This window comes from Sorex fumeus, unplaced genomic scaffold (genome assembly GCF_029834395.1).
Source record: "Sorex fumeus unplaced genomic scaffold, SorFum_2.1 ptg000029l, whole genome shotgun sequence".
Taxonomy (NCBI): domain Eukaryota; kingdom Metazoa; phylum Chordata; class Mammalia; order Eulipotyphla; family Soricidae; genus Sorex; species Sorex fumeus.
The window spans coordinates 7,872,529-7,944,617 of NW_026606086.1; positions in this window are offsets into that span (position 1 = coordinate 7,872,529).

Sequence of the window (72,089 nt, forward strand, 5' to 3'; positions counted from 1 at the left end):
CTGGGTCCTGGGTGGCAGAGGAAGATCAGGAGAAAGTGACCATCTTTCTCCTCCCCATTTCACATAAGCCACCCGTGGGGTCCACTGACATCAGTTTCCACCTTGTGGAAAGCAAGAAACAGAAAGCAAGACTGATAAGTCCTTCAACAACTGATCCTGAGGAGTATGAACCCCTCCCTACAGAAAGGGCCTGAAAGAAATTATTAGAGAACCCTCAGTTACTTCCTTTAGTCTGATTAACCCTCCGTTAACCCAGACCAGAGAAGACTGGACCCACCCTCCAAAAGAAGATCCAGCAGGAATAAAGGTCAAGAAAAGGAATTTCAATGACCTCTCCCAAGTCTACCCCCTTGGAAACATCTTAGCCATAAAGCTCCACATGGAGCATCTTGAGAAAAACCCTATAAAAGCTACCTTGAACAAAGGGAGGGCGTGCATATGCTGCCCAAGCTCATGTACTGTTTGTGTCCACATTGCCGGCACAGGTGGCACCAGAGCACATGTGTCACCCGCATCTCCCCTCTTGAGATGTGTACTTTCAAGCTTTCACATCTAATGCTGGCATGTATGTAGAGGCTCTCTCCACCCTTGGAGAAACCTACATTCTCTCCTGAGTGCATTACTCTCTCTCTCTCTCTCGCTTTCCCTCCCTCCTACCCTTCCAAAATCCTCCAAATAAAATCTGTTTTACTTCATTGCCATCTACTCTTGAAATTCTTTTCTGTGAGGCAAGACAAGAACCCAGTAACCATAGGTCCCAGAGTGGCAGAGGCAGATCTGGAGAAAGTGACTGTCTCTCTCCTCCCCACATCACATAAGCCACCCATGAGGGCCCACCAACTTCAGGAACACAATAATGTTTGACCCTCAGCATCATATGATCCCCAGAGAAATACTAGGTGTATCCCTGGAGGCTCCTGAGCATTGTCAGGGTAACCCTGGTGATCCTTGACACCAAAAGGTCCAAGCAACACCACAACCTCAGACCCTAGCATTGAACCACCAGTCTGGCAGTCTGGTTGGCTGAATAACACTGGGAGTGACTACCATGGCCTCCTGAAAATTGCTTGAAGGGGGGGGGAGAGAGAGAGAGAGAGCGCGAGAGAGAGAGAGTAGGGTTTCGGGCAGCATAGCACTGTAGCACTGTCCTCCCATTATTCATCGATTTGCTCGAGTGGGCCCAGTAACATCTCCATTGTGAGACTTGTTGTTACTGTGTTTGGCATACCGAATACGTCACAGGTAGCTTGCCAGGCTTTGCCGTGCGAGCAAGGGACTCTCAGTAGCTTGAGAGAGGCTGAGGAATCAAACCCGGCTTGACGGGGCCGGCGGCTTGCAAGGCAAACGTCCTACCATTGTGCTATTGCTCCTTGATTATCTTATTTGTGGTCAGTCACAGATAGCAACCTGGGTGTGAAAGATAAAGTCCACAGTAAGAGGCCCTGTGTTTTCGGTGGCTGGTGATGTCCTTAGTGGTCTGCAAAGTATGCAAACCACATGTCTCAGGATGTCCTGTGCCTGCATGCAAAGGGGATGTGTGTCCTGCTGAGTCTGCATCGTCAGGGAAGTGCCTGATAGTAACTCCACCCATCCTCAAGAGTGGAACTACAATCAACAGGAAGTTTCCCTCATGAGTTTTTAAACCATCTGTATTCCAATTACAACCAAATGGCCTACACACATTTGTTCCTATGTCTCCCACAGACGCAACCTAAAACCCTGAATGCTAAGACAGTGAGAAGAAAACTGGCCACCTAGAAATGTTGAGAAAGGGAGTTTCCAGAATGGTCAGAAGTTTCCAAGGTTTTGGCAATATGGCAGGGAGTTTCCAAGCTCTCTTTCTGCCAGATAAATCCCAGATTAGATGCTAAAAGCCTTCTCCCTCTAATCAGGAGAGGGAAAACAGAAAAAGTTAAGACAGTAATTTTCCTACTTTAGTTCAAGAGAAAAAAACACAACTCCAAACCCATTGGAAAAGACTGAGTAAAGACATAAGCCATTGATGACCATTAGAATGAAGTCCTCTCCCCACCTCCCAAAGGAATTATTGAAGCTTATATGCAGATACTGGATCTTCCCCCTTGACCTGGTGGTAATAAGGTAACCTGCTTTTCGCTGTGTTGTGGTCAGAGGCTCACAGCATGCTGGCACACAGTAAAAAGGCCATTCCAATCTCCTCAGTTTCAGGAGAGATCACACAAGAGGCTGACCTTCACCCCTGCAGGAACAATGAGGTCCACCTCTGCCTCTAAAGTGTCCTTTGAGGCCTCCAAAGAATCTGGATTCTACCCTCAGTGACAACTGCAAGGTAGCATCCTCCTTCAAAACACAAATTCAAGGGAGATTTAAATAAGATACAGAGTCTTAAATTGTGCATCACCCCCACCACACCCCACACCCCCACACAGAAACCACAATGGTCAAGAGAAAATCACTTTGTGTAAGAAAAATCTCTGAGCTGGAGACATGTCTCCAAAAGTAAGAGCACATGTTTTACATGCAGGAGACTGAGTTTAAGCTTTAGTACTACATGCGATAGCACAGCGGTAGGGCGTTTGCCTTACAAGCGGCCAACATGGCCAACCCGAGTTCGATTCCTCCGCCCCTCTCGGAGAGCCCGGCAAGCTACCGAGAGTATTCGATATGCCAAACACAGTAACAACAAAGTCTCCAACGGAGACGTTACTGGGCCCGCTCGAGCAAATCGACGATCAACGGGAGGGCCTTTACCTTTACCTTTACCTTATGGTTTCCCAAGGACCATCCTGTGCAGCCTAAGAACAATTAAAAATATTAATTTTTTTAATGTTGGAGTATTGCTATATGTTCAGCCATTGATTAGGCTGATTGAATTGGGTATGAACTACACCTTACTTTCTTTTTCTTTTTTGTAAATTTATTTATTGAATCACCATGAGAACAGTTACAAAGTTTTCGGGTTTAAGTCTCAGTCATAAAATGATGAAACACCTGTTCCTTCACCAGTGCCCATTTTCCACCACCAAAAACCCCAGTATATGCCCCATCCTTCACCCTCCCCCTACCTGTGGGGCATATGATTTCCACATTACTCTCTTTCTACTTTGATTTCATTCAATATTTTGGTCCCAGATCCACCATTATTATTGAGATTTACCCTAACACTCAGATCTGCTGAAAAGGCAACAGTAGACAAATTGTTTTCCATTGTTGATCATGAATAACATATGATGTTGCATGGCCACAGTAGAGGTCATGCGATTTTGGAATTCTGAAATATTAACAATTAAATCTGGAGGGATTTCTACCAAAACCTTCTGGGTTCTAAGATTCGTTCCTGAGTCTCTGGGAATCATGGCCATCAATCAGCTTGATCAGGAGCCAGAGAGGCAATTTGTGGGCTGCAACTCAAGGTCCCATTTGGCGGGGGGGAGGAAAGGGCTGGCATCACACCCATTCTGTGAAGTCCCGTGTGTCTCATCACTGCAGGCCCAAACCTGACTGTCCAATGGCCTCTGTAGGATGGCAGCCACCAAGCCGCCAGGGGGAACAAACCAAGGCATGAAATCTATTCCCACCTGGGGTGGCCCAGCACCAGTAACCCACTGCGGGAACTGAACACATTTCTGCAAAAAGTTGCTGGGTTCCAAGATTTGTTTCTGAGTCTCTGGGATCATGGCTGTTAAACAGTTTGATCAGGACCAAGAGGCCTTGCCTCCAGTTATATAGCTGAGCTGGAGGTGGTTTGTGGCTGTGTCTCCCACATACCTAACTTTTGGCCATTTACTTTCTTGGTAAACTTGGCACCAAGTTGTTGGGGTCTGGCCAAAGGCACAGCAGCAATTTGGGGGTATCTAGAAGTCTGAAGGCACCATTAGGTTGCTGATGCACTCACCTCACAGGTATAGATTGACCTGCTGGCTGCACCATACCCCCCCAAAATATCAATTTTTTTAAAAAATCAGTTGATGTCAAACTAATATGGGTATTGGATTTATACCCATCCAATACCCATAAGGACTGGATTTTAATGGAGTCATGAAAGGAATGCTACAATGATCTATAAAAACCTAATTGTGAATACATTTGAAATCACTGTTACTATCCTCCATTGTTCATCAATTTTCTCAAGCGGGCCCAGTAACGTCTCCATCATGAGACTTTGTTGTTACTGTGTTTGGCATATCGAATACATCTGCACAGATACAAACCAGCTTAAAATAGACAAAAGGAAGTTTTAGAACTAAAAAACGCAATAATAAATGGGCAAAAGTACAATGAAGAGAGCTGATAAAAACATGTAAATAGAGTATAAAGTGCTGAATCCTAACAACAGAGAGAAAATAGAGTGAATAAAATGAGTATCCAGGGTCTTTTGAGAAGATAACCAAAATTCTAGCATTTGTGTTATCTGAGTTTCTGATAGAGAAGAAAAAGTGGAAGGGCTGAAAAAATATTAAAAGCAATAATGGGGACTGGAGAAGTAGTATAGGGGTTCTAGCACATGGCCAACCTGAGTTCAATACCTAGCACCGAATATGGTCTCCTGAGCACTACCAAGAGTGATCCTTGGGCACAGAGCTAGTAAGCCCTGATCTTTTGGGTCACTAGGTGTGGTCCAAAAGCAAACAAATTAAAAAAGTTAAAAGAAATGATTGTTGAAATTTTTACAAATTGGTTAAATACATAAAAACCTACAAATTCAAAATATTGAGCAAATCCCAAAAATGACTTTTAAAAACTACATTAAGAACATAATAATCAAGTTTCTAAAACTAATGACAAATAATAAATTGTAATAAGTACTCAGAATAATAGCAGATTTCTCCTTAGAAACAATGAAGTCCAGAAACAGGTGACATATATTCCATATGCGGAAAGAATTGTCAATCAGAATCTTAGATCTAGCAAAAAAATACATTAGAGAAAAACAAGATATTCTTAAATTAAGGAATATTAAGAGAATTTGTGCCATCAGATTCATCCTTAAAAGAAAGCTAATAAGATCATAAAAGAAGGACTCTTAGGAAATCATAAAAGAAAAACAAAAAGGTAAGATTATGGAGAAGTAAAACAACCTTTCCTTCCTGCCTTATTTTTCCTAAATTATGTTTTGATGACTAAAGCAAAAATGATATAATGCTCTGAATTGATTCTCACTGTCTGCAGAGGAAACATTTAAGAATTCTATTATAAATGAAGGAAGTTAAAGGATTTATAAAGGAAAAAATCTTATTTTTTACCTAAACCGGTAAAATCTTGAGTCCTAGAAATTCACTACCCTAGGTGCTTAATTCAGATAAAAAGAAAAAGAAAAAAGACTCAAGTCAATAAAGTAAGCTTCCACCTTAAGAAACTAGAAACAGAGCACTATAAGCTCAAATCAACAGAAGGAAGGAGATACTAAAGGTAAGAGTAGAAGACAATAAAATTGAAAGCAGAAAATAATAGAGAAAATCAATTAAACAAAATGTCTGTTTATCTGAAAAGATCTATAAAGCAGGCAATATTCTACCAAAACTGACAAAGAACAAAGAAGGAAAGGAAAAATATTAGGACTCTAATAGAAATAGTGCCACAAACAAATATGCAGTTCCACAGAAAAATACAGAACTTAAATAAGATGGATCAATTACTCAAAAAGTACAAATTGATTATCACTCAAGATGGTCGAGTAGGGGAAGACCATCTGGCACTCTCTCATCATGAAGGCAAATATAGATACCACAAGCTAAAGCAAATACAGAGATCTGCTGGTATTTCAGCAAAAAGTGGTACTGAACCTAGGAAACCTTTCCAGCTCAACCCTGGGAGGAATCCTGCGAGCTTCAGCAGCAGAGATGTAGAATGGGGAAGCGTGAGGGTCAAACGGCTGCATGGACACCAATGTCCTGAGAAGACTTCAGTCACAGCTTCTCAGCCACTGAGAAGCAGAATTGACTTGCAGACACACCCAGATTTCCCAGGAGCCAGCTCTCAAGTGTGAAGTGGCAAAGAGCCGAAAGCAGAGGTCAGAGCCAGCACTCAATACTGTCTCTGTTGCTGCCAGTCTGGCTAGGACACCTATGCCAGACCAAGAGGACAGCTCACTCAGGACTGGTGGACACCTGCTTAGCTAAGCCAGCTAACTCAGACCCACCCTGTCCACTAGGGCTGCTACCACATAGTTTACTCCTTCCAAAGCAGTTTCAGCTAACAAGGCACAGACATTCAAATCCATAGCACAAGTGTGGTGAGGAGGCAGCCACTGAGCCCAGGGCACCACAGAGGTTACATCCAAAAACACAGGATGGGTGGGAACAATCCATTCTGGAAGTCTAGAGACCATAACTACCACTCAGGTCTTCTCAATCGAAATGTTCAGGCACTGGGGGGCCATCTGTGACCTGAATCCTTGCACTGTATACATGACCGACTCCTAGTCACTACTCAGATCAGCCAGACTTCAGCTTCACATCCACTCCCAGACACCAGACACCAGAAAATCTGGGTCAGAATCGGTCTCTTAGACCTTAGCATTATAGCTACTGACTGGACAAGCTACTGCCAGGTCTATATAGCCTCAGAGTTACATACACTGACTCAATTTTGCAAGCTTGAGTTCCTCCTCTGAATACAGACCAGATCATACTGTTTTCAACCCCAATCTCTAACATACCACCAGGCATAATGAGAAACAACCAAATTTATTTGTATTAATGAATGGTGTCTGAAAAAAAAAAGAAAAGAAAATCTAAACATACCAGAACTTTCTAAACTTCCCGAAGAAAATTTCCAAGCAGTAATCCTATCAATGTTCAATGAAATAAAGAAATCAATTGAAAAGCCCATCAGTAAGTTCAGAGAAAGTATGAAAGAAGTAAGAAAAAATTCCAAACAGAAATGAAGAGCTAAAGAGTACAGTAGGGCTGATCTGCGTGGGACGGGCACAGAGGCCCAGCTCTGGGCAACAAAGCTGAACGGCTCCAATTCCAACAGGTACAGCCCGCCCCCAAGGGCCTGGGTCCCTTTCTGGGCATGCGCAGCTAGAACCAGCCCCTAGAAAGCCGGTTTTCAACCCCTGATCTGCGTGGGATGGGCACAGAGGCCCAGCTCTGGGCAACAAAGCTGAACGGCTCCAATTCCAAACAGGAGACGTTCCCAACTCCTCGCCCAGTGCCAGGGAAATATTTTCCCACTACGTATGCCATAGGAACCATAAGCTACCTTCTTAGATGGAAACTTCTCTATTTTAGCTCAGCCACTAGAAACACAGTAGCCAATAACTCATAAGCCTATCTTAACTCACACTGCATATCAAGCAGAATAGTAACAGTGAACGTGAAGGACTAAACCACACCTCTCACAATGGTAAAGCAACGCAAAAGCCCACACCAAACTTTCATATTGAAGAGTCTAGCCCAGATGACACCAACAGTACTGTAGTGTTAGACAACCTCTCTGACAAGGAATTCAGAAGGGAGCTACTTAGGATGCTTAGGGAATTAAAAGAAACAATGGAAACCAATGCCAAGAAGTAAGACAAGAGGATCTGAAGGCAGAAATGAGGAAAATGCAATCAGAAATGTCAGACCTGAAAAATCTCGTAGGCAAATTGAAAAGCTCAGTGGAAGGCCTCAGCAGCAGAGTAAGAGCGGCTGAGAACAGAATCAGTGAGCTCGAAGATGAAGTTCAGAGACTCTCCAGAAAAGAGCAGAAAATGGAAAAGAGACTCACAATTCGGGAACAGATGGCAAGAGAAGATCGTGATGAAGCCAAGAGGGGTAACATAAGAATTATTGGAGTCCCAGAGGGACAGGAAGAAAACCTCGATGAAGAAGAAACTGTCAAAGACATCATTGCTACAACATTTCCAGAGCTGAAGAAAACTTGTGACCACATTCAGGAGGCCCGAAGGGTACCAGCTAGAAGAAATCCGAATAAAAATACCCCAAGACACATTCTGATCAAAATGACCAAAACCTTAGACAGAGACAAAATTCTGAAAGCAGCAAGATTGAAGAAAGAAATCTCTTACAAAGGAGCATCCTTAAAATTCACAGCTGATTTTTCTGATGAAACCCTCATGGCCCGAAAACAGTGGTGGGACATAGTAAAAAAACTCAATGAAATAAATGCCTCCCCAAAAATACTTTTCCCAGCAAGACTCTCATTCATAATAGAAGGAACAACACACAGTTTCACAGACAAACAACAGCTCAGGAACTTCATAGACTCAAAACCATGGTTACAAGAACAACTAAATGGGCTACTTTAAGGCAAGAAAGGCCCCTCAAATACACCAAATTTTAACAGAACAATGGGACAAAATCCCATAACAATAATCTCTCTCAATGTCAATGGGCTAAACGCACCAATTAAAAGACATAGAGTGGCAGGATGGATTAGAAAATTGAACCCAACATTCTGCTGCCTGCAAGAAACGCATCTCAATAGTCAAAGCAAACACAGACTCAGAGTCAAAGGCTGGAAAACAATCCTACAGGCAAACAGCTCCCATAAAAAAGCTGGGGTAGCCATCCTTATATAAGACCACATCGATTTCAGAGTGAGGAAGGTCATAAGAGACAGTGAAGGCCATTTCTTATTGATCAAAGGATCTGTACAACAGGAAGAACTTACAATAATAAATGTATATGCACCTAATGAGAGATCAGCAAAGTATTTAAAACAACTACTCATAGATTTGGAAGAAGACATCAATAGCAACACAATACTAGTGGGAGACTTCAACACTGCTTTGTCACCTCTTGATAGATCAACCAGACTCAAGCTTAGCAAGGACATACTTCATCTGAGGGAAACAATGGAAGAAAGGGACTTAGTAGATATATACAGGACACTTCATCCACAAAAAGCTGAATACACATTCTTCTCAAGCGTACATGGAACATTCTCCAAGATAGACCACATGCTGAGCCACAAAACATGCCTCCATAAAATTAAGAAGGTAGAGATTGTATCAACAATCTTCTCAGACCATAATGCACTGAAATTAGAAGTAAATCACACACAAAAAAGAAAACTAAATCAAACACCTGGAAATTAAACAGTGCACTATTGAACAACGAGTGGATTAGACAGGAAATCAAAGAGGAAATCAAAAGATTCCTAGAAATGAATGAAAATGAGAACACGAGTTATCAAAACTTATGGGACACAGCAAAAGCTGTCTTAAGAGGAAAGTTTATAGCTCTACAAGCATTCCTCAGGAAGGAGGAGCGAGCACACATAAGTAACCTAACCTCACAGCTTAAGAGCTTGGAGAAGGACCAAAAAAAGGAGCACAACCCGAACAGGAGAAAGGAAATAATAAAACTCAGAGCAGAGATTAACGAGATGGAAACCCAAAAAACAATCCGAAAGATCAATGAAACCAAAAGCTGGTTCTTTGAGAAAATTAACAAGATCGATAAGCCTCTAGCAAAACTCACAAAGAAAGGGAGAGAGAAAACCCTAATAAACTGAATCAGAAATGAAAAGGGGGTCATTACAACAGAAACCACAGAAATTCAGAGGATCCTCAGGGAGTACTTTGAGAAGCTTTATGCCACGGAACATCAAAACCTCGAGGAAATGGATAAATTCCTAGACTCCTACAGACTCCCAAGGCTGAACCAAGAAGACCTGGAATACCTGAACAGACCTATCACCATCAAGGAAATTGAAATGGTAATAAAAAGTCTCCCCAAGCACAAAAGTCCTGGCCCGGATGGATTCACTAGTGAATTCTTCCAAATCTTTAAAGCGGACTTACTCCCAATCCTCTTTAAGCTTTTCCACGAAATTGAAATATCAAAAACACTTCCGAACAGTTTCTACGAAGCAAATATCACACTGATACCAAAAGCAGACAGAGATACCACAAAGAAAGAGAATTACAGGCCGATATCCCTGATGAACACAGATGCAAAGATCCTCAACAAACTACTAGCAAATAGAATCCAACTACTCATCAAAAAGATCATACACCATGACCAAGTAGGATTCATCCCAGGGATGCAAGGATGGTTTAACATTCGGAAATCAATCAACATAATCCACCATATCAACAAAAGAAAAGATAAAAAGCATATGATCATATCAATAGATGCAGAGAAAGCATTTGATAAGATCCAGCACCCCTTTATGATGAAAACCCTAGCCAAAATGGGTATAGAGGGGACCTTCCTCAACATAATTAAAGCCATCTACCACAAGCCTACAGCAAGCATCATCCTCAATGGGGAAAAACTGAGAGCCTTCCCTCTAAGATCAGGGACGAGACAGGGATGCCCACTCTCTCCACTGCTGTTCAATATAGTACTGGAAGTACTTGGAATAGCGATTAGGCAGGAAAAAGATATTAAGGGCATTCAGGTAGGAAAGGAAGAAATCAAGCTCTCACTATTCGCAGATGATATGATACTCTACTTAGAGAACCCAATAACTTCCACCAAAAAACTCCTAGAAACAATAGACTCGTATAGTAAAGTTGCAGGTTATAAAATCAATACCCAAAAGTCCATGGCTTTCCTATACGCAAACAGTGAGAGAGAAGAAAGCAACATGAAAAAAACAATCTCGTTCACAATTGTGCCCCAGAAAATCAAGTACCTAGGAATCAGCTTAACTAAGGAAGTAAAGGACCTGTACAAAGAAAATTACAAAACGCTACTTCAGGAAATAAAAGAGGACATGAGGAAATGGAAAGATATCCCCTGCTCATGGGTCGGGAGACTTAACATTGTCAAAATGGCAATACTACCGAAAGCATTGTATAAATTCAATGCAATCCCTATAAGGATACCCATGACATTCTTCAAAGAAATGGAGCAAACACTCCTGAAATTTATATGGAACAATAAGCCCCCACGAATAGCTAAAGCAATTCTTGGGAAAAAGAAAATGGGAGGAATCAACCTCCCGAACTTCAAACTGTACTACAAAGCAGTAATAATTAAAACAGCATGGTACTGGAACAAAGGCAGAACTGCAGACCAATGGAACAGGGTTGAATACACTGACATCTCCCCTCAATCATATGCTCATCTAATCTTTGATAAAGGTGCAAGTAATGTGAAGTGGAGTAAGGAAAGCCTCTTTAATAAATTGTGTTGGCATCACTGGACGGCTACATGCAAAAAACTAGGCTCAGAACTCTGCCTAACACCATGTACAAAAGTAAGATCAAAATGGATTAAAGACCTCAACATCAGACCAGAAACCATAAGGTACATTGAAGATAAAGTTGGCAAAACCCTCCATGACATTGAAGCTAATGGTATCTTCAAAGATGCCACGCCACTGGCCGAGCAAGTGAAAACAGAGATCGATAAATGGGACTATCTTAAACTAAGAAGCTTCTGCACCTCCAAAGAAACAGTGACCAAAATACAAAGACAGTCTACAGAATGGGAAAGGATATTCACCGAATACACATCTGACAAGGGGTTGATATCCAGGATATACAAAATACTGGTTAAACTCCACAAGAAGAAAACATCCAACCCCATCCAAAAATGGGGCAATGAAATGAACAGAAACTTTCTCAAAGAAGAAATCCGAATGGCAAAAAAGCACATGAGAAAATGCTCTACATCATTAATCATCAGGGAGATGCAGATCAAAACCACAATGAGATACCATCTCACACCTCAGAGACTGGCCCACATTCAAAAGAACAAAAGCAACCGATGCTGGCGTGGATGTGGCAAGAAAGGGACACTCCTTCACTGTTGGTGGGAATGTCCACTGGTTCAGCCCTTCTGGAAAACAGTATGGACGATTCTCAAAAAATTAGAAATTGAGCTCCCATTTGACCCAGCAATACCACTCCTGGGAATATATCCCAGAGAGGCAAAAATGTATAGTCGAAGTGACATCTGCACTTGTTTGTTCATTGCAGCACTCTTTACAATAGCCAGAAACTGGAAGAAACCTGAATGCCCAAGAACAGATGACTGGTTAAAGAAACTTTGGTACATCTACACAATGGAGTACTATGTAGCTCTTAGAAAAGATGAAGTCATGAAATTTACATACAAGTGGTACAATATGGAAAGTATCATGCTAAGCGAAATGAGTCAGAAAGAGAGGGATAGACATAGAAAGACTGCATTCATCTGGGGGATATAAAGTAACAAAGTATGAGATTAATACCCAAGAATAGCTGAGATCAATCAGCACCAGGAGGATTACTCCATAACTTAGAGGCCAGCCGGGTATCCTAGAGGAAAGGGCAGTTCAGATAGAGAAGGGAGCACCAAATAAAGGATGTTTGGAGGATCCTCCCAGGAGGGGAGATGCATGTCAAAAGTAGACTATGGACTGAACATGTTTGCCACTCAATGCCTCTTTTGCAGACCACAACACCCAAAAGGAGAGAGAGAACACAGGGGATTGCCCTGCCACAGAGACAGGGGGGATGAAGGGATGGGGGTGGGAGGGATATTATCCATGGTGGTGGAAAATGAGCACTGGTGGAGGGATGGGTATCTGATCATTGTATAATTGAAACCAAAGCACAAAAAATTGTAAATTTACAACTGTAAAAAAAAATAAAATAAAATAAAGGGAAAAAAAAAGAGTACAGTAGGTGAGATAATAAACACAATAGTAGAACTTAAACTTAGAAAGGAAGAGGCTGATTTTCAAATCAATGACCTCTTGAAGGCAAGGTAGATTTAAAAAAAAGTATTAATTTTTAAAATAAAAATATAAAAATGTATAAAACAGCGCTGAAATAAACAATATTTGCTTCATAGAGCTTCCAAAAGGAAAGGAAATAATGGGAAAATATTCGTAGGAGAAATAATTTACCCAATTTAAGGAGTGGATAAATTTATATACCCTGCTCTAGTAATTCCAAATAGTTCCATATATATATATATATATATATATATATATATATATACACACACATACACACATATATATGAGGCAGATCCATCCTGTAATAAGACATATACATGTATATATATACATATGTCTTATTACATATATATATATATAAAACAAAACAGAATCTCAAAAAAAAAAAAAACATGATGCTACTGAATCTCCCCAGGTACACTATCCTAGCTGATATTCGGGTCTTCTCAGGATCGGGGCAGGAGAGTCCCCTTTCTTCTTGAACTCCCAGCAGCCTACAGCCTCACAAATACCCTCTGGCCTAGAAACACTTCAGTTTCACATCTAGTCTCAGAAGAATAACAAGCAGCTGAATTTCCCTGGTGGGACCAGTCTATGGGCTAAAAACCCTGGGCCTTTCTCAGAATGGGGTGAGAAAACTCCCCTTGTCCACCCCCAGTACTGGAAAGCCAGCAGCCCATACTCCACCCATCATCTCTCTGTTAGAGAAACTGCCCAGGTCCACAGCTAATCTCCAAAAGAACTTGATACCACTAAACCTCCAGTTAGACCGGTCTTTGATGACGATTCTGGGGCCTTCTCAGAATGTGGTTGGGGGTTGGGGGTCCAGGGAATGCAGACAGTGTCCCCTTTCTGCCTGAAGCCACACAACCTGCAGCCACATCTGACACCCTCTGACAGAAATGGCCAAGCTCCACAACTGAACCTCATTAAGCCACTGAGCCACCAGATTGTTCAATAGCCACAGCTCCCGGACCACTAGGCTGTGTAGCCCCAAATTTCATAGTACTGTCAGCCCAGGAGAATCACAGCATCTGATGAAAAAGTTGTGTAGACAACCACCAGGTTCGATGAGCAAAATCAGTAACACTAACACCAACCAGTCCAATAAATCCTCAGAGAATGACTTTAGTAACACCATTATGAAATATAATAATAATGATCATAAATTAACTTTCACTGTTCTATTTTTTAATAGTTCCATTTGTCTTTGTGCTGTAATCATCAGTATGAAGTAAATTTGTTGTGCCCTCTACAGGAGCAGACTTTGGGGGTGTGTGGGAGACTTGGGGTATTGGTGGAGGGAAGGGAACACTGGGGGTAGGACTAGTGTTAGAACATTGAATGTCTGTAAAAATTGTATTATGAACAGAGTTGGTAAATCATGGTGTTAGAATTTTTTAAAAAATGATAAAGAAAAATAATAAGATACACTGTAATTATAATGTCAGGAACCAAAGAGGGAGACTCTTAAAAGCAGCAAGAGAAGATGGAAAGGCTGACATATAGAAGAACCCCCATAAGACACACGAATTTCTCAAATGAAACTCTACAGGCCAGAAAGGAATGGTATAATATATCAGAGTTTGAGATAAAAAGTACTTCCAACCAAAAACTATCTAGCCGTGTCAGAGAAATAATAAAGGGGGTCAGGCACTGAATGCTTTGCATGAAGTTGACCTCAAATCAATCCCAGCACTGCAAATGAGCCCCTGAACACTTCAAGAAATGATCCCTGAGCACAGAGTCAGGCGTATCCCCTGAGCATCCCTGGATGTGGTCTAAAAGCCTAATAATAATAATTATTATTATGTAAGTAATTTATAAATTATAAATAATGATTATAATAATAATTACTATTATTAAAGGGTAGAAAAAGTTTGTTAAAAGAATTCTCCATCAAACACTCAGATTTGAAAGAGTAATAAATAGTTCCTGGCCAACAACACCTAAAGGCATTCATTGCTTCAAAACTAGTTTCACAAGAAATACAAAATAATCTTCTATAAAGGACAAATAAATGACACTAAGAAGTAAAATACATAAAAATCATGAAGTGGGATAAAGAAGGAGCATAATAAAGGGGACTCCGAGAATGAATATAAAGCTGACTCACTCTAGATTTAAAAGAGGGAAAGAAGCCTAGAACTTGAGATGTGTGCGCTGGATTATGACCTCAAAGCAAAAATACTTAGAAGAAAAACTAACAAGAAGAGGCAAATGGAAGTGGATCACTACATAAAAGATCAATATCAATGTGAAACCGGGAGAAATAAGAGGAAGCGAAAGAAACAAAACTGCAAGATTTTCTCATAGAAAAGTGCTGATAAATTCTTTTAGGTCAATAATTTCCCTAAATGTCACTGGACTGAACTCCCTGATTAAAAGATCATAGTGACTCAATGGATCAGGAAACAAAATTCAACCTCCTGCTGCTCAGAGAGACACGCTGGATTCTCTCTATGAACACAGCCATGCAGTGAAATGTCATAAAACATTCATACTAGCAATCGGTAACTTAGAAAGGAAAGCATGGCCATAATTATGTTAGAAAAATAGCACCAAAAAAGGGAGGAAATAAGAGTTAGGAATAGACATATACTGATTAAGGAATCAATATACCAAAATAACACCTCCACTTCTATGCACCAAATAAGGGGTCATCAAAGTTAAAGCAACTTCTTGCACTGAGAAGAGATAGCAACAGTAATATCATTCAGTGACTTTAACATCCCACACTCATCTTTGGACGTATCAATCATACAGAAAATCAATAAGAAAGCAATAGTTGGAAAAACTGTCTTAATAGACATTTATAGGTTTCTCTACCCCACAGAAATGAAATATACATTTTTCTCCAGTGCACAAAGAATATTCTTCCAGAGAGGTCACATGCTGTGACACAAAGAAAATATCCAAAAAGTTGTGAAAATGGAAATCATGTCAAGTATCACATTTTGGGTCACAATGCTATGAAGGTAGAAATTAACCATAAAAGGAAGATGGTAACCTCAAACATCTGGAAGCTAAAAAACATAATATTGAACAACAATTGGATCAAAGAGAACATCAAAGAAATAAAAAAAAAGATTCCTTGAAATAAACAAAAATGAAGACACAGCTATTGGAACCTATGGGACTCAACAAATGCATTACTAGGGGGCAATTTCATAGCAAACTGGCTTGCATCTGGAAACAAGAAAAAAACTCAAATACAAAACCTAGCCTCACAGCTTGAGAAACTAGAGAAAGACCAACAAATACTTCCAAAGTAGAAGGCAGAAAGTAAGAAAAAGTGAAAGTGACCAGAATACAAAGACAATCTACAGAATGGGAAAGGATATTCGCCCAATACCCATCCAATAAGTGGTTGATGTCAAGGATATACAAAGCACTGGTTGAACTCAACAAGAAGAAAACATCCAACCCCATCAAAAACTGGGGTGATGAAATGAACAGAAACTTTCTCAAAGAAGAAATCCGAATGGCTAAAAGGCACATGAGAAAATACTCTACATCATTAATCATCAGGGAGATGCAGATCAAAATGACAATGAGATATCATCTCACACCACAGAGACTGGCCCACATTCAAAAGAACAAAAGCAACCAGTGCTGGTGCGGATGTGGCGAGAAAGGGACCCTCCTTCACTGCTGGTGGGAATGTCGACTAGTTCAGCCCTTTTGGAAAACAGTATGGACAATTTTCCAAAAATAAGAAATTGAGCTCCCATTTGACCCAGCAATACCACTCCTGAAAATATATCCCAGAGAGGCAAAAAAGTGTAGTCAAAATGACATCTGCACTTCTATGTTCATTGCTGCACTGTTCACAATAGCCAAAATCTGGGGAAAAAACTGAGTGCCCGGGGAACAGATGACTGGTTAAAGAAACTTTGGTACATCTACACAATGGAGTACTATGCAGCTGTTAGAAATGATGAATTCATGAAATTTACATACAAGTGGTAAGTATCATGGAAAGTATCATGCTAAGCAAAAATGAGTCAGAAAGAAAGGGACAGACATAGAAAGATTGCATTCATCTGTGGAATATAAAGTAACGAAATAGGAGACTAACACCCAAGAATAGCCAAGATAAGTACCAGGAGGTTCACTCCATGGCTTGAAGGACAGCCACACATGCTAGGGGAAAAGGCAGCTAAGATAGAGAAGGGAGCACCAAGTAAAGGGTGTTGGGAGGATCCTCCCAGGATGGGAGATGCATGCTGAAAGCAGACTGTAGACCGAACATGATTGCCACTCAATGCCTCTTTTGCAAACCACAGCACCCAAAAGGAAAGAGAGAACAAAAGGGAATGCCCTGCCTCAGAGGTGGGGTGGGATGGGGGGATGTGAGGGTTGTAGGGATACTGGGACCATTGGTGGTGGAGAATGGGCACTGGTGGAGGGATGGGTATGCAATCATTGTATAACTGAAACTTAAGCACAAAACTTTGTAAGTCTACAACTGTACCTCATGGTGTTTCACTAATAAATTTTTTTAAAAAGTTAAAGTAAGTCAATCAGATAAACAGTATCAAAGATCAATAAAATCAAGAGCTGGCATTTTGAATCAGTCAGATTCAGAAACCCTTAGACCCAAAACAAAAGTGGGGGTGGGGGATAAACTTTAATAAATCAGATCAGAGATAAAATGGGAGAGATAACAAGACACCTTAGAAATACAAAGGATCACAAAACATTGCTATGAACAACTTTACACCACTAAACTGAGGGACCTAGAAAAAAACAAATGAAGTTTTAGAATCACGCAGCCTCACAATACTTGAATTTGAGTAAACCCCAGGCCTAGAAAGTTTCACTAGGGTGTTCTACCACACCTTCAAAGAGAACCTATTATCTATCCTTCTCAAACTCTTCCAAAAAATTAGGAGCTGGAGAGATAACACAGTGGGTTGTATGCATGTCTTGCACACTGCAAACCAGGTTTGATTCCTGGAATCCATATAGTCCCCTGAGCACCATTAAGAATGTTTCTTGAGCATGGAGCAAGGAGTAAGCCCTGCTGTGTGTGTCCCCAAAACAAAACAACAACAAAAGTAAACCTTCCATAAAATTATACAGTTTTTATAAACTGAAATATTACCAAAAGCAAAGACATTAAAAAATTTTAACAGAAAAATTAAGAACCAATATCCCTGAAAGACATAAATACATCTGTCATATAAATTCTTAGCAAACTGAATTCAAGTATTCAAGTATTCACCCATATCAAGTGTGACCCATTTCAGGGATCCAACAATGTTTTGACATAGGACTATCAATTAATGTGACATAATAGAAAACAAATGTAAAATTATATAATCATCTCAGTATATGCGGAGAAATCTTTGGCATGATACATTGTTCATTTATGATTAAAAACTCTAAGCAAAATGAGTCTTAATGAATCTTACCCTAAATAGTAAAGACCATACATTACAAGCTCATAGCTAACATCATACTCAATGGCCAAAATCGAAAGCCCTTTCACTAAGATTAGGCACAAGGCAAGGACATCCACTTTCACTACTATTTTCCAATATAGTTTTATAAGTCCTAATCACAGCAATGAGGCAAGAAAAAGTAATGCAAAGGATTTAAACTGGAAAAGAAGTTAAACTATTACTATTTTCCAATAACATGATAATATACTTAGAAAACCCTTCAAAGTTAACACATAAAAATTTTAGGAACAGTAAACCAGTACAACAAAGTAACCATCTCCAAAGTCAATGCACAGAAATCTGTACTGTTTTATATGGTAACAGTAAACTAAAAGAGAAATATTTCTTTAAATTATAATTATATTCCAAATTATCAAGTACTCAGGAATCAACATAATAAAGGAGATGAAAGATTTATGCATAGAAAGCAATAAGTCATATTGAGAAAAATGTAAGATGATATAGGAAATGGAAAAATATTCCATGCTCATGAACTAGAAAATATAACACCTTTAAAAGGATCATACTAGGGGGCCTGAGGGATTGTACAGCAGGTGGGGTACTTGTCTTGCACTCCGTCTCCCCAGGTTTGATCCCTGGCATCTCAAGACTTCCAGGAGTTAGTCTGAACACTAAATCCTAAATGGTATGACCCAAAAAAACGATGAATAAATAAACGAAATGATCACCCTATTCAGAGCATTATATAGATTCAATTCAATCCTTATCAAAATTCCAATGGCATTCTTTAAGGACATAGAGAAAAACATTACTGAGGGCCTAAGAGATAGTACATTGAATTTTAAACAAAGAGAGAGAGAGAGAGAGAGAGAGAGAGAGAGAGAGAGAGAGAACAGTGGACAGGGCACTTTCCCTGCATGCTGCCAACCTGGGTTCTACTCCTGGCACACCATATGATCCTCTGACCCCCACCTGAGTACCACTGGGAGTGGCCCCAAACAAAACAAAACAAAAAATCTTTTATTTTAAAAAAAATTTAAAAATCACTGAGATTTGTATGAAACCAGAAAACTCCCTGAATAGCCAAAAGCAATTTTAAGAAAAAAGAAGATTGGGAGGCATTGCATTTCCTCATTTTAAATTATGCTATAATGCTATTACACAAGACACTATTCAAAGACATAGAACAGGATACTAATAGATGGAAAAACATTTTACCAAAGGCAATGGATAGAGTGACAATTTTTGAGAAAATAAATTTAAAAAACATATTTGTGGAATATAAAAAAGCATAGTATGAGACTATTACCCAAGAACAGTAAAGAGGAGGGGCAGGAGGACTGGTCTGTGGTTGGAGTCTGCCACAGGTGGCACAGGAAGGGCAGCTGGGTCAGAGAAGGAACCACTATGACAATGAGAGGATGATAGTTGGAAATGATCACTCTGGACAAGAACTGGGTGCAGAAAGGAGGTAAACGGTATATATATATATATATATATGTATATATATATATATATATATATATATCACTTGTATCACTTGTCATCCTATTGTTTATCAATTTGCTCAAACAGGCACCAGTAATGTCTCCATTCGTCCCTGTCACGTGCTAGTGTAGCCCAGTGGCGTCTGCTCGCTCCAGGAACACAAAGTGAGGCCCGCTATTGTAACTGTTTTTGTCATATCAAATACGCCACAGGAGCTTGCCAGGCTCTGCCATTCAGGCGGGATACTTTTGGTATCTTGACGGGCTCTCTAAGAGGGACAGAGGAATTATCGAACCTGGGTTAGCCGCGTGCAGAGGAAAGAGAGAGAGAGAGAGAGAGAGAGAGAGAGAGAGAGAGAAGAGAAGCAGACTGGGGGTGGGGAGAGGAAGAAGAAAACTAGGAACATTGTTGGTGGGAAATATATACTGCTGAAGGGATGAGTGTTGGAACATTATATGATCAAAAGCCAATCATAAAAATTTTGTGAGTATGTATCTCACGATGGTTTAATTAAAATATTTAAAAAATAAAAAACTTATGTAAACTCACAAAGACCTTGAAAAACTAAAGAAAAAGAAGGGGGGATGAAAAGGGAGGCTCATATTACCTGGCTTCAAGCTGCTTACAAGGGAACTGTAATAAAAATCACGTGGTATGATATAATAGACACATTAGAAACAGAGCAATGGAATGAAATGAAGTAAACTTCCACATATGTTAACAACCTATGAACAAGGAGCCAGGACCATATAATAGATAAAGGAAAATCTCTTCAACAGGTGGTGTTGAGAAAACTAGACAGCCACATGCAAACGTTTTACTAGGCTGGAAAGATAGTACAGCGACTAAGATTCATGCTTTGCATGCAACGACTCTAGCTCAATCAAACACTGCATATGGTTTCCCAAGCACTTCCAGGAATGATCCCTGAGCACAGAGCCAGGAGTAAGCCCCGAGCACAGCCAGGTGTGCCCCCACACTCCAAAAAAGAAACTGGGTTATTATCAAACCCATCTGTAACAATATTTTCCAAAAGTATCAAAGACCAGGGCATAAGCCCCAAATTATTAAATACAAAGAAAATAACGTAGGTAAAATGCACAATGATATCAACTCTAAAATTGGACTTTGGGACTCAAACCCAACAGCAAGGAAAATGATAGCAAGATAAACAATTGAGTCTACATTAAATTTGAATGTTTTTGTACATAAAAAGAAAATATACACTAAATAGCAAGATACATGTTTGGTCTATAGTCTACTTTCAGCATACTCCCACTTTGGTACATTTACACAATGGAGTACTATGTAGTTGTTAGAAAAGATGAAGTCATGAAATTCACATACAAGTGGTACTACATCTAAAGTATCATGTTAAGCGAAATGAGTCAGAAAGAGTGGGATAGACACAGAAAGATTGCATTCATCTCGGGAACATAAAGCAACAAAATGAGAGACTAACACCCAGGAGTGGCTGAGATTAGTACCAGGAGGATTACTCCATGACTTGGAGGCCAGCCACACATGCTAGGGGAAAAGGAAGCTCAGATAGACAAGAGAGCACCAAATAAAGGGTGTTGGGAGGATCCTCCAAGGGCATTATTTTAAACTATGCAAAAGACATAAGGAGAGGAGAAAGGCAATATTTCATTCATGAATACAAAAGTGTCCTTAGAAGGATCTGACCTTACAAGTTAACAGAGTCTGATTAGAGGGAAAAGGTGATAAACCAGGTGGGGAAGAGAGCACAGAGAAGTCATAGATAAGCAAAGGAATGGGAGTGACTCGGGAGCACTGTGATGGGTGTAACTGATAAACCTAAGCTCCCTGTGGTGAGGGAGAAAGAACAAACCAATGCTATCCTACAAAAGATCTCCTCCTGCTTGGAAAGTCTCTCAAGGGCATGTTTTTATCTAAGGATATACTTCTCTTTTCCTTAGTCCATAAACAATCATCTTAGATTCACCTACTTATTAATAATATTAGTGATTTTGTATGGACACAGTAAGAAATACAATAAGCTTATAGGGTGACTCTCCTGGGGACATTTCGCTATAGATCCCAGACTACAGTGCTCAGGCCAGATTAGTCTTTCCTAACCCTAACAGGGTCATTGTCCAGTTACTTCTCTTTGGGTCATGGCAGAATTTGTCCATGACCATGTTCTTAACGTATAGTTAAGTATTATGTCACTTGGCCTGTCCCATTTCAATACCAGGGTAGCTCACACCTTGCCCTGGGTCCATTCTGTCCCTCGTTGGGACCCTGCTTATGGGGTGCATGGAACTAAGGGCAACTGAGGCTTAAGTCAAGTAAATATGAGAGATGTTCAGGGGTAAATATTATTCGGAGCCAATTAACTCCCAATTTACAAGTGTGGTATTAACTGTCTTCCTGTGTCTATACATAAAGGACGTTGCTTTAAAGTAAACTATGCAAAGGACATAAGTGAAGGAGAAAAGCAATACTTCGCTTACAAGTACAGAATTCAAAGTCCTTAGAAGAATCTGACCTTGCAAGTTACAAGGTCTGATTTGTGGATAAAGGTGATTAGCCGATAGGGAAGGAGAGCACAGAGGAGAAGTTAAAGGTAAACACAGAGGAATGGGAGTGCCTCGGAAGCACTCTGAATGGTGTAACCCAATAAACACAAGCTCCCTGTGACAAGGTAGAAAGGACAAACCAATGTTATCCTACAACAAATGTTTTAAAAAATTGAGTTGGCAACTGGAGAAAAAAGTACAGAGAGTAGGACACTTCTCCTGAACATAACCATCCCTCGTTCAATCCCCAGCGCCCCATGTGATCTTAACAATGCCCTCCAGGAGTGACTCCTGAGCTCAGAGCCAAGAGTAAGCCCTGAACCCACTAATGACCTAGTCGAAAAACAAACAAAAATTGAGTAGAGGGTCTGATAGAGTACAGAGACCTAGGCACTTCCATTTCGTAAAACTAACTCGATTGAATTCCAAGGACCACATACAATCTGAATAGTACGGTAAGTCATACCTAAGCATAATACCAGGAGTAATACCTATGCACAGTAGGGTGTGGCCCCAAAACATGCAAACAAAAAATAGGTAGGTATTTGAATACTTTTTCAAAAGATGACATACAGGTGGTCATTAGGTGTATGAAGAGGTTCTAAAAACCATTGATTTTTTTAAGTGAAATATAAGGCCCTCCCGTTGATCATCGATTTGCTCAAGCGGGCCCAGTAACATCTCCATTGGAGACTTTGTTGTTACTGTGTTTGGCATATCGAATACGTCACGGGGAGCTTGCCAGGCTCTGCCGTGCGGGCGAGATACTCTCGGTAGCTTGCCGGGCTCTCCGAGAGGGGCAGAGGAATCGAACTCGGGTCGGCCATAGTGAAATATAAATTAAAACCATAATGAGATAGCATCTCACACTTGTTAAAATGGTTTACATCAAAATGAACAACAAATGGGATGGGAAAAAATGACATGTTTCATTGGCAGGATTATAAATTAGGGCAGTAATTTTAGAGAACAGTATAGAGCCGCCTCAAGAAGTGAAAGACAGCTCTCCTCTCTGGAAAGAAAGATGGCGGCCGCACGGGAGCCTTGTGGAGAGCAGGTATGAGCCGGGGGTGGGACGCGACTGAAACCTCATGGGACGGGGGGCATTCCAGCCCGTCCTTCACGCCCTACCGAGATCACCAGTTGACCCCCACGAGCGGCTCTCCGGCACAGCCATGGCCCCAGAAGCACAAGGACTTAATGCAGAAAACCAGCAGCTTGGAGCAGAAAAGCGAACAGACTATGCGTTAATCCAGGCCATCATGCCTGCCCGGAGGGGAAAGGGTGTTGCTCCATTCGCCCTCTCCCCTCTGGAAAGAAAGATGGCGGCCCTATGGGAGCCTTGTGGACAGCAGGTATAAGCCGGGGGTGGGGCGCGACTGAAACCTCATGGGACTGGGGGCGTTCCGGCCGTCCTTCACGCCCTACCGAAATCACCAGTTGCCCCCCACGAGTGGCTCTCCAGCACGGCCATGACTCCAGAGCACAGAAACCAATTTCTTAACTATCTAACTTTTAATAGAAATACTTCCAGGGTTAATAAGTAAAATAGCAGAAATCTAAAACGGCGCGGCAGCGATAGCAGCCGTGCAACATCATTTAATTCTTGAACCCAGCTGTAGAAAGCAAATCATTTCACAATGCTTTTTCAGCATGGCTGATTTGGGGGGAGGGGGGTAAAGTCTAAATAATAATGGTGCAACTTTTATCGAAACAATGAAGCTAGTCAAAGTAGATAGAGTGTTAACTAGAATTCATCTGCCCCACAGGCATTGGGGGTGGGGGGGTGGGGGGGTATTATTGGGGTTCTTCGTGGTGAAAAATAAGTATTGGTAAAGGGAAATGTGATTGATATTTGCATGACCAAGACATAAACCTGAAAGCTTTGTAACTTTTCCCACAGCGATTCAATAAATAAATAAATAAATAAGAAGTGAAAGACAAAACTACACTATGACTCAGCAGTTCTACTTCTCATTATTTAAGAATGTTTTTAATTTTTATTTAATCACCATTAAAATTTTATTTAAATTTTATTTAATCGCCGTGAATTGTAAAGCTACAAAGTTACTCATGATTCGTGTCAGAGGTCCAACGTTAGAGCGCCAATCTGCTCACCAGTGACCACTTCCCTCCACCAATGTCTCCAGTTTCTCTCCTGTCCCCAGTTTGCCTGTATGGAGTCTATTCTTTTCTGTTTTCCTTTTAGATATTGTGGTTTGTAATACTGTTACTGATAGGGTATCATGCATATCACTTTCCCTCCTTAGTCCTAGTTTAAAGAGACAACTTCCCTCTATCACTGTCATAGAGGGGCCTACATGCACACACACACACACACACACACACACACACACACACACACACACAAAAACACCACCCCGCAATGACAAGATTCTCCTGCTATAAATGACAAGATTCTCCTGCTATAAGGACCGGTTCTCCTGCTCTTCATTTCTACTGATTTGGGGCATTAGTTTTTCACCAACTACGTTTCTTTAAATCCCACGTATGACTGAGATCATTCTGTGTCTCTCCCTTTCCCTCTGCTCACTTCACTCAGCATCTCTCTCCCCAGATCCATCCATGTACCAATAAATTTCCTGACTTCATCTTTTCTTATGACAAAGTAGTATTTGGTTGTGCTTATGTTCCATGGCTTCTTTATCTAGTCATCTGTTCTAGGGCACTTGGGTAAAAAATAATTTTTAAAAAGTAATATCCTCCCAATGTTTACTGAAGTATTAGTTTCAGCAACTAAAATATCAAAATAACTAAATGTGATAAATTTACAAAATTCAGCACTATTTTAGTTATTTAAAAAGATAAAATTTTGTTAGTTGCAGAAAAATAAAACTCAAGGGAGTTGTGAGAAGCTAAATAAGTGAGAAGGAATGATACAAGTTAGATGATTTCATCCATGTGTAATACAAAGATGGTAAATTAATGGACAAGACAAAATACAAACAAATCCTTGGTATTGACAACAGAGTTAAGATTACCTGAGGGGTAACGGATATGAACTGGAGAAAGGATGAAGAGGATGGATGAAAGGTTGATGAGCTTTGTTTTCATTTTCTGAAAAATAAGAAATAAAGCAACTAAACTAAAAAATTTCTTTGAAACTAGTTCTAATTTTAAATGTTCATAGAAAGTCCCTTTTTACCACACTGGGATGTTAATGAGATGATTTTTGAAAAGCACCTCAGGATGAGAACTGATTGTCAGGGAAAAAAACACATGATTGTAGAATTGGAACTTTCAACTTCACCCTAGACCTCCCAGAAAGGAAAAGTGTCTGGAAGTTCAATAAAAGTAAATGGCAGTGAGTTTCACCAACCATGCCCATTTAATGAGAGCTCCATAAAAGTCCAACTCAGAGCGGTTTTGGTGAACGAACAATGGCAACGTGGAGAGATTGGCCTATAGACATCACAGACGTTCCACACCTCTTCCCCACCCATCTCTCTCATCTGCATAACTCACATCCTTTCACGATAAACTGGTAACACTGTATGTGAAGTATTTGTCTAAGTAGTATGAGCTACTCTAGCCATTTAATCAAATCCAACAAGGGAGTCTTTAGAACCTCTAATCCAGCACCAGTTGGCCAGAAGCACCTGGATCTTTGTTGTCTGAAATTGCGGGAAGGGGTCAGTGTTACATGACTAAAGACTTTAGACTATGGAGTCAGTAATATCTCTTGGAAGATAGGATCAAAACTAAATCCCACCAAAGATATCCAGCTGGTGTCCGGAGAATCATTTGGTTGGTTTGGAAAGTCATCTTTCACCTTGGAATTGTTGAGTGCAAAATGCATTGTGGTATATGCAGGAGAATTGACACAAATGAGTAGGACAGAGGAGCAGGATCAAAAACAGACCATCTCGATACCACTAAATGAATTTATAGGGAGTGGCCCTCCCTCAGTGGTTCTGGGGCCACACCCAGCAGTGCTCAAGGAACTGTGAGGTGCTAGAGATCACGCCAGCAATTGAATCCAGTTCTCCGACATGCAAATCATGTTCCCCAGTCCTTGAGCCATGTCCAAGACTCGGCAAATTGATTTCTTTTTACTTCAAGATCAGTAAATCAAAGTCTTTTCAATAAATGGTGCTGAAGCAGTTACATATCCATGGGCAAGTCAAAAAGAAATCTAACATAAACCTTGCCATATACAAAACTGAAAATGGCCTTCAATGCAAAACTATAAAGCTTTTAAGAAAAAAAATGAAGAAAGTCCTCAGGACCTAGGACTTGGTAAATAGACTTAAACCAAACACACTATCCATTTTTTAAAAAATCAATAAATTGTGCTTCATCAAAATTCAAAACTTTTGCTCTGAGAATGATTCTAATGAGAAAACAAGCTATACTGGGGAAAATGTTTTCAAAACACATATCAGACAAATTGCTTGCTCTTAGAATATATGAAGAACACTGGAGATAATTTATAGAAAAAACTATGAAAGCTTATAAAATTTATAAAAGCATAAATTTTAGCTACATCTATGTATATATTTCTAAAGCTCAGCTATAAAAACAACAAACAATCCAATTAGAAAATGAATCCAAAAGTAAAGAGACTTTTCAGTGAAGATGATATGGAGGCCAAGTGAGCATATGGAAAAGTGTTCTACACCACTAGCTATGGGAAAATCCAGGTAAACCTGGACACCTTGTCACCTCCTCATCCCCTTGCCACCTACCCCATCCACCACCACAGACTTCTGCATCCCTAGAAGCTACAAATTAATAGAATAGGGGCCAAATAAATAGTCCAGCAGGGAGAGCTCTTGCCTTGTCCCCCAATGACCTGAGTTTGATCCCCAGCACTCCAGATAGTCCCCCAAGCAGTGCCAGGAGTGATCCCCGAGCTCAGTATCAGGAGTAAGCCCCAGCACAGCCCAACTGGAGTGCTCCTCCCCTAACCAAGAACTGAAGAAAACAAAGAGCTCCCTTGTGACCACTTTCTCACTGCCTTGCCTTTCTCCAAGGTACCAAGGGCTAGAGCGATAGCACAGCGGTAGGGCGTTTGCCTTGCATGCAGCCAACATGGCCGACCCGAGTTCGATTCCTCCACCCCTCTCGGAGAGCCCAGCAAGCCCACACGGCAGAGCCTGGCAAGCTCCCCGTGACGTATTCGATATACCATATGCCAGACACAGTAACAACAAAGTCTCCAATGGAGACATTACTGGGCCCGCTGGAGCAAATCGATGAACAATGGGAGGGTCTTGACCTTTACCAAGGACCAGGACTGGAGCAATAGCAGAGCAAGTAGGGCATTTGCATTGCACACGGCCAACCCTGGTTCTATTTTTCCATCTCTCTTGGAGAGCCCAGCAAGCTACCGAGAGTATCCCACCTGCAAGTCAGAGCCTGGCAAGCTCCCCGTGGCATATTCAATATGCCAAAAACAGTAACAACAAGTCTCACAATGGAGACGTTACTGGTGCCCACTTGAGCAAATCAATGAACAACAGGAGGACAGTGCTACCAAGGACCAAGGAAGCACTGCTTAGGAACCCGCCCTAACCTAGTCGAGCTGGGCAGCGCAATTCTCTGGTGCTGCCCGGAGGCTCCAGAGCACTCCTTCCCTTTGCCTGACTGTTAGGCAAATTAGTAACCTGGCCCTGAAGAAGCATGGCGTTTCCTACCCGAGAGAAATGGCCCAAACTTAGCCATATAGGGGCTGGAGCAATAGGACAGTGGGTAGGGTGTTTGCTTTGCACACGGCCAACCCGGGTTTGATTCCCAGCATCCCATACGGTCCCCTGTGCACCACCAGGAGTAATTCCTGAGTGCAGAGCCAGGAGTAACCCCTGTGCATCACCAGGTGTGACCCAAAAAGAAAAAAAAACTTAGCCATATATGTAAGCATCTGGGGAGCAGGCAACAGCCTCCCAACCACAGCCTGTGGGCTAGAGAAGAGCTGAGGCAGGGCACCCACGCAGATCAAGAGTGGCGGGAGCAACACGAGCTTTCACATGCAGATCCTGAGTGCAGAGCTGCTGAGTATCTGTGTCATGGGTGATCCTTCCTCCCTTCCCATAACCTGAGCATGATGAGAACACCATTCCCCACGAGGCAGCAGCTCTCAACCACACCTTGGAAATGAGCTGAATGCCTTCCTGGAAGGCCACTTCTGCATTCTTTCCTTAAACAACAGCTGCCAGGCCCTGAGGTCCCCCTGGGTCTGGTATTTTAATCCCATGGTTTCAGGGAAGAGAAGAAAGAGGCTGATTGCCCCAATCCCAGGGCTGCAGAAAAGTTTCTCGAGGGCTGACCAAGAGCCTCGACCTTGAAAGAAAAAGCAAGGGAGCTGGGTAGTCAGGAGCTAGCTACTCCCGCAATCCCACAAACACTCTCTCCTCCGCTCAACAATGCCAGCCTCAGAACAACCCAATTTTAGAATATTCAAAAGATGAAAATATGCGCTTTCCAACTGAAACTCTTTAACAGAATAATCACTGGCAGTATAAAAGGATTCTTTGCTTTCAACAGCCTTTTTGTAACAAAGGTGCTCCTCTAATGCACTCAACTTGGGGCCAATGTCCTAAATTCCTACTTCTATGACAACGCCTCCACAAGCCCGTGTAAACGAAAACCACGGCTGGCCCCTATCAGGACATCTGCCCAGAGGACTGCTGCTCATTGCTCCTAGAAAAATGTCCAAGTTGTGCGTTTCCCCAGGAGCTGGTGGCCTGCAGATGGACAACGTCAACCATTTTCAACTCAGCAAAGGGAGGAGATGATTGTTCACCCGCTCAGCTCTCTGGAAACATACCCTGTGTGCCTTGGGTACATCTAAGACTAAAATTAAGCAGCTTAAATGCCTCCCCCACAGGAAAAACAACAGGGGCCCTCCCAGCTAAGACAGCCAGACTCTAGAACAGCTTGGCACAGACTCAACATTATTTGTCATCACTCTCCTCAGCTGAACATGCTCAAAAACTTAGCTCAAAACTTTTCCATTATTTTAAAACTCAATCAGCCCCACAAAACCTCCTTCTGATACATTATCTTCTTTGACTCTTACAACATTAATGCAAGGCAGATTTCATGAAAGCTCCCTAACAGGAGAATTCCAAGGCTCAGAGAAGCTCAAGAATAACCACGTGAAGGGCATCTTTAGGACCAAGGGACCTGCCTCCACAACGTGGTGCTCACCTCCACCACGTTCCTTAGCATCTGTGCTGGTGCTCCTGTCACAAGGCTCACCTCCACCCAGCTCCTTAGGATCTGTGCTTAGCACCAGCCCATTTCTTTCAGAGCCAACAACTAGCTGGTCAACATTTCAGTTTGAAGTCACAATTTTTCTCAGTGAGAACTCAGTTCAAAACTGAAGTGAGGGGCTGGAGCAATAGCACAGTAGGTAGGGCGTTTGCCTTGCATGTGGCCAACCCAGGTTCGATTCCCAGCATCCCATATGTTCCCCTGAGCACCGCCAGGAGTAATTCCTGAATGCAGAGCCAGGAGTAACCCCTGTGCATTGCTGAGTGTGACCCAAAAAGCCAAAAAAAAAAAATGAAGTGAAAGAGACTTTGGGCTTCAGACTCAAATTCTTCTAACAAGCCCAGGGCAAATTACAGCTTTGGTCTGCTCCCTCCTTCCATTCACCCTCAGAGCATGCCAACGTCTGCACTGTGGTAGATTTCCAGAAAATCAGCAAGTCTTCAGTTCTGATTCTCACTATACCAGTAGTAGACGATGTCCAGAAAAGCCTTACAGATACAAGCTGGAGAGGGACAGGACAAATTTTTTTGAGATCCTTTCCAAATCTAATAACAACAAGTCAAGAAAAAAGACTCAGTGCAGAACCAGGAGTAACCCCTGTGCATCGCCAGGTGTAACCTAAAAAGCAAAAAAAAAAAAAAAAAAGAGAGAGAGAGACTCGATCAGTACTAACTAGTTAGATAACCTCTTTGATTAGGAATTCAGAGAGGAAAATGTTGAAGATGCATAAGGAGTTTACAGAAACAATGAAATGCACTGCCAATGAAATACAAGAAGATGTGAGAGCAGAAATAAGGTGGGGGGGGGGGGGTAATGAAAATATAAGCAGAAATGGCAGATCTAAAAAAACATGGTAGGTGAAATGGAGAAACTTGAAACTCAAGTTGATAAGAGATTCCCAAAGACATCACCACTATGTAAGTAAGCTCCCCGTAAAAAATAAAAAAGACAAAGCATAATTTTAAAAAATCACTTACCATGTTTCAACAAGTGTCTTACAAACTAAAGTATTAACCTGAGGTACAGACTGTTAAAAAAAATACTGAAAGAGATTATAAAATACACTTAAAATTACTAAAGAAGTTAAATGAACATGTATATTCCGTTGTGTATATATGTATGCATGTACACATCTATATATACAATGAAATACTATGTATACTATATATATCAGAAAAGATGAAATCATGTAGTTCGTTGCAAGGCAGATGAAACTAAAGGATGTCATGTTAAGCAAAGCAAGTCTGAGAGAAGGACAAATACCAGAATATCTTGTTCTTTTGTGGTAGATAGAGAAATAAGACAATGAAATGGAAACTATCAAATGATGTCAAACCTTGGCCTTGAATAGCAAAACTAAGGATGTCAAAGTAGGGGTTAAGGAGTGCCTGGGGTCGGAAGATGATGAGGAAGATTAGAGGTAGTATAAAGACATTGATCAAGGGTCTTGTCATTTTAGTGGTGGAGAGGTTGCTGAAAACATATGAGCTAGAAAAATCAAATTTTCAGAAAAAGCACTGGAAATATAGTACAGTGGGTAAAGCACTTGCCTTGCATGTGACCAACTCTGGTTCAATCCCCAGCACCCCATATGATCCCTAGACCCTTCTAGGAGAAATCCCTGAGCACACAGCCTGGAGGAAGCCCTGAACCAAAACTAGGGCCCAAAGAGATAGTACAGGCACTTGCCTTGTACACAGCTAATGCGGGTTGGATCCCTGTCATCCCATATGGTCCTCTGGGCACTTCCAGGAGTAATTCTTGCATGCACAGCCAGGAGTAACCCCTGAACATTGCTGAGTGTGACCCCACCCCTACAAAAAAAGTAATAATAAATATTTAGAAAATTGAGTTTGCTTCGGAGAGGAGAGGGGAGGGTAGGTGCCTTAAAACTCTGAAGCAGGAGCTCTGACCCTGTGCTAGGTGTGGAATTGGAACACTATATGCCTGAAACCCTTTTATGAACAACAGCCCTATTAACCACGGTCCCTAAATCAAAACTGGGAAGGGAAAACTATAAAGTCTGTTTGCATCATGAAAAAAATTCTCTTTCTGCAAACCTAACAGATGAAAAAAAAAATTCCACTTGCCAAAAAGGACCCATAAGTGAAGCTCTTTTTAGTCAATGCTGATTTGGTGTAAGGTCGAGGTGAATGCTTGTGTGGGCCACCAGTGTAAGAGAACACAGCAAGCAAGCGGGGACAAGGGCAGGTCAGAACAGAGGAGGCTTGAGTTGCAGCTTCCCGTTCAGAGGAGGCGATGGGGAGCAGGGGCCATGGTGTGCAGCGGGCAGCTGTAGGGAAGGTGAGATGAATACCATGCACTGCCTGGCTCTGAAGAACATGAGGGCCTTCACAGGGGAGTAAAAGTGACCTGGTAAACATTTCACCTATTGTTTCAGCGCAGGTATAAAATCAGGGCCTTTCGCTTAATACGTCTATTGCAAACCACAACACCCAAAAGGAGAGAGAGAGCAAAAGGGAATACCCTGCCGCAGAGGCAGGGTGGGATGGTGGGGGATGGGGAATGGGAGGGATACTGGGACCATTGGTGGTGGAGAATGGGCACTGGTGGAGGTATGAATACTCGATCATTGTATGACTGAAATGCAAGCATGGAAGTTTGTAAGTCTGTAACTGTACCTCACTAATAAAATAATAATAATAAAAATAATAATCAGGGCCTTTAAGATAGTATGTCTCTCTGGGGAAAGTAACTCTATGAATGACTCTAGGAACCAACATGGCTGACTCCACACATCTGGGGCCATCTGGACAGCAGAGGCCAATTAATTCATGTGAAGCAGCAAAGCCTCCTGGCCATGTGGAGTCCCTCGGCAGGCTTTCCACTCCAGCATCTGTGTAGTGGTCGGAAGCAGCTTGGGGATAGAGGGGAGGGACCAAGTCAGATCTCTGGATGACTGAAATTCTGGGTGGGTGGGACACCCTCCAGGGTGCCTGGCCATCCAGAAAGGGCCAAACCACCCACATGTAATTTCCCTGTAGGCCCTTCTGAAACATTTTTCTCAACTTTCATAATCTAGGAAAGAAAATGCTATGCATTTGTTTTTTATTAATTTATACTCAAATCATTTAAAACATGTATTGCAAGAATCTTTTAACATCCGCTCAGCTCTCTTTTAATCTCTTATAATGCATTCAGGACTCCTTTCAAGGAAAAGGAAAATATATTTTTGCCAAGAGTAAACTCTTTCCTTTATTATTGGCTCAGCTTTTAGTCCCAAGCTGAAAAAACTCCAGCAGCACTTAGACAAACTGAGAAAAAGGAAATTCTCTGCCCGGCCTGAACTCTCCAGATAATAGCTCAGGACTGCAGTCAGCATGATTTTCACACACACACACACACACACACACACACACACACACACACACATCCCTCTCACTTATACATACATATTCACATACACTCATATCCCTCACAACTCACCCACAGGACCAAACTAAATAGGAGTGGAAACTGGCTAGATTTCTATACATTTGACCTTACCCACAATCAAGAGGTCCTTCGCAGATCCATAGGAGACTGGTGGAGATTTACGTGAGAGATATTTCAACTGAGGCACCTCATGCCCTTGGATGCCACAAGGCTCCATGGGATGCTTTTTGTTTCCTTCGGTTTGGGACACCCTAACCACCAGTACTGAGGGCTTATTCCTGGCTCTGTATTCAGAGATCACTCCTGCTGGGCTCAGAGAACCATTTAGAGTGCTGGGAATCAAACCCTGATCAACCATGTGCAAAGCTAGCACCCTACCTATTGTGCTATCACTCCAGTTCAGAAATAAAGCTTTGAGTTTACAGGAGATGCACAGCCAGGAAGTATTGGCCACTGGAACCCCAGACTCCCTGTGAGCTGCATGTCAAGTGTGGCAGGCAGCACAGCACCAGGTCAGCTCTAAAGGAAGCCGTGAACACGTCAAGAACACCCATGAAACATCAAGAACAATGCTTTATGTAATCATGCAGCATACCAGATGCTGCCAGCCCCAAAGGCAACCAGAGTGATGGAGAACAGGCGTTGATTTTTTTTTTTATGTAATTGACCATGAGAATTTTAGTAATGCCTGGAGTGAAATTACCTCTGACTTGTGCACACTTCGTATTATGGACCACATGTTTGTGCCACCCCCATGACCACCCCATTCAAGCTCCAACCCCAAACGGAAGGATATTTGAAGATGGGGCTTTTGTAGGTAGTTAGGCTTAGATGGGATTGTGAAGTTAGGGGGTTATCACCGTGTAAGAGACACCCTTGGGGCATGCTTCATTTCTGCTCTTACATACAAACCAAGGAAAGGCCATGGTGAGGAGTGCGAAGATGCCAACTCTGCTTTTCCTCGGCAGAGGCTGAGGAAAAGCAGCCTCTGTGGAACCTGACCTAGGCGTCCAGACTCCAGCCTGTGGGAAAATTCACTGCTGTTGTGTGTGTCACATGGTCTGTGATAGACCCAGGCAAATACAACAGAGTCTCTGAGTTTCAGTCGCTGCAAGGATGAGCCCAAATCCTAGAGTTAGCAAGCATGCAACTAAGACCTCAGAATGAAAACAACTGGTCATGCAGGGCAGAAGGCTGCAGAGTGGACAGGCAGAAGTTAGGCTCTGTCCACAGCAAGTTTTCAATCTGACCATCTTGCTGCCTTGAGTCCTGGCCCAGCAAAGATGTCTTCCTGCCCTGCCCTTCTCCTGCCCAGCCCTCGAAGCTGCCCTTGCTCCCCACACCCACCCCTACATGCACATATAGGAACCTCAGCTACCCCGTCTCTTTCTACATGCAGAGACTTCTCTGCACCTGTAAAACTTGCTCCAGGGGCTGGAGAGATAGTACAGCAGGTAATATGTTTGCCTCACACACATCAGGGTTCGAATCCCAGCACCCCACATGGTTCCCTGAGCACAGTCAGGAGTAATTCCTAATTGCAGAGCCAGGAGTAAGCCCTGGGCACTGCTGAGTGTGACCCAAAAACTAAATTAAAAAAAAAATTTAAAAGAACTTTCCTTGAAACTAATAGTGCAAATTCCTGACCTACCCACAGCTCTCTGAGAAGGGCTACAGATATTTCTGGCAAGGAACTCATGATGACGTGGATGGGCTAAGTATCGCTCAGGCCTGACTTTGAATCCCACCTCTAGACTTAAGTAGGTTACTCATATTTGCTATAAGTTCCTCATACACTTATTATATTATCAAAAGGGGAATTCTGTATTCATTTCTCTTTCTGAGAGAAGCAATTCTCTATTATTTCTTCTAGAGAGTCCCTACACACAAAAGATTTCCTGGGTCCTTCTACATCCAAAAATATTCTAATTCTTTGTCATACAAACTCAGTATTTTAGCTTTTTGACATAAAATTCTAGATCAAGTTCTTATTTCATTTCTGCTCTTCAAAGACTGCTCCCTTTCTTCATATATCAATTTTTTTTCCATTAAAAGAAAAACACGAATGAAGAATTCTCATTCCTTGGGAAGCAAAAAAGTTATTTGCTAATCTTTATTTTTTTTTTAGTTTTTGCTTTCTGGTTTCTCAAGGAGCATTTATCACTCGTGTTTTGAAATTTGAAAAAAGTTGCCAAGATTTCTCATTTATTTATTTGTCTAGTTTATCTTCCATTCAGCTCTCACAACCAGAGAGCTCTTTTTTTTTCCTTTTACATCTCTGTAATATTTTTTGTATTTAGACATTGTCTCTCCTCCTTTCTCTAAATCTTTCTCTTTTGTGAATTTCTGTAGAAAATGCTTGTATTTCAAAACATATCTCCATGTCTCAACTTTTTTAAAATTTCCACCTCATCAAATACTTTTATTCTTGTCTGGTGCTTCTTAAAGAATAATATCCATACCAATTGCCTGGAAATCTTGGGTGCTTCTTGGGTGACAGTAGAAATCTTGTTAAATTGAATTCTGAGTCTGAGAGGTCTGCAATCACTGGCTTCATTTCTTTGTTTGGTTGGTTGGTTTGGTGCCACACCCAATAATGATGAGAGCTCACTCCTTCCTCGGCACTCAGAGATCGCTCCTAGCAAGCTGAGGGGCTCTATGGGATTCTAAGGATCAAACCCAGGTCGGCTGTTTGCAGGGCAAACACCCAACTCACTGTACTATCACTTGGATACAACTGACTACATTTCTAACAAACTTCTGGTGATACTGCCAATTTGTGAACCACACTTTAAAGAGAGAAGTTCTAGTACACTTTCTCAACTTGGGGTCCTATTCTTCTCATCTAAAGTATTCCTCAGGCCTGCTGATCCTCCTTCCCAACCCACTTCCGGTCCTACTGAGTTCTTTAGTGCCAGCATTTCTTCACTTACCCCTTTTCATAACTACGTGTTTATGTTTTGTGACTGTGACCGTCTCTTATTTACTCTTTGAAATTTCTCATTTCTTTACTTCATTTCCCTGGTTTTCAGCTTTCCTATCATCTATTCATTTCTGATACTGCTGTTACTTTGACATTTCATAATTGTTGTGAGTTTATCTTGGTAGTTGAGGCACATTTACACGGTCTTCATCAAGTTTATTAACCTGTCTAGGAGGTTAGACTCTACAAGGGAGTCCTGTAGTGAAAGGGAGGGACTGGAAATATCAGATATTGCTTTTGCAGATCATTTTCTGAATTTAGATAACCCTATTGGTTATAGGTTAAGCTGCATCAAAGTAATTCATGTTTAAGTTTAATCTTGAGTGATTAATGATGTGACTTTATCAGGAAATAGGTACTTCTTGGGTGAGAGTAGGGATTGGGGGGACCACCAAGGGCTTTGCTCAGGTAATCACACCTGGCAATGTTCAGGGGACCATATCCCATGATGAGGATTAAACTGGGATCAGCTGCATGCAAGGAAAGTGCCTTAACCCCTATCCTATCTCTCCAGACCTGAAAATAGAATAGTTAGAACTGTAATTATTGTTAAGATGAGGTCACACTGCAGTCTAATAAGGTCCTATGTAATAGGATAACACTGTCGTTCATTTAGACACGTACACATATAGAGAACACAATGTGAGGATGAAGGCAGAGATCAGGTGATGCTTCTCCAAGTCAGCAATCCTGCCAGCACATCTACCAGCAACCAGGAGGCCTGGACCAGATGCTCCCTCACAGTGCTCAGAGGAAACCAAACCTGCTGATACCTTATCTTACACTTCTAGTCTTCAAAGCTGTGAGTAAATACTCATCTATTGTTTAAGAAATTTACCAACCACCTGGGGTTCCCTCCTGAGGCTACCCTAGCACACCATACTGTCCAGCTGCCTTGTCTCCTATTCAGGATCCTTCATTTCTTGTTCCTGGATGTAGCCACACCTCAGGAATGCTGCCTCAACCAGCAAGAGGGATCAAGCTCCAAGGGCAGCCCCCCCCCCCAGCCGTTTCAATGAGGTGTCGTTGGCTCCAAAGCCACTGTCCTGACCCCAACCTTTTCAAGTCCTATGTTCTAGCCCACTGTCTTTGGTACCTTTCCTCAGCCCTGACTGCATACTGGAATTGTGGCAGCACCTCTGACTAGCTACCCAGATGTCTTCAATGTTACAACTCTTTATTGGCTGCAGAGAGTATAGTATCATACCTGTAGGCTGATTCTAATGGAGTCAGCGGCAGTAACAATGCCAGTGGCAGTCCCGACAAAAAGAGTCACTTGGCACCCAATGACTCTTTCCCTCTTCTGATTGGTTACACCAAAGTAAATGAGGGATTGTGGGAAGAACCAATAAGATGGTGTATGGCTACGTAAATGAGGGTATGATCAGAAGTCCTGATTGTCAGGCCCCTCCCACCTCTTTGAAGTCACTTCCTAGCAGTATCCCCAGCCCCATGGCTGATGCAGTGTTCTCAAGGCAGATCTGAAGAAAGTCCTCCTAATCACTGGTTTCCTGAGACTTCTCATTCTTGTTTTATTTTTTTTTTAATCACGGGCTGGAGCGATAGCACAGCGGGTAGGGTGCTTGCCTTACACGCGGCCAACATGGCCGACCCGAGTTCGATTCCTCCGCCCCTCTCGGAGAGCCCGGCAAGCTTCCGAGAGTATTCGATATGCCAGACACAGTAACAACAAAGTCTCCAATGGAGACGTTACTGGGCCCGCTCGAGCAAATCGACGATCAACGGGAGGGCCTTTACCTTTACCTTTTAATCACGGTCACGGTCACAGTCCTCCCATTGCTCATCGATTTGCTCGAGCGGGCCCAGTAACGTCTCCATCATGAGACTTGTTACTGTGTTTTGGCATATGGAATATGTCATGGGTAGCTTGCCAGGCTCTGCTGTGCGGGTGAGATACTCTCCGTAGCTTGCCGGGCTCTCCAAGAGGGGCGGAGGAATTGAACTCGGGTCGGTCATGTTGGCCGCTTGTAAGGCAAACGCCCTACGGCTGTGCTATCGCTCCAATATATTTATTAAATCACCGTGAGAATAGTTACAAAGCTTTCATGTTTGAGCCTCAGTCATGCAATGATCAAACACCCATCCCTTCACCAGTATACATTTTCCATCACCAACAACCCCAGTATACCCCCCATCCCACCCCTACCCCTACCTGTGTGATATATAATTTCCACATTACTCTCTCTATACTTTGATTACATTCAATATTTTGACATCAGTCCCACCATTATTTTTCATTCATTCATTCATCATCCTGTTATTCATTGATTGCCTCGAGCAGACCCCAGTAACGTCTCTTTCATCCTAGCCCTGAGATTATATTCAAGGCTCTTTAGGAGAATGAGACCCATCATTGTTACTGGTATTTGGCATATTTGGTACGCCACGGGGAGTTTGCCAGACTCTGCCCTGTGGGCAGGCTACATTCGATAGCCTGCAAGTTTGTCCAAAGTAGAAATGAGATAATAAGATGTCATAAAAAGATGTCCTGATAAGATGTCGCGTGGCCGCATTCACGGTCGTGCGGTTCCGGGAGCTGGATTTTATAGTCTCTGAGTCTTGGCCGCTGATGGGATTACACGGCGCCAGGGGGCCAGGTGGTGGGTGTGACCCCCGCCTACTGGAATTTGGAGGATCTGGGTGGAGGATGCTCAACTCCAATTCGAGTAGGCTTGGAGATCTCGGCCCGGGAACCCGCATGGCTTTGTCCCTCTGCCAGTACCTTCATGTGTGCGGAGAGTGGTTTCGGCATGATGGTGGCTTGCCCTAGAGGTCTTCCGCTGCCGGAGCCCTGGTCGGGGCAGGGAGGAAAGCTCAACCCGCTCCCCTCCAAGGGACCCCGGCGAGGAACAGCCAGGCGCAGGGACAGGAGACTGCACTGGTCTCGTCCGGGAGCTGGATTTTATAGTCTCTGAGTCTGTTCCTCGCCGGGGTCCCTTGGAGGGGAGCGGATTGAGCTCTCCTTCCCGCCCCGACCAGGGCTCCGGCAGCGGAAGACCTCCAGGACAAGCCACCACCATGCCGAAACCACTCTCCGCACACATGAAGGTACTGGCAGAGGGACAAAGCCATGCGGGTTCCAGGGCCGAGATCTCCAAGCCTACTCGAATTGGAGTTGAGCATCCTCCACCCAGATCCTCCAAATTCCAGTAGGCGGGGGTCACACCCACCACCTGGCCCCCTGGCGCCATGTAATCCCATCAGTGGCCAAGACTCAGAGACTATAAAATCCAGCTCCCGGACGAGACCAGTGCAGTCTCCTGCCCCTGCGCCTGGCTGTTCCTCGCCGGGATCCCTTGGAGGGGAGCGGGTTGAGCTCTCCTCCCCGCCCCGACCAGGGCTCCGGCAGCGGAAGACCTCTAGGACAAGCCACCACCATGCCGAAACCACTCTCTGCACACATGAAGGTACTGGCAGAGGGACAAAGCCACGCGGGTTCCGGGGCCGAGATCTCCAAGCCTACTCGAATTGGAGTCGAGCATCCTCCACCCAGATCCTCCAAATTCCAGTAGGCGGGGGTCACACCCACCACCTGGCCCCCTGGCGCCGTGTAATCCCATCAGCGGCCAAGACTCAGAGACTATAAAATCCCACCATTATTATTTGCAACTTTCCCTGAACACTCAGACCTGTGGAAAAGGCAACATTAGACAATTTGTTTTCTATTGCTGATTATGAATAGCATATGATGTTGCACGGCCATGAGAGCAATCTTGGAATTCTAAAATTTTAGTAATTAGGTCTGGAGAGATTTCCACCAAAAGACACTCGATTCCAAGATTCTGTGTCTCTGGGATCATGACCATTAAGCATGACCATTAAGGAGCTTAATCACTGGGGGGGGGGGGGGGGTTGCGGAGGGGGTGTTCGTGGGCAGCATCTTGGGTTCCTTTGGGGTGGGGGAGAGAGTTCTCATTCTTGTTTTTTGAGCACAACTATGTATTTAGTCTTCTTTCAAAGATATTTGTTACAACTTGTAGAAGATGAAGCTTGTGCTGGCTATGATAGACTAAATAAGATGCATGCAAGCTCTTTGTAAAATGCCAAAGTAGCCACCCTAGTGGACCAAAAATTTCTCATCAATTTCCCATATTCAATACCTGGTTTTTCTCTTGTCCATAGTGGGGTGAAGGAACTTAGTGGATAGAAGACTCTATTCAGGGATGGTTATCATGTGGCTGGGTGAAAGGCCTCTTGCACCATCCAGTCTTACGCTCCATGAGCTATGAAGGGGGACAGAGATGGCCATCAGCTGTGCCTGGACCTCCCAGGACCCCACCCAGCAGTGTTCAGGGATATTCCTGGCTCTGTGCTCATGACTTCCCCTGCTAGTTCGAACATGGGTTCAAACTTGGGTCAGCAGCAGACAAGGTCAGCACCTTACTCCCTGAACTATATCTCTGACCCCAGGCTAGATGCTTAGTACCACAAATGACCTGCACTGGGAATTTCCACCCAACTCAAAGCCTGTCTCCTTTGGAGGCCAGAGGACCCCTGGCAAACACATGTGCTTACGTGCATGTGTGCACACACATAGACACAACAGCACTGCCCAGGGCATATCAGTCAACCAAACAGCTGACACTGAAGAGCTTTCATTTCCCCATCTCATACACGAAAGAATTTCAGTCAGTCCACAAAAATGCATAAAATAACATAGAACTCAGTAAAGACAAAGTGGGAACAGATCGCATCAAGATAAAAGACAAGGGCTCTAAGGGAGCCAAGAAAGAATCAGACATCGCAGGCCCCAAGTCCTGGAGGACGAGCTGGAAAGAGGAGGGTGACCAGGAACCAGTAACAGGCAGGCCAAGACCACAACATCTGACACACATTTTTCTAAATGAGATCAGGAAACATTTGAATGAATAGTCATCAGGCAAGGCCAGGGCCTGGAGAGTACTCTGCGGTATTCTCCAGGCCCTGAGTGGGGGGAGCAGGGGACTTTCTCAGTTGCAGCAACAGGCCCAGAGAGTTCGCTCTGTAGCCCGTGTGAACTCCGGCCTTTTGTGGCTCTAGTCTGGGTTTCCTAAAGCTCCATCCTTACAGGACCTGACCTTCACAGGCAGCCCTACCATGGCTGGTCCAGGTCCAGAGGATGCCTGCGTGCACAGAGGCTCAATACTCACCCAGAGGGGATGCCAGTTCTCAGAACCCAGCATACCCTAGTATTGCAGGAAGTACTTCATGAAACTGCTGATGGTCTCAGACCACGTCCATGCAGGGTGCTGCATGCACTATATGGGGTGGCCTTGGTTCTTCAAGCGAAATACGAGCAGCAGGGAGAGAGACCAAGCCAATCTCTCAGGGTCCAAAGGCTTCAGGAAAATTCACCAGGCTGACTAGGGAAAGCCTTCCCAGCACAGACAAGAGGCAGAGTCAAGCCAAAGGCATGCGTGTGGCCTGTTCTGGAATGGCTGCTGTCAGCTTCCTCATGTTATTGTGCTGAGAACTAGTGATGTATCTGCAGTCATTGTTAGACACTCAGGAATTTGGGGCTGGGGTGGGGTGGGGTTGGGTATCACACCCCTCAGTGTTCAGGGCTTACTCCTCGCTCCGCACTCAGGAGGAACCTCTGGCAGTGTTCATGGGACCTGATGCAACGTTGCAACTGGAACCAGGGTCCCCAGATGCATATATCTCACTTCTCATCCTATCTCTCTGGCCGCCTCAGCAATTTTTGCAGGTCTCTATTAAACCATGGGTAAACGGAAATCAGCCATGTTTGAATTCAGAAATTGCCAAAGGTTAGTCACAGACAGCCCCCAATTAAATTGAGGCTCTCCCACATGCCTTTGTTCTTCTGAGCAAGTTAAACATTCCAGAAGGGCAGGCATAATCCATCCATTTTCCCAACAGTAACTCTGAAAACATGAGGCATGTCACACATCAGAAATTAATCATAAAACATGAATGGTGACTAATAAATCCAGGTTTTCTCAAGCAAGCTGTCCAGCAAAAGAAAAAAAAAAAAGCTTTCAGCTTTCCATCTTGCTGATGTCTCCTTTTTCTATCCTGGCAAAGATCCAAACAAGTCATGAACCTCTCTGAATGTGCCATCTCAACCGGGCTGTTTCTTTAAGCCAGCTGCAACCTCCAGTCCCACATGCGTCTCTTGCAGTACAATCTTGACATCTTTCCCAACAAGCTGCCTTGTGTCTCCACTCCCTGTCCACACACCAGCAGATCTAGTTGCCACAGGCAGCAGAGGATTGAGAGCCATCACAATGTGACTGCCAAAGCTGTATCCCCTCCTACTGCCTGATCTCCTAGTCTTGTCTGTTATCCTGGGCCCCTCACACTGGGATCCCAGACACCATGCTGAAGAGAAATGCAAGTGACCCACGGAACTGACTACATAAAGAAGCAAGACATCAGCTCCAACCAGCCAGCTCCCAGCATCAGCCTCCCAGCCACGTGAACAAACCATCCTAGGGTACAGCCACGTAAAACCATGCCAGCTAAGCCCTGTTCAACAGGAAGGTTTCTCAGTAAAATATGTATCAGCCACAACTTACCAGATTTAACTTAATTCTTTTTGAGCTGTACCATTTGCAAAATCAGTATGCATTCAGAAGAAACCCTACTTCAATTTTTTAGTTACTTGGGTATTCTCTTTTTCACTTTCTGCTCAACTCAGCAAATAATATGAGCTTCAATTTTTTTTAATTTTTACTTAAAAATAGGCTTTTGTTAGATGAATTTTAACTGATTAAAGGCTAATGTAAGTATTCTGAGCACTGTAAAGTAGGTTAGGTTCAGTTATGATGTTTTGTGTCTTAATTACATTAAATGCATTTTGGCTTGAGATACTTTTTACTAAGAAAATATCAGCACTTAACTCCACCATAAAGTCAAAAACAGCTATATATGATCATTTTGCTTCAGCCATTAAGTTTTGGGTGATTCTTTATATGAAAGTATGCTAAGAAACTCTAGTTTTCAGAACTGGAGCAGTAACACAACAGGTAGGACTCTTGCCTTGCATGCACCTACCCAGGTTCAATCCCCGAGCCCACCGGTAGTAACTCCTGAGTATAGAGTCAGGAGTAAGCCCTGAGCATCACTGGATATGCCCCCCTCCCCCCCAAAAAAAGAAAAGGATGAGGAAAGGGAGATGGAGGAGAAGGAGGAGGAGAAAGAAGAGAAAAAAAAGAACAACAACAAAGACAGCAACAACATAACAACAACAATGATGACTCTAATTCTCTGAAAATCAGGGATATACATATGTGGGTGGTTTTAACCATGACCGGATAGTGTGGAAGGCAGCACACATCGTTCCCCATCACTTTGCCTGTGGTAGTCCAACAGGTCTGACTAAAGGGAAAATTTGTCTGTATAATCTCCTCACCACCCGGGTTCGGTGGTCTCTGGCTGCTCGCCCAGCCAGGATGGGCCAGGCCATGGGGCAGATGAAGGAGGAAACAAGGGCCAAGCAGGTTAATTGGTCAGATGCCATTTATTCCATTCTCCCCAAGCACCTGTTCCAGTCTCTCTGAGACCCCCATTCAAGTCTCACTGCCCCTCATTCCCATCTCCTGTGTCTCTCCTGCTCATCTCTCTGCACTCCATCTTGCTGCCCTGCTCTCTCTCTCTCCTCTCCCTCCAACTCTCACGTCTCTCTCCAACTCCAGCCAAATCAACATAAGAAAGCCCTTTCTTGGGGTGGGGAGGACAGGAACAGCTCCACCCCCATCCCATGAGGCCCAAAATGTCTCGTCACTGCAGGCCCAAACCTGACTATCCAATGGCCTCTGGAGGATGACAGCCACCGAGCTGCCAGGGGGAAGCAGGTGGAGTGACAACACCCTTTCCCCCCTGGGGTGGACTAGCAACAGTAACCTATTGCGTGGTCCGGACGCATTTCTGCCAAAAACCACTGGGTTTTGAGATTTGTTTCTGAGTCTCTGGGATCATGGCCGTTAAGCAGCTTGATCAGGAGAAAAATCGCACGGCCACTACTGAAACCACATGACATCATATGTTATTCATAACCAGCAAAGGAACACAAATTGTCTACTGTTCCCTTTTCAGCAGATCTGAGTGTTGGGGTAAAATCTCAAATAATAATGGTGGGTCTGGTGTCAAAATATTGAATGTGATCAAAGTAGAGAGAGAATGCTGTGGAAATCATCTGCCCCACAGGTAGGGGGAGGGTATACTGCGGTTGTTGGGGGTGGAGAATGGGCACTGGTGAAGGTACGGGTGTTTCATTGTATGACCGAGACTTAGACCCAAAAGCTTTGTAACTACTCTCACGGTGATTCAATAAATAAAATTATAAAAAAATTTTTTTAAAAAAGTAAGGTGGAGTTCATGCACAATTCAATCATTCAATCAGATAATCAGTGGCTGAATAAGTAGCAGTACTCCTACATTAAAAAAAAAAAAGCCCTTCCTGACTGCCCATCAGGCTCAAGGGCGAAAACACCACCTAGGGGTATTCCTCTTCTCCTTAGTTCAATAACTTAATTAACATCTTAATTCTACTTCTTAATATTAGTTATTTTGTATGGACACAATAAGAGATACATTGAGTCTTGTAGAGTGGCTCTCCCAGGAACATCTCACCACAGACTCAGACTATAGTGCTCAGGCCAGATTAATCATTCCTAACCCTCGTAGGGTTCTACTCCAGTTATTCCTTTTTGGATCATGACAGAATTTGTCCATGATCATGCTCTTAACTTATAGTTAAGCATTGTGGTGCTTGGCCAGGCCCATTTTGATGCCAGGGTAGCACATAGCTCACAGCTTGTCCTGGGTTCATCCAGTCCCTTGCTGTAACCCTGCTTTGGGGGTGCTAGGAAGTAAGGGCAACTGAGGCTTAGGTCGAGAGAACAGCTGTCCAGGAGGTAAATATCATTCAGAGTCAATTAATTCCCAAGTTATAAAAGCATAGCATTTACTGTCTTCTTGTGTCCATACAAAAAGGACATTGCTCTGAATTAACTATTCAAAGGACTTAAGGAGAAGAGAAAAATAATATTAACAAGTCAACAGAGCACAAAGTAAGAAGTTACAAATAAACACAGAGGAATGGGAGCACTGTGATGGGAGTAACTCAATAAACCTAATCTCCCTGTGGCAAGGCGGAAAGGACAAACCAGTGTTATCTTACATTTGTCTTAGAATAAGATCCTGACAGTTTTTCCCTGGTCTGACTCTCAGAATCAGGATGGCCCAGGATGGCCCAGGAATCTACACTACTGCAAGTTCACCCTCCCCTTGATTCCAACGAGTAACTCCCTGATACACACACATAAGCCAGGTGGTCATAATTGTGGTGTACTGTGGCCACAGTCCAGCCCTGAAAGCAGGCTGCCCCTCAGTTCAAAACCAATTTGACAGTGACTGGGGAAAAAATTCTTTTAAATATCAATTCGGTTCTACAATTGCATTATCGTTGCCTCAATCTTCTCTTTTTGTGCTTGGTTAATTCCTCTGGTGTTGAGAAGCCAAGGTTAAGATAGAATCAGAAGTAAAGCAGAAGTGGGATGACAGCAGAACTCTGGAATTCAGAATGCTGGCATCCTGTGAGAGTTCTGTCTCTGCTCTTCCTCCCAGAGGAAATAACCCGCAAGATAAACCCATTATAAAGATGTTTGTCCGATATATTGAGGCCCTCAAAGGCATAAAAGTTTAGCCCCAGTAGATTAAGAGAGTTATACAATTGAACAAAGAATGCTGTTCTTCTGATGGATCCTGGTTTTAAGCAATAAATATTGAACATGTAGGGCATTTGGGGCTCCCAGACCAAGAAAGAAGCTGTGAGCTTCCTCACCCCACACTTTTTCTTATTTCTGTCTCATTTCCTGAATCCCCCATGGTTGCTCTGCTTCAACCCTACTCATCCAGGGTTGGTCTCCAATATTCTAGGAATGTCCATTAAATTGAATCATGTGCAAACTTCGTGGTCTGGGGGGTGTGTCTAACAGATAGGACCTCTGGGAAGGTGTCTCTAATTTTTCAGCCTTGTCATTGTAATGATCCCTGTTATCTGCTTCCAAGTAGGAAATCTATCCCTGGAGCCTAGGCTCACTTTTTTTTTCTCCCTAACAAAATTTTATCGTTGAAGCAGGAAGTTGACACCTCTTATGTAGAAATGAAAATGAACAAACTATAACCACGTGCAGTTACAGAGATAAAGTTCACAAACACATTTTTTAACGAGAGCAGTTCGGTGGCGCTAGAATTGCCTGGTGCGCTTTAAAAACACCAACCCCTGGGCACACTGCTGACCAAATGAGGCCAGAATGTCAGAGCATAGATGGTCAGGTACAGGATGGCATTGGTGAGGAGAGGGAAAATCACTCCCAGGTGATTTAAGAATGTCTCCACTCCACTGGAGTTTGAATCCATTGATAGCAGCGAAGTATTTCATTCACCTTCAGTGCCTAAAGCCTGAGCCAAAACATTATGAATGCATTTTCCGTCATACACTATAAATTATATGTTATAAATGTATCTTTGCATTCTATCTAGCTCTCTAGCATGCAATGTAATAGCCTTTCCATTAGGTCAGCCCAGTGCTCTGAAACAGACTAGTGAACAGATTGAGCTTGGCAGCCAAGGGCACCCACAGTAAAGGTCTGCCGACCTTCCAGTACCTGCTCAGAGCACCAAGGTGCTCCTGGAAGGCTCAGGATGGAAGGACTCAGCTCACCTGTGCTCCCTCCAGCCAGTTCACACATGAATGCGAGAATTCCCGCCTTCCACTCCAGCACCAGTTTCAAAGCAAGGGGTGGAAATGGCCAACCACAGGTCACTCACCATTGCATCCCCTTGTTCTTAGAGCACTAACCCACACTTGAGTCCACCTCTCTGCATAGAGTGCATCCGAGTGCCCGCAGTGCCATAGGAGTGAGCCCAAAGTGTCCCTCTACTCCTCTTATTTCATACTCCATGGGTTCCTGGAGGAAAGTGAAAGAATCTGCAGTGAGAAGCCTTGAACCTACTTTGAACTAGACCCTCCTGCAGACCAAACCCACAGGACCCTCAGTGACTTGGAACGAGACCTTCCTATAGACCAAATCCCATGAGGACCTTCAGTGACTTGGAAATGATGCTCCTGCGACCAGAATGATAGTAGAGCGAGTAGGGTATACTTAGCTTGCATGTGGCTAACCCAGATTCAAATGCTGGCGAACCATGTGGTTCCCCCAAGCCTGACAGGGACAGGACTAAGTCCTGAGCATCACCACATGTGACCCAAACCTCACCCTCCAAAAAAGAGAACAAAATGATGGCCCTGGGTGAGGCTGCTCTTAGGATGCAAAAGAATTTCACCCTATCCTTCTGGACTATTGAGAGATTGGACAAATAGTGATACAAGTGTCACACTGATTGACAGAAGTCACAAAGTTTATGTCGTGTGTGTGTCCTACAGCTATGGGAGAGACCAGCCAAAGTGGGAACTCTCCACATCGCTTCAGAAACCAACCTGGTGGGTTTTTCTTCTCCTGCAGACCCAGTAATCCACAAATCCCTGATGAGGGAATCAGAGGCACAGAAAAAGTCTTTGCCCTGGTGCACCCCAGGCTCAGCCAGGGTCCAGGGGCTCAGGTGGAAGCTGCAGTTCTGCAAGGCAGCCAATGGAGCTCAGAGATGCCCAAACAATGAGCTCAGAGTCGGGCCCGTTGCCAGCACCCACACACCCTGCCACGGAGCTTCAGGGCTGGAAGCACTAGCCCGAAATATCCCCTCCAGGGTGAGTAATCACAGCACCTGGGGCCACTTCCACTCAGACCCTCATCTTTGAAATGGGGTAGGTAAGAGCTGGTCGGGGAGTTTCAGGAGCTAAATCAGGCATGAAATGAATGAATATGTGCCAGCACTCCGTGCTGTGATTTCGGGCGCACTTGCTGGAGCATCTGGCTATGTCTGACATAGACTTGCACATGCGTGCACACACTCAGAACTGTTGGGGACCCTCAAGCACAGCCTTTAGGCGCTCACTTCAGAGCACAGAGCCTTGGGAGGAGGTCAAGGCAGAGATGCTCGGTCCGAGCACCCGGAAGGCCACCAAGCAGGAGCCTGTCTCTGAGTGCCCTGAAGCTCATTGGTGGACAGACTGTGAAGCTCTGGAGGGCAGGAATTCTACTGGCATCAAGGTTGGCTGCAATGACCCCTCTTCTGCTGTGCTGACCCTCTCCTGCTGCTCTGACCCTTCTCCCTCTGCAATGACCCCTCTCCTGGCTGCAGTTACCCTACTCCTGACTATACTGACCACTCTCCCGGCTACACTGACTGCACTGCTGCACTGATCTCTCTCCTGCTGTGCTGGCCACTCTCCCTGGGCTGTGCTGACCCCTCTCTTGACTTTATGCCTCCTCCTAGCTGTACTGACCCTCTCCCACCTGTGTTGATCCTCTCCTGTTGACACTGATCCCTGTGTCTGGTAGTCTCTGGTCACACCAGAATCCCATGGAGCCTCCATAATATACTAGAAATCAAGACACAGTCCAGGTGCCAAGGAGCTAGCCAGCCTGGTGGGTCTGTCTCCAACGACACGTGGGGCTGATGCCATCAGAGTGTAGGAGAGTGGTCCTCAGCCTGGCTCATCCAAGTGCCCTCCCCGGGATCACAACCCCCGAGGTCCGCATGGCTCTGCTTTGTGGCACTTCAAGAGAATAGAGGCTGCTAAACACCAGGAACGAGCACTTGCTGATGGCACAGCGTGGGTGGTACCAAAAGCAACTGTGCCAGGGGGATGGAGCAGGAACTGTCACATGCCCAACAGGTCAATAACCAACAACAATGAAGCCCCTGTGGGTTCCCAAAGAAGGGCCTGGGCATTGGGGTGGGGATCCAGAAGGGGAGCCGGCACACATGTGCACAGAGCAAGCCAGAAAGGGAAGTTGGCTCCCAGGATGATGCTCATATCTGCTGCCAGGACATTCCCAGTGACCTGACTTCAGAGATGATGAGAACACTCAGGTACGGAAGCAACTGGAACACCAACAATGGACTTGATCCATGTGTCACGACAGAGGAATGTTACACCTTTAACTATGGTATAGGGACCAAACGGATGGCACAGGGGTCACAGTGCTTACCTTGCATGCCTGCAACCCAGATTATTCCCCAGCCTCAGATACAGTCCTGTGAGCAAAGCCACAAGTGAGCCCTCAGCACGGCTGGGTATGACTTAAAAAGCAAATAAAATTTGATCTCAGGTCCAAGAGACATACAGGAGTTAAGGCACTTGCCTTGCATGTGGCCAAATCAGGCTCAATCCCCAGCACCCCACGGTCTCCCGAGCACAAGAAGGGATCCCCGAGCACAGAGCTAGGAATATCCCCTGAGCACTTCCAGGTGTGTCTCAACATTCCTCAAAAAGAAAATAAATAAGCATAAACTATAATGATTTAATAGCACTGTAGCACTGTCCTCCCATTGTTCATCAGTTTGCCCGAGCGGGCCCAGTAATGTCTCCATTGTGAGACTTGTTGTTACTATGTTTGGCATATTGAAGCTACTGAGAGTATATAGCCCACACGGCAAAGCCTGGCAAGCTACCCATGATGTATTCAATATGCCAAACACAGTAACAACAAGTCTCACAATGGAGACATTACTGGGCCCGCTCGAGCAAATCGATGAACAACGGGAGAACAGACATACAGACAGAATTATTTAATAAAGTTTTTTAAATCATTCGGGGACCACATGGAACTGTGCTCAAGAGGCACAGCCAATGGGAGCCCCAAGTTGCAGAGGAGAGAAGCTGGGAGTCCCACATCAGAACATCTTTCTCTATGGTCACTCATTTTTTTTCAGTGCATCTTTAATGACTGACAAAAATGAGGCTCCCAGAACCATGCCACCGAGCTCTGCACCAGGCTTTGGGGTGGGTGAGAGCCCTCCCCACCCCAAGGGACCCAGCCCTGGCAGCCGACCTCCACCATACTCCAGACCGCTTTCTGGACCACGCGGGCACTTTATAAGACACTTCCTACCCATTTATCCCTCTCAGAGAGCCCAGCAAGCCACCAAGAGTATCCCGGCCACATGGGTAGAGCCTGGCAAGCTACCCATGGAGTATTCGATATGCTAGATACAGTAACGACAATAGGTCTCATTCCCCTGACCCTGAAAGAGCCCCAATCATCGGTAAAAGACGAGTAAGAAACTAAAATCTCAGGGCTTGGAGGAGTAGAGATGTTACTGGAGCCCGCTCGAGTAAATCGAAGATCAATGGGATGACAGTGATACAGTGATACAGTGACCAAAGCTGACTAAAGAGTGTGCCCTTCTCCAGTAGGGACACATGCCCCCAGCTCCTGCTTGGGGCTGAGACATTAGAGTAAGTCCTGGAGAGTCTGTCTAGCTGAAGCCACTGGAAGCATCTGCCCCCCCCCCCCGCCCCCAACCCAGGGCACACGACCGTCAACCTCTCCAGGGTTCACTGAAGGCCTGTACAGAGGATGGTTTTTCCAGAGCGCTGTATGACCACCAGGGCAGCCACTAAAGTCAAATGTTTACTCAAAGCATACCATGTGGGTTCCAGCCCAGCAGTGACCGTCCCCAGACCCCAGTGACAGACTTTGAACTAGGCCGAGGCCCAAGGCCCAAGGCAGGGAGAGCGAGGCCTCAGCAACCGCCAAACCCTTCAAAGGCCATGGGAAGTGTTCCCTGCTAATTCCAACCGCTTGGCAAATTAAACTCTATTTAGCCTCTTTCGAAAATATTTTCCTGTCTTGATTTAATAAATGCTGGAGCCTTGCCATTGCTTGTAGACAGGCTGCAGTCCAGCTCTGGGTAGCTGAGCCAGTGGCCAGTTCCTGAAGACATTCAGGACTGCAGACACTCGGGGCTGTGGGCTCTCAGGACCACGGACATTCAGGGCCAGGGATAACTGGTGCCTAGGACTATGGGATCATGGGCAGTTGGGGCCACAGATGCTCAGTGGCCTTCATCGAGGAGCTTCTCCTATGGGTGGTGCCTGACACATCCTTCAGCACAGCAGGCTTATTCTTCCCTCCAACCACCTCTTCTCAGAACGTGTTGAAGCAGAAAGAGGAGCCGAGACACACACTGAAGGAACTGTCCTGTCCACTGAAGCCCAAGCTCTACAAAGGTCTTAGGAGGTCCAGCAGACACACCCCTGCCCTGTCCTTCTAGGTTGGCCGCTTGACCTTAAAGTGCATGGTTCTCTCCAAATCGGAGAGGGTTGCTCTTTGGGGGTTTTGTTGGGGAGTCACACCCAGCAGTGCTCAGGACTCACTCCTGGCTCTGCCCTCAGGGGTCACTGCTGGTGGGGATCAGGGGACCAGATGAGGTGTCAGGGATTGAACCTGGGCTGGTCGTATAAGGCAAGCGCCCTCCCCGCTGAACTGTCATTCCAGCCCCCACTACTTCAAAGGCAAGATTCTTCTCTCCCCTCTGATGCCGGATCTCCAGCCCCCAGGAAGGGTCATCTCTCTGTCCCCATCCCACTGGACCCTCCACAGCTGGGAACAAGACAGAGCCCTCGGCCCCTCTGGCTAGCGGTGCCCGCTCTCTCCTCATCTGGGGAGCAGACGTGCTCCTGGAGCTCAGCCGCCCACCAGCTGCGCCCGCTGCTCAGATGCAACGTGCCCCTAATGAACACCTGCACCCCGCTTTCCACAGGCTCTGTTTCCAGGGATCCCAACACAAAACAAGGGTGTTGGTGCCAGGAGCCTCCCGGGAGGCAGATGCTAAAGCAGGGGTAGGGGCAGCTCTGGCATCAGCTACTGGGGACGCAGGTCCCAAGCGATGGCATCAGCCCTGTGAGGGGCTCGGATGCCTTGGGCACCATGACCACCCTAACGGGGACAGGGACAGGAATGACAGAAGCAGAGGAAAGGACAGTTGAAAGAAGCAATGGGTACACGGGCAAGGGAGTGGGGATGACAGATTCCCTGCTGAGGTCGTTGCTTCCTGGGAGAAGCAAATGACCAACTGTATAACGACCAAGTCAAGGCAAGATGGGCAAGTTAAAGGGGTCTTTCATAGAGCCAGAAGGAAATGAACCTCCCGCAGGCAACTGTAATCAAGAGCAGATCCTCGAGATGGCGGCATACGCAGAAACATGCTGGGCTTCAGAAACGATAGCGTTCTCGCCCCACAAGTCCAGGGCCCCAGCAAGCAAAGGTTGAGAGCAGAGACAAGACAGTGCTGTGTCCCAGGATACAATGCCCAGGTTCCTGTGACACGGCACCCTAGCTCCTGGCAGGGATTTCGGGGGCATGAAGGGCCCTGCATGGTTCCCAAGACCTTGGAGGAAGCAGCAGACCATACTCAGGACAGAGGAGGGGCCAGTGCGTGGGGCACCAAGTACTGAGCAGATGTGCTGTGCACTGAGTACTGAGGACTGAGACTGTGTGCTGAGGGAAGTCAGCAGGTTGCCCAAGAGAGCCTGGGGTGCCCCGTTCACTTAGCACTCAGGATTCCAATGCCCCGGAGGCCTCAGATCTGACAGAGGACCAGGCCCTAGGACATCCTAGACTTCCTTAATGGGGCAAGGCCACACCCAGCATCAGAAGTCAGGAGTGAGCATGATAAACAAGACCAGAGGGGCGGCCTTCAGGTAACTGTGGAGATAGTTCCAGAACAAAAGAGCAAATTCAGAAGCAAAAGAGGCAAGGACTGAGAACAAAGAAAAAAGGAAAGAAAGAAAGAAGAAAGAAGGAAGAAAGAAAGAAAGAAAGAAAGAAAGAAAGAAAGAAAGAAAGAGGGAGGGAGGGAGGGAGGGAGGGAGGGGGAGGAAAGGGAGAAAAGGAGGAAGGGAGAAAGAAAGAAAGAAAGAAAGAAAGAAAGAAAGAAAGAAAGAAAGAAAGAAAGAAAGGCTATACTCAGACCAAAAAAAAAAACACTTTCTAACAGTGCAAAAGGGCTGCGACAGTTAAGGGTAGTAGGCAAAGAACTACATCCATATTTCTCTCCACAGGCAAATGTTCCTCCAATGCTTGAGAGCGATTCTTCCCCCACACCCTAAATATATCTCCAGCACCTGTCACCAGCATCTCTGCTCTGTCACCGTCCTGGTTCAGCACGGTTCCTCTGACCCTGAACCTCAGCACCACCCGGGACCATGCCTGGGCATGGGATAGAAGCACAGAAGCAGAGGCTGGAACCATAGCACAGCGGGGAGGGCATTTGCCTTGCAAACGCCGACCTGGGGTTCAATTCCCAGCATCCCATATGGTCCCCTGAGCACCACCAGGGGTAATTCCTGAGTGCAGAGCCAGGAGTAACCCCTGAGCATCACCAGGGGTGACCCAAAAAAAAAAAAAACACACACACAGAAGCAACGGGTGGAAGCACAGCCCCGCCGGCCCCCCAGTGCCTCACTAGGCGGGTCCCTACAGCCACAGTGAGGCCTTTCTCCCACACGTCAACCAGCTGGGCGGGGAGGTCTCCGGGGCAGGCCTGCCCAGGCCAGCCTGGCGCTGTGCCCATGTCAGTGCAAGGCTGGCACCGGCAGCCCGGGTGCAGTCTGGCTGGCCGGGTGCCTGCCCGGTGAGGAAGGAAGGAATCGCTCCCTCCCTTCAGGCTTCATTTTGAAAATACATCTAGTGGCTTCTCCACGAATCAAACCCACCCTTCCAGTTTTATTTGCTTAGTTAAATTAATTCTATTTTAATATTTCCATTAGCCATTTAATTTATTCTAAAACCTGGCACTGCAGAGTAATGAAACCTCTCAAATATTGACAGACAGTAAAGTAAATGTCGCCCAGCTCCAACCATCTGTCTCTCCTCCCAATTCCTCAGGACCGAGGGAGGGCTGCTATCGGGAATGCAGGCCCTCCGGCTGGCTGAGCTGCCACCCTTGGGGGCCTGACCGGGCCCTGGGGAACAGTGCTGGGACCTGCCCGAAGGGGCGAGTGGAAGGACACGACATGAGAGTGGCCCCAAAGTTCAGAGGACAAGCAGGAGCTTCCTGAAACCTTCAAAAGCTAGTTCTCCGCCTGCACGCAGCAGCCCGTGACATCCCTGTGGACTGGCCCCAAGGCCACTGGACTTCCTGTGCCTGCTGCTCCCCAACTCCTACTTCCTGCCCATCGAGATGGGGGATCCAAGGCGGATGGTTCCCACCCCTGTTGCAATCCCCACAAAGGCGGAGTCTGGCCAGGCAGAGCCCCAAGTCCCCTCCCAGACTCTGCTTCAGCCTGCACGTGGGTGCCGAGGATGCAGCCGACCTGGGTTCAACCCCCAGCACCTCCAGGAATGATCACTGAGCACAGAGTCGGGAGTAAACCCTGAACTCTGCTGGGTGCGGCCCCCAGTAAGCAAGCAAATCTGTCTTTGCAGGGGCGCTAGAAGGCAGGGAATACCAAAGCCCCGCTCCTAGGGCAGCCCCCTACCCAGGGAGCTTTCACAGGGCCAGACATCCCTCCTTACCCTGCAGGGAGAGCACAGGGCCCACCCAACCCCCCTCGCACCCTGCAGGCCGGCTCTAGAGGTGCCTCTGTTCTGTGGCGTACCCCCAGCCCGCAGCTGGAGGGCTCAGCTGAATGGAGCAGGTGTTTACACTGCACATTCCTCGACTCTCCCGCCAGGGCACCAAGCCAAGGCAGCCACAAATACTCCAGGGCACACATCAGCCCCGGCCCAGCGCCACGCCCCCTGCACACACCGCCTGAGACTCCTGCCCCGCCAGCCCTGGGCCTGCTATGGCCTCCCCAGATGCCAGACAAACCCCACGCTAGTGTGAAGACAGTGCTCCGTGACACTCCCAGCTGCGTGTGGCAGGGCCATGGGGCAGGGGACACAGAGAGACCTCGAGAAATGGGGCTGCAGAGGAGTCTGCAGACCACAGCACTCCCGGGAAGGGGCCTGAGTGCAGGGCAGGGTGGAGGCGGGGCAAGACCCCGTTTCAGGGCCAGAGGAGGGAGCAACACCCTCATCCCAGGTGGCTCCAGCTTGCTGGGCTGCAGCAGGGGCCCACACACACCTGAAGGGTCATGACCTTGGTCCGGAAGAATCCACAGACAGGCCTGAGGCAGTGCAGAACCTGGCAGGCCTCCGCTGGCCTCAGGGCCAGTCGTGTTGCAACCTGAGCCCAGACACAGCCAGGAGGAGCCCCTCCGAAGTGATGGGGAGAGGGGAGCGTACAGGCCCGGGAGGGTTGCATTCTGCAGGCACAGGCCTGCCCTGAGCACGGGGGTGCCAGCCAGGGGGGTGTGGGATGAGGCGAGGCCTCGGACACCCAGCCCCACAGGCATGGCCTGTGCAACCACCATAGCCATGGGCAGAAGGGCTGCTGTCTGCCCGCCCCCTGCCACGGCACCCACTGACCTAGGGAGTAAGTCAGGCACATGATTCCTTGCGTGTTTGGGAGCTCAGAAGCTCGTGTCTTGAGAGGAGCAAACCCTGGGGTGTGCGTGACCAGGGGCAGGGCGTCTCCAAGACAGCGATGGACAGAAATGCATTGTTGATGAGCCCATAGATTTCAGGACCCGGGTAGGAGAGGAGGCCTGCAGGCCTGACTGGAGGACCCTCGTCTGTTGGTCACCTAAGGGCAGGGCCGGCAGGTGGCCTGCAGCAGGGGTGGTTCTGGGTCTGTGGTGTAGAGGTGAGGGTAGCTCTAAACCCCCATGACCCAAACTGTAAGCAGGCACCCAAACTACAATCATCCAATTTAAAAATGTGTCTGTCAAAGAGTCAGGTTGGGAAAGGGGAGGAAACTGGGGGTCCCTGGCAGGGGAGAATGGGGCACTGTACGTCTGAAACTCTACAGTCAACAACTTTGTAAAGCTTGGTGTCTAATAAAGAATAAATCAGCTAAAAATAAATGAAGTAAAAGTAAATAGGAAAAAATAAATAGAAAAAAAACCAATTTGTTTGTTTTAAATTGTGTTAACTTGCTTACAGCAGCATGTGGCCGGCCCGGACCCCCAAGCCTGTCCACAGCATGGCGTGAGGCCTCTGAAGGAGCCCTCAGAGCTGGGGCACAGGTCAGGGCCCCACCAGCGGGACCCCTGGTTCCGGGGGGCTTCAGTGTGTGCAGACCCTGTGCCCCCCAACTCACATTTCCCTCCCCTGCTTTGTTTCTCCCCATACCCACCTCACACACCCACCTCCCCACATGTGTCTGTCACACACCCATCTCTCTACACACCCATCTGAAGGAAATGTCATAAAATGCAGGTATGACTGTGCTCCCCTCAGGTTGTAACACATTTGGATCCACGAGCATTGAATCAGGGTCTGCTAACATGGTCCTGAGACTTAGCAGAGCTGATTGCAAGTCCCCTAGTCTCAGAAGGAGAAAGAAACACTTGGCGAACTCACAGCCCTGAGAAGAGCTGAGGAATCTGACAGAAGTGCTAGGTGTGTGTGTGTGTGTGTGTGTGTGTGTGTGTGTGTGTGTGTGTGTGTGATTTACGGCTGAGCAAGGTAGGGCAAGGCCCTGGCGATAAGCAATGAGAGCCAGAGGTGGGGTAACGTGACAAGCAGGTCTCTGAGGTCCAAGAGCTCTGAAGGCTGGGACAGGAATGTGGGCCCCAGAGCAGGGTGGGGTGAGTTCAGTGGAGAGGGGCTTCACTGGATCCTTGGCCCTGAACCCCAATCACACCACTCACATTAAGCACTTGAATAAGTGATGCCTCATGATGCTGTGTGGCCTGAGGGGTCTCCTGGGGAATGGCCACCCACACACCGGGAGCTTCCCCGAGCATCAGTCTAGCCCTTCCTCCTGCAGCCCAGATCCCAGATGCTTCCTACCAGGGATGTGCCAGGACTGGCCAGCGTCCCCAGTGCAAAGTGCCACAGACACCTGGGTGATGTCTGTCACAGATACCACCAGTTGGCACAGGGCCCAAGCCGTATCGATGGTCTGATGCTCCCTGAAAATGAAGGAAATAGACACAGAGCTCATGCTCTGTGCTCCATGGCCCTGTAAAGTGACTCAGTGGTCTATCTTGGTGTAGGGAGTAAAGAAATTGGCCCCACTTAAGAAATACTTTGGGTCCACCCACTTTTCAAAGCAGCACCCTGAGCAGCTGAGAACTCACCCGGGTCACATGGGTGACAGGTGGTTGTGATGTGTTTGCCCTCCGTATCTGCCGGCCTGACACCACCTCTTTTCTCTGGGTGACAGGAACAGATTCGCACATTCGCCTTGAAATACCCTTAAAGGCACCAAATGTTTTACTTTAACTCTAAAGAAACAAGCACCCGGGAAGCAGCACCCATGGGCTGACCACAGGACTCACGTACAGGAGACCCAGGTTCAACACCCCCGTGCCAGTGGTTCCCTGAGAACCACCAGGAATGACGCCTGAGCACAGAGCTGAAAATAGCAAAACAAAAAGAAAATTGTCTCCATGCAAGGCAAGAGAGGGCAGAGCGTGCCTTTCCCTGGGCAGCCAAAAGCATGAGGATGAAAGTCCCCAGAGAGAGCGGGAAGGTCCTGCCTCTGGCTATGCATCTGTCTGTTCCAGCCCAAGTACTTGGCCCACTCTAGAGCTGTCCTGGCTGTAGCCTTGGTGGGAAGGTCCCAAAGTGAGGACAATCACCTGGAGGATGGGGCAGAACCTGGCACCTATAGGTGAGGTCTGGGGTCCCAGGATTTGTGCACCTCTCTGGGAGTCTTCTAAGGACTGGGGTGTCAGACTGGTAAGAATACTGCAGCAGTGAGCCAACAATGTGTTGTCAGAGCGCAGCGCCCAGCACCCCATCTGCAGTGGAGGCCACACACCAGTTAGAGTAGAACCAGAGGAGGAAGCAGAGGGCAGTGAGCTGGAACAGCAACCATGGAACCATGGTGCCAGGGAGCCACGGAGCCACAGAATAACAGAACATGGGAGAGGCAACAGGAACCCAGGTTCTGGGTGTCTGAGAGAGAAGGACCATGGGCCCTCCATGCTCAGAGTGCAGGGAGTGGTCCCTCCCCACCCGAGACCAGAGAAGTCAGATTCAGAACCAGAGTCATGAATAGACAGACTACATACACGCCCAAACTGTGGGCCACTCAATCACCCCACCCCCCTGCTTCTGATCTGTCTGGGGGACCAAATACTCCTTCCTACCAGGCAGACAAGTACCAGTGGAGGAAGCCTGGCTCCCTCTGTAACAAGGCAGGACACTTCTGTTTCAAAGACAGGTCACCCGGGGAAAGGAAGACAGCTTCAAGGACTGTCTCGAGTGCTCTGCAGACAGCAAGCTCAATTTAACCCCCAGCGAGAGACAGATAACAACCTCCTGAGCACGAAGCCAGCAGTAGCCCCAGAACACGACCAGCTGTGGCCCCCAAATACTAATAAATAAATAAATAAATAAATAAAGATTAAGTAAGGCTCAGGAGACAAGTGCCAGGTGCAGGGAACAGACCAAGAGGCTGCGGGACCCTGGCCTTCCCGTCACACCAGCTGCTTCATCAGACGGGGCTTCATTTTCATGGCTTAGTTGTCCGGCCCCGGGAAACCTGTGGAATTCTTTCGACACTGCGACAGTGCAGACAGGCCAGGCAGTAGTGGGTGTGGGGGGCGGTGTGGGCATGCTGAGAAGGTGACACTCCTTCCCCTCCGTGTTTAGCAGGGGCCTCTCTGTGTCCCAGACCTTCTCCAGAGGGGAAGCACTAGAAGATAAATATTTCTTTATTCACAGCTGCCTCCGGCCAAGTAGATCCAAGGCAGTCCCTGCCCTCTGACCGCCTGAGACCTCACTGATCAGTGTGAGGGTGACCCCAGAATCCTCTGCATTCCTCCTTCCTTGGAGCAGAAACAGGGTCGTTTCTGCAAGAGACAGTTTCAGCGGCTCTCCAGGGCTGCCCGGGGCTTAAATCACGGAATGTCAGGGGCAGAGGCCACTGCCAGACAGGAAGAGGCCATCAATCCTAACCTGGACAGCTCAAGCTTGAGGAGGAGGATTTAACGGCCAGAGGAAGAGGGACTCTGGAGCCTGCCTGGGCCTGTCCAGAAGCGCTTCCCATGGTCAGTGGGTTCTGCGTATCCAGTGGCCAGGCACAAAGGCCAACCCGCGGGAACTCAGTCCTGCAGAGATCATGCCCCCAGCACTGCAGGCCTAGGGCTTTCCAAGGACTTCCCTGGACCACGGTGATCCACAAGTGCCTTGGCCAAGCCCAGGCCCAAGTGCGTATTTCTTGAGAGAAAACAAAGGCTGTTTGCAGCTTTTGCTTTGGTTTTGTTCTGTCCTGGCCAGTTCTCACACACATTGTTCTAAATGCGAAAAAAGGGCAGAGGAGGCTGGGAGGAACCCAGACTCCCACTGGGGCGGCCCAACGTGTTTGATTTCTCAGGACCCCACATGAAAAGTCTCAGTGTTCCTGGAACAAAGCCCAGTCCTCCCCCGGAAAAACCCCAGGAGAGGAGGAGAAACAGGCTTCAAGCAAAACCCAGGAAGGCCTCCGGGCCGGGCACCCTCTCCCAGTTCAAACAAGCAGGAAGTTTGTCTCTCCCCCCAAGTTATGCCCCCCCCCAAAAAAAATCCAACAGTGGCAGCTTGGTGCCCAATACCTCACCCCAATCCCCCACCCATTAACCCCACCAAGCTACAGAGCATCTGGGCCTGGCTCCTGGGGTCCAGCAAGCGGATTGGGAGAAGCCACGGTGTGGGAGCCCAGCACATGACCCCGCCCTCTCACCTGCCATTCACACACCCACGTCATTCCGGCATGTCCTCCCACCCCACCATGCCTCCGTGTCCTCATCTCTAAGCTGAAGTGACTGGCACAGCCACTATCTGAGGACAAGGGAGGGCCGCCCCATCTCGGCCTGGCTTCAGGTCTAGTCTGCGCCCTGCAGCCCAGCCAAGTCTCCCGGAGCCCCATGCCTGCCCTGCTGCTTTGCCAAAAAATCCCACCCATCATCGCTGCCCCTTACATTGCACCCACAGCTGGGGCAGCAAGATGGGAAGGGGCCTCAGTGTGGAGAATCGGACCCAGAGTGGGCCTGGGTGGCTCCTGGCCCAGGCAGGGGGCTCCGTCTACAGGAGGAGGGAGGAAGGGTCCTGGCGTGATGGAAATAAACTCGGAGTCTGGGATGAGACACACAGGCCTGCTAGGTTGGGGCCATCAGCCACTCTGGGGTCAGCCAGGCCCGGCCAGACCTCCCTGGGGCTGTGCATACTCCGGATTGAGAAGTCAGCGATGTCCAAGGGCTGGAGACATTCTCGGAGCTCTTGAGTCATCGTCCCATGGCCGGGGGAATCGCCCAGCTCAGGAGGCCCAAAGCTCCCCTGGCAACTCGCCAATCGTAGGGCGTCTCAGGGTCAGGACACGAGGCTGGACAGTGAGGGCATGGGTACCCTGGGTTCAGCAGGGCCACAGCTGGCTCAGGCCACTCCGGCAGTGCCCCAAGGCCATATCCAGCGACGCTGGGGGGCTCAGGGGTGCTGGGAGTCAAACCAAGCCAGGGTCATGCTAGGCAAACACCTGAAACACCACCCACCCACCCACCCAAGACCCCCAGCAGATCGTATTTAAGTCACAGGCCACTGCACAGGGCTGCCCGGAGTTGTGTGCTGAGGCCGGTAAGGTCTGGGCAGTTTCCACTGAGCACGCAGGGGGCTGCCCAGTCACGGGACCACTCTGATGTGCCCGCCCATCAGGAATCAAATCCGTCTCTCAGCCCTGAAGTGGTGACACCCTCATGGCACCACCAACGTGACCTGAAACACTCATAGACTTTCCTTTTCCAGCTCAACAGACGTCACCGTTTCCTGGGTGGGACTGTGTGGAGAGCGCGCACCTGGACGCAGGCGGCCACTGAGTAGGGAAACAGGCCAGCGCCGGCCGCAGAGCTGACTGACTCTGCAGCGCTCACCTGCGAGGAAGGACATGTGAGGTCCTGAAGATGGGGGCCCCTTCTGCCCCTAGGAGAGACGAAGAACAAGTGTCCACTCCCTCCTCCTCTCCCCTGCTGCTCCTTCCTTCCAGCTCTTTTCTGCTCTCTCCTCTTACGCTGTCTCTCTGTTTCCACCACTTTGTCTCTGTGTGTCCCTCTCCCCCTTTCCCACCTGTACACACCTCCTCACACCAGCGTGCACCCCTCACACCCTGATACCTTCACACCTCACACACCCTCACACACCCTCACACACCTTCACACCCTCACACCCTCACACCCTCACACCCTCACACACTCTCACCCTCACGCCCTCACACCCTCACACCCTCACACATCCTCACATACCCTCACACCCTCACACACCCTCACACACCCTCACACCCTCACACACCCTCACACCCTCACACCCTCACACCCTCACATATCCTCACAACCTCACACACCCTCACACACCCTTACACCCTCACACACCCTCACATATCCTCACATCCTCACACACCCTCACACACCCTCACACCCTCACACCCTCACACCCTCACACCCTCACATACCCTCACATACCCTCACACCCTCACACACCCTCACACACCCTCACACCTTCACACACCCTCACACCCTCACACCCTCACATATCCTCACAACCTCACACACCCTCACACACCCTTACACCCTCACATACCCTCACATATCCTCACATCCTCACACACCCTCACACACCCTCACACCCTCACACCCTCACACACCCTCACACCTTCACATCCTCACACCCTCACATATCCTCACACCCTCACACACCCTCATACCCTCACACCCTCACATACCCTCACACCTTCACACCCTCACACCCTCACATATCCTCACACCCTCACACACCCTCACACCCTCACACACTCTCCTGCCCTCACACACCCTCACACCACCTTCATTCACCCTTCACACCCACACAAGCCCCCTCACACCCACACATACACACCTCACACACACAAGCCCACTCACACCCACACGCTCCTCTCACACCCTCATGCACCCTTTATACCCACACAAGATCCCTCATACCCTCACAACACCTCACACCCTCACACACCCTCAAACCCTCATGCACCCCTCACACCCCTCACACACAACCTCACACAGTCTCACACCCACACGAGCTCCTCACATCCACACACACTCCCTCACGCACACACATACCCTTACACCTCACACCCGCATACACCCCCTCACACCCACACATGTCCCCTCACACCATTACACACCCTTTACACCCTCACACATCCCCTCACACCCACACATCCCTCCATACCCTCTCATCCCCCCACACACTCCTTACACATACACACACATCCTCACACCTCCATAAGCCTCCTCACATCCGCGCATCCTCTACACCCACACACAAGCCCACACCTGCACACACCCACTCACACCTGCACAAGCCCCTCACACCCACATGCGTCTCCTCACACCCACACACACCTGCACACACAACTGCCCCTGTCCTGCCTGTCAGCAAAGTGTCAGTAGCAGGCATGTCCGCCACTTCCTACCCCGCCAGCACCCACACCCTCACCAGCACCGTCGGGGGTGTTGGTGCCATTGCTGTGCCCATGGGTGTGCCATTGGGGTATGATTGTTGTGCCCATCAGTGACTCCCCTAATGGCACACAGAGGCCTGAGCTTGTGCCCAGAGGAATGAGGCCAGTGTGGAGGCCCCGGGGTAAGTGCCTCTGACCACCCCCCTACACTTTCCTTGCTGCCCCTGAGACTGTCCAGGGGCAGCGACTAGCCTGGACATGGGGACACCAGGCAGTGTGAGAACCAGGGAGAGAGCGCCACCTCAGCCTCAGAAGCCGCATGCAGGGAGCAGGAGTTGGGCCACAGCTTCCCCAGCCTCCAGAGGTTCCTGGGGCCCCAGGAAAAGTGAGTGGCAGGGCTGGTCAGGAGCAAGGACAATGGTAAGAGGGAGGAGGAGCCCGGAGGCCGGGCCTTCAGGACAGAGGCCTGACTGAGAATGGGTGCAGTCAGCCCACTCTCCAAAGGCCCTGGGAAGAACAGAGACGGGGATCCCCGCCCTTTGCTGGGGCTTCCTTGACAAAGGCTCCCGAGTGCAGGCAGGACCGGCTTCCCTTGCAGCGGGGGTTCTGCAGCACCCCTGCAGCCTAAACTGCTACAGCTCTCGGAGCCCCAGAGCCTCCGCAGCAGCTGAGACTGGCCAAGATGGCCAGTGCTGAGGGGTAGGTCAGGCCCCGAGGAAGGATGTCCAGGCCTCCCGCTTAGGCTAAGGGACACTGGTCATAATCGGAGTCTCTCTCACCCAGGGTCTTCAGTGACCCCCAGCACCATATGATGGGTCCCCTGGCCACTTCCAGGAGTGACATCTGAACACAGAACCTAGGAGCAAGTCCTGAACACCTCCAGGTATGACCACAAAACAGAAAGAAGTCACTGATGTGATGATACGAACATATTCTTGTTTCTGCAAAACCCACCTGCGTCTCCCCTTGGGGCTCAGGGACTCTGGATCCTGCCATGTTTGGGGGGTGCTGATGTCTGAGGTCTCTGGTATCCTCCTCCCAAAACCCCTGCTCCCTACTGTCAGTGAACGAAAGTATATGAGAACAAAGACTGTGAAATCCCGGGCCCAAAGGTTGCCGCACCTTCTTTGTTTCTGCCTTCATGGTCAAAACATAGGTATATGGGGCTGGAGCGATATTACAGCAGGTAGGGCATTTCCTTTGCACGTGGCTGACCCGGGTTCGATTCCCAGCATCCCATATGGTCCCCTGAGCACCGCCAGGAGTAATTCCTGAGTGTATGAGCCAGGAGTAGCCCCTGTTCATTGCCGGATGTGACCCAAAAAGCCAAAAACAACAACAAAAAACATAGATATATGTTTTGCAAAGGAAGCTGGGAAATGTGGTCCAAGTGTGCCCAGGAAGCATCCCAGGTTCACCCAGGTCAACCCCAACGGCCAGGGTTAGATGCCCAGGTTTTGGCTTCTTCCGCCTTCTCATCATCCTGCAGTGTCCTCACACACACACATCCTCAGAGTCGACTTTTGGGTCAGGAGAGAAACAATGACTGTTCAAACTAAAGGCCCCTCAAGTAGCTTTAGCAATAGGATGTTTGATCAATTAAACACCAGAGAAGTGTAAATAGACAGGAAGACTTTTCCATTCACCTAAGAGGAAATTGCAAAGAGGGAAATTGAAACCACACTTGAATTACAAAAAAAAATAATTGGCAAAGTTCCTGGAATCCAAGTGTACTGCCATAATGAGTTGCCATGGGTGGAATTCTTTTCCTGACTGCAAAGCAACGTGGTGTGTTTGATTCCAGGAGGCCTGACTTAATTACAAACTAGGTGGATATTAAAGTTGTAGCTACTCACGTACGTACAGCAACAGTTGCCTAATTATGAGGTCTCCAGAGGGGGATCTATAATCATTTTTTAAAATAATATCTCCTGCACGCAGCACCTTTCCACGAGAGGCCCCTGGAATCTTTTCCAAACATTAATTAACATCCCTTCAGGAGGTCCCCGGCTTGTGGACTTTGGCTGCTGACAAAATGTGGAATCTGTCATTCGAATAGGTGTGAGTTGGAACTGGGAACCAGAAGGAGTCAAGGACCAAACTATAAAAAGACAGAAACAAACAAAAAAAAACGGATGGAAATTAGAGCAGGCACACACTCCCGGCAAAAAGCAGTCTCACGGGGACTCAGGGCTTCTTCCAAGGCCAGACTCCCTGTGGTCATGCGAAGAAGGCCCTTCAACCCAGCTTATGGTGGGCCAGGACCAACCAGGACGACTGGACTCAGGGAAGGAGGCTGAGGAGACCAGAAGCCGTGGAGAACCAGCTGTGCATCCAGAAGGAGAGCCGAGGCTAGTGACATGACAGGAACTTGTGGGGAAGGCAAAGGAGGAGATGTAACCAGGCAGCAAGACGACAGGTCAGGACTGGAGTGATCATACAGCAGGTAGGTTGCTTGCCTTGCATGTGGTCGACCCAGGTTCAATACCTGACACCCCATATGGTCCCCTGAGTACCTCCAGGAGTGATCCCTGACACCATAGACCCAGATATAAGCCCTGAGCACTGACAGATGTGGCTTCCCTAAAAAAAAAAAATGGGATTCCCTTGGGAGAGGGCCAGACCAAGTCCCTCCCTGCAGAGGACCTGGCAGCCACCCCACATCCCACAGCTGCCTCTAGGCTAAAGGCCCAACTCCACTGCTTTACAACTGATCTCTGCAGATACCAACCAACAGAAATTCCAGGGACACCTGTGTTCTTTTTTTTTTTTTGCTTTTGCTTTTTCTGCTTTTTGGGTCACACCCCGCAATGCACAGGGGTTACTCCTGGCTTTGTCACTGTCACTGTCACTGTCCTCCTGTTGTTCATCGATTTGCTCGAGCGGGCCCAGTAACATTGTGAGACTTGTTACTGTGTTTGGCATACCGAACACGTCATGGGTAGCTTGCCAGGCTTTGCCATGTGGGCACGATACTCTCAGTAGCTTGCCAGGCTCTCCAAGAGGGGCGGAGGAATCAAACTTGGGTCAGCCGTGTCGGCCGCCTGCAAGGCAAATGCCCTACTAGCTGTGCTACCATTCCAGACCCGGGTACACCAGTTTTCAGACTGAGAACCTTGAGATCTGAGAGAGGGTGGACACCCTCCCACCCCTAGTACTTCCAGAAGCCGCAGTAGACACCCCCCTCCCCCACCCCTCGCCACCATCATGTAAACCCAGGGGCCCAGTTCCACAGCTCCTACAGTGTATGGCTCAGAAGTGGCCATGATACCTCCAAATTCCACGATACTGACATCACAGTCGGAGTCTACCAAATTAGATGGGAGTGTAACATAGAAGTCAACTACACCACTGTAGCACTGTCCACCCATTGTTCACTCATTTCCACGAGTGAGCACCAGTAACATCTCCATTGTGAGACTTGTTGCTACTGTTTTTGGCATATCGAATACGCCATGGGGAGCTTGCCAGGTTCTGCCATGCGGGCAAGATACTCTCCGTAGCTTGCCGAACTCTCCAAGAGGGACGGAGGAATCGAACGCAGGTCTGCTGCGTGCAAAGCAAACGCCCTAACCACTGTGCTATCGCTTCAGCCCAGAAGTTAACTAAGCTCAATAAACAAAAACATTCACACAGAAGACTCAGTTAGCAGCAAACAGCTTAGTAACCCTTCCAATAAGGCCTTCATGACACCCAGGTGAGATATAACAAATTTTCCTAAATTTTCTCTTCCTATAGTATTTTTTAATAATTCTACTAACCATTTAGTTGTAACTAGGAAATATAAAATAAATTATTTGGAGCCTGCTCAGAGGGTAGGCTTGGGGGGGTAGGGGGAAGGGAAGGGCCAGATTGAGAGGGTTGGGAAACTGGTGATGATGATGAGGGAAAGTCACACTGGTGGTAGGATTGGAGTTAGAACAACCAACAATGCCTAAAACAACTGTATTATGAACAACTTTTTCAACCATGGTGTTTAAAGTAAAAAAAAAAAAAACTGGGGCATGGATGAGATCCTTCACCTTAGAAGGGAAGAGGCATCAAAGCAGGTAACAAGCACAGGGAGGTGGAGTCAGTGAAGGACCTGCAGAGAATATACTGGGAACATTTGGTTGCTCCCAGAACTGCCAATTGGGTGAGTAGTGGAAATTTGACTGCAGCAGTGAGGAGGCAGTGACTGAAGCATCAGGGCTGTGCACACAGATGTACCCCTACTCACCCACTTTCATCCATACACACACCCTCACCTCACCCCACATATACGCATGCACATACACTACCGCACATCTACCCATACATACCCCTACACACACACACACACACACACACACACACATCTCAGGAGGTCCAGAAAGACCCTCAGAAAGGGTCTCTGTAAGTCTTTTGGAAACTTCTAGGTTCCTACCCTAGAACCTTGGGTGGGACTAATGCAGGCTCCTCCCTGCCTGACTCCTCTGCAGAGCAGGCCTGGAATTCCAAAAATGCACCCCAGTGACAGGTCTTGGCCTCCCGCCAGCTCTCCTGATCCCCGGAGAGGGGGCTGGGGGCAGGGGAGGAGGAGGGTTAAGCCTCAGAAAGCCAGATCAACCTCCCCCTACCCGGCACCTCCTCTCTAGGGCAAGCCCAACCCCCCCCCCCCCCCCCCCAGCCAAGACTTCCTCGGCACAACACAAAGGCTGCTGGTTGTGGGGCAGTGGGCTCCAAGGAGGGGTGCTGGTCCAATCCTGACACCTCTGTGGGGGACACGAGTGTTTCCCACCTAAGCCCCTTCCCCCAGGCTGCACCCACTCCTGAGCCCTGACCAGCCCTGTGTTTCCTGAACATTCTTCCAGACTCAACTTCCCTGGAATCCTTCTGACAATGAGTGAGGGGCTCACCCCCTCAAAATAGACGTGCCCCTGAAAAACGGGATGATATTAGGCACGGGGAAGAGAGGAAACTGACACTGTGTTCCTGAGAGTCAGGGAGACCATCCCCGGGAGCCAGTTATATGTGTGTCCACCACCACTAGACAGGACAGGACACATCCGCAGACCACCCATCTTCCTTCAGAGACCCCAGCCCCTCCCACATGTTCAATGCCTGGAAAAATGGGAAGGAAAACTGTTTTGTGTTTACCTGAGACTGAAGTCAGTAATTTGAATGCAGAAACATAATCTCGGGAACAATTCTCTGCGTCTTTTCACCTTGAAAGGGCTTGGAGAGTGGGGGGTGCAGGGCGGGGGGGTGGGGGGAGATGTCCAGGGTTTTTGTTTGTTTGGGAGACATAATTGGTGATTACTCCTGGCTGTGAACTAAGGAGTCACTCCCGGCAGACTTGGGGGACCATTTGGGGATTGAACCCAGGCCAGCCACGTGCAGGGCAAGCACCCTACCCATTGTACTTCTATTGTTCTGGTCCCAACCTTGAAGGGTTAAAGGAGTCACCTGCTACCAAACTCCATCCTAGGTCCCTGCAGGAGCTCCTGGCTCCTTTCAGTGTGGCCAGGAGAGACAGAGAAACAGGCCAAGTCCCTCTGTCTCATGTCTCTGATCCTGCTCATGGGAGCTCCACTCTCTCCCCTAATCACCTCCGGAGTGTCCCCCACCATCATCCTCACTTTGAGGACCAGACATTCAAGACGTGCACACTGGGAGGACAGAAACATTCTGTCGCTAACAGGTAGGGGATGAAAATGATCCTGGCCACAGCAGTGAGCACAATCTTTATCACCTCAAATCTCTCTGCTGTGCCAAGAGGGCACTCAGCCCCAGGGGCAGGAGACCGAGCCCCCTTACAGGACCAGGTGCTGGTCCCCAGCTCTATATATTCTTCCTCCTCCCAACCCAGAAAACCCCATTCTGTATCTCCAGTGCACAGAGGAGTCCCCGAGCCCCATGTGGGTCCTGCGTAAGCCACACCTGACTCTACCAGAGATGACGGGTGACCTGCATTCATGGCAGTTCTGGGGGCAGGGGGGGTCTGAGACACCAGGATTGTTTTCTGGTGGGAAACACAAAACCAAGCGACAGTACAGCAGGCCCCCGAGTGTAGAGCCAGGGGGAAGCCCTGAGCACCTCCTGGCATGGAAACAAGTGGGACAGGAGGGATAGCACAGTGGGGGCAGGGGGTGCGTTTACCTTGCATGAGGCCAATCCGGGTTCTATCCCGGCACCTGGTGTTGTCTCTTAAGCCTACCAGGAATGAGCCCTGAGTACAGAGCCAGAGATAAGCCCTGCCTAGTGTGGTTCAAACAAACAGGAAAAAAAAAACAGCAATCAGCACAAGAAGAATCATTAGAAGGTGAGGCTGGAGGACTGGGAAGACGGTAGAGAAGAATTGGGGCTGCGGCTGCTCTAGAGTTAGGAAAATCTAGAAGCGTGAGTAGCTCTGGGCTCCCTGGGCTCTTATAACAATCAGCTGTGATGGGGACACTGACCCTGTGGCCCTGGAGACTAGGAGCCACACTCCACAGGGGGAACCCCAGCACCCCCGGCACACCCGCCCAAGGGCACAGATAGAGCCATCTCTGGGTGATGGGTAAGACAGGGAAAGATATCTCCACAAGGTTTCTGGCTGGTTTCAGTCTAATCAGCTAGACTAGAGTGTCTGTGCTGACCTGAAACTAGCCCGGACTAGCCCTGAAATGCCAAGTCCATGGTCCAGGGAACACCCTGGAGGCCCTGAGCTTCTCAGGATCTCCTCACGGCATCTGAGGCAAGGGACTGGAAGCCCCCAGCAAACAGAGCTGCTCTGTCCTTGACTTGCTGGGGAGCCAGAGAAGCCCACAGGGCAGGATGACACTGAGGGCAGGCAGCATGGCCAGTGTCACCCTTTGCGGAAGAATGCCTGCTTGAAAGGACTGCTAGAACACGGTCCTTGAAGATAAACAAGCGCCCAGGGCCACGGCATGACCTGGAGCGGGAGTGTGAGGCAGGATCTCTGGCATCCGAGCCTCGAGGCTAGCCAGGCACCAGTGAAGCAGTCAAGTGTGCCGGAGGGTGCTGGGGCACATTCCTCCCGCTCACTCAGCTCATCCCTCCAAGTTACACAGTTTCGTGTCCCAGAACGAACAGGAACTAAACCTTGTCTGACTCCCCTGGTCTACCCGGGAGGTGCCATCCCCCACCTCACCTGTCCTACATGTGGGCATGACCCTGGCTGCACCTGGACTTCTGTCGTGTGGGAGCCAGGCTGGGACGAGGCTCCCAGAATTACAGGTGACACCTTCCCTGTGACAATTGCAAAAAACTACTCATGCTGAAGGTTGTGTGTTCGCGGGGTCTCTGGACGGCTCTCTCATCGCCCGCATTTGGTGCTCTAGAGCCACTGTGTGTGGCCTGGATCGGGACTTGGCTGTTGGCCAAGGGCAGACAAAGGAAGAAACAAGAGCCAGGCTGGTTGGTCTTAGTTGCAGTTTATTCCAATCCTCTTCACTCCTGTCTCTCCTCTGCCTCCCTTCAGTCCACTCTTCAAGTCTAGTTATATCCCCCAGCATGAGGGGTTTGGGGTAACAATTACACATAGGTGTGATCACAATCAATAGGATTAAAGTTCTTTCCCTCAGGGGATGCTGCTTCCAGGACAGATTCTCTTTCAGCAGGACCACCCACCTAAGGGCAGAATCCCATGAGTGTTTCTCCTCTCCTTGTCCAACAAACATATAAGCATTCACAATATTAATCATTTTGCATAGACACAGTAAGAGATGTATTAAACTTATAGAGTTGCTCTCCTGGGGTCATCTTGAGCTCAGACTACAGTGCTCAGGCCAGATTAGTCTTTCCTATCCCTAGCAGGGTCCTAGTCTCGTCGTTACTTTTGGATCATAACAGCATTTGTCATGATCAAGCTTTTAACTTATAGTTAAGAACTGTGGTGCTTTGGCAGGCCCATCTCAATGCCAGGGTAGCACATAGCTTACCGCTTGCCCTGGTTTGATCCAGTCCCTCATTGGGACCCTGCTCTTGGGAGCACTAGGAAGTGAGGGCAACTGAGGCTTAAGTTGAGAAAGCAGATGCCCAGGAATGGGTACTATTCAAAGCCAATTAAATCCCATGTTACAAAAGCATAGTATTAATTGTCTTCTTGTGTCTATACAAAAGGACATTGCTTTAAAGTAAACTATTCAAAAGACATAAGGAGAGGAGAAAGGCAATATTAACTTACAATATAAGTTCAGTGTCCTAGAAAGATCTGACCTTACAAATTAACAGAAACTGATTAGGGGAATAAGCTGATTAACTGATTGGGGAAGAAAGCATAGAGAAGTAGTTACAAATAAACAAAAGAATGGGAGTGACTCGGGAGCACTGAGATGGGTGTGACCGGATAAACCTAAGCTACGTGAAGAAGGACAAAACAGTGTTATCCCACAGACAATGAACTGAGACTCTCCCAAGATCCCAGACAAATCCAGGGCTCCATCTCTGGTGCCCACCCCCGGCCATGGCCCAAGGGTACTTGGCTATGCCATATTAGAGCCAACAAACAAACAAACAAACAAACAAACACTGTCCTCCCATTGTTCATCGATTTGCTCCAGCAGGCCCAGTAACATCTCCATTTTGAGACTTGTTGTTACTATGTTTGGCATATTGAATATGTCACGGGTAGCTTGCCAGGCTTTGCTGTGTGGGCGAGGCGAGATACTCTCGGTAGCTTGCTGAGCTCTTTGAGAGGGGTGGAGGAATCGAACCCGGCTTGGCCAGGCTGACTGCGCGCAAGGCAAACACCCTACCGCTGTGCTATCCTCTAACAAATGATCCTTTATAATCTCATCATCGGCCACCCTTCAGAACTCACTGCTGCTTCTCTCGGAAGGGAGCACAAAATGAGGCCCCCAAAACCATGCCACCAGACTCCATGCCAGGTTGTTTTCACTCAGGGCACCCCAGAGGGCGGGCGGGTGAGAGCCCTCCCTGTCCCAAGGGGCCCAGCCCCGACAGCCGACCTCCATTACCCAACCACCACCATGCTCCAGGCCTCTTTCCACACACTCAGGCTGAGCCTCACGTATGAGTGAACATATTCCTGGACACATCATAAGACACTCCCTACCCATTTTCCATAATTACCACACCATGTTTTATGGGGTTCAGACAGTAGGCAACAAATCATAGAGGGAAATATATATATATGCCTTTTGGAGAGCCCGGCAAGCTATCGAGAGTATCCTGCCCGCATAGCAGAGCCTGGCAGGCTCCTCATGGCATATTCGATATGCCAAAAACAGTAACAATAATGGGTCTCATTCCCCTGACCCTGAAAGAGCCTCCAATACGTTGGGAAAGACGAGGAAGGAGAGGCTGCTAAAATCTCAGGGCTGGGATGAATGGAGACATTACTGGCGCCCTCTCAAGTAAACCCTTGAGCAATGAGATGACAGTGATACAGTGAAATGCTCCTTTTGTTCACATAGGCACGAAGAGTTCTGAGTGCAGTGCGTAGTGATCTAAAGTCATATTTCTGTTTGCAGGAGCATTGTCAGCAGTGATGAAATGAGGTACCAGATCATAGGTGGGAAGCAAGTAGCCTTTGGGGGGCTATGAGTGAACGTGCAAACGGGAAATGCTCCGCTTCCACCTTTGTCACCCTGTCTAGTGACTTTAAAATGGGTGAAGGGCTTTTCACATCCCTTTTAATTTTCCCAGCCAGATAGATAAGTAGGATCCACCCCCCAACATCTACCTTAAGTTGAGAAGACAATGGCTGAGAGAAATTCCCTGTGCCCAAGGACCCCAGGCAAACAATGTGGCCAGGATTCATCTACACAGAAGGACCCCCCACACTGTTCAGTTGTCAAAACCTAGAGGTGCAGCGTGAAAAATGTCCCTTGTGGGACTGCGTGTCTCAGATCCCTAGTTACAAAGCTAGAGAAAGCTAGAAGATTCAGAAAAGGCTAGAATATGGGAAAACTGATGGAGTTTCCAAACCTCATTAAGCCAGCACAAGCTGATACTATGTTTGCTGTATTCTTACAGCGAATGCACCTCAGGACCAGGTGGAGTTCAAGATCTCTGAGCAAGGACTCCAAGCCCATTGTTTTGAGAGTCAGAAAATGCATCAGGTATGGCTTCCCTTTCCACCCGGGCACA